The 72089-nt window shown below is 42.2% G+C and overlaps 1 protein-coding gene across 2 annotated transcripts; it reads left to right on the forward strand.

Annotated features, from left to right (window-relative positions):
* Window positions 1-2690: 2690 nt before the first annotated feature.
* LOC134568529 (uncharacterized) lies at window positions 2691-22670 on the forward strand. 2 transcript variants are annotated; one of them, XM_063427168.1, is made up of 3 exons: window positions 2691-3014; window positions 14996-15122; window positions 19947-22670. In XM_063427168.1, the coding sequence occupies exons 2-3, from the start codon at window positions 15116-15118 to the stop codon at window positions 21200-21202; spliced, it is 1263 nt and encodes a 420-aa protein (XP_063283238.1). In that variant the 5' UTR covers window positions 2691-3014; window positions 14996-15115; the 3' UTR covers window positions 21203-22670. The 2 variants fall into 2 exon arrangements, with proteins under 2 accessions (XP_063283238.1, XP_063283236.1); XM_063427166.1 differs by lacking the exon at window positions 2691-3014 and having other exon boundaries at window positions 14818-15122.
* The last annotated feature ends 49419 nt before the right edge of the window (window positions 22671-72089 follow it).

A 72089-nucleotide genomic window follows, 5' to 3' on the forward strand; every position in this document is an offset into this window, starting at 1 on the left:
CGATGGCTGCAGCACATGCATCCCAATGCTTCTCAATCTGCAGTGAGGAAACAGATTGTAAAGGTTGCAGCGCGTGCGTCCTGTGTCCCATACTGCACTGAGGAGACAGATTGCGATGGTTGCAGTGCATGTGTCCTGTGTCCCAATGCCTCTCAAGACGCGGTGAGGAAACAGATTGTGATGGTTGCAGTGCATGCGTCCTGTGTCCCAATGCCTCTAAATCTGCAGTGAGGAGACAGATTGCGATGGTTGCAGTGCCTGCGTCCTGTGTCCCAATGCTTCTCAATCTGCAGTGAGGAGACAGATTGCGATGGTTGCAGTGCGTGCGTCCTGTGTCCCAATGCTTCTCAATCTGCAGTGAGGAGACAGATTGCGATGGTTGCAGTGCGTGCGTCCTGAGTCCCAATGCTTCTCAATCTGCAGTGAGGAAACAGATTGCGATGGTTGCAGTGCGTGCGTCCTGTGTCCCAATGCTTCTCAATCTGCACTGAGGAAACAGATTGCGATGGTTGCAGTGTGTGCGTCCTGTGTCCCAATGCCTCTCAAGCCGCAGTGAGGAGACAGATTGCGATGGCTGCAGTGCGTGCGTCCTGTGTCCCAATGCTTCTCAATGTGCAGTGAGGAAACAGATTGCGATGGTTGCAGTGCGTGCGTCCTGTGTCCCAATGCTTCTCAATCTGCCCTGAGGAAACAGATTGCGATGGTTGCAGTGTGTGCGTCCTGTGTCCCAATGCCTCTCAAGCCGCAGTGAGGAGACTCTCCCAGAGCTGGAATATCGATTGGTGTAATTGATTTTAACCCTTTCAGTGCTGAAACTATTTTATGTAGTCTAAACACAAAATAATAACTCTCCCATTAAAAAATACACAGCATTTTTAAATCAGAGTGTTCCTTTAAAGGATTTATACAACTGATAAAATCTTATCTGTAGGAGTTTCTCTTGGACTTCAAAGAAATGCCATGGTTATAGTGTGCTGCGCCTATTGCTCAATAAATATGTAAAAACAATTAATATAAAGGTAAAAGGTTGTTTGGAGTCAAACTAAACAAATAAGGATTGCACCATACTGCGAGGAGGCCGCTATTTGTGCAGGGTGGGTGGGGTAGGAGCCTGATGGCCATTCTTATGGGCGTCTGAGGGACATATACATCTCTGGTTGCTGTAAGCTGTGCTGTGCACAGATCTACTGGGTAACAGAGACAACATGGTGCCCCTCTCCTTCTCACCACGAGAAATATATATATATAGATACACGCAAATCACACACAGATATCTGAATGAATGTGTGCATTTGTGAGTTTCTGTATATGTCTATGTGCACACAATCGTCTCACTGTGTGTGCGTGCAAACGTCTATGTGTGCAACTGACTTGCTATGTGTATGAGCATCTCTTGTGTAGTGTGTCTGTGATGTGGATGTCTGTAATATGAGTGCCAGTGATGTGAGTTCCTTGTGAATGTCTGTAGTGTGCGTGTTTGTTATGTGATCTGTCTGGCTAGTGTCTGTGTTGTGAGTGTCTGTAGTGCGAGTGCCTGTGGTGTTATTCTGTCTGCTGTGTGTCTGTGGTGTGTGTCTGTGGATTAAGCGTGTCTGTAGTAAGTGTGAGTGCCTGTGGTGTAATTAAGTATGTGTCTGTTGTGTGTTGTGATAGTGTCTGTTATGTGTTGTGTAAGTGTCTGTGGTGAGAGTGCCTGTGGTGTGAGTGCCAGTGGTGTGAGTGTGTGTGATGTGTCTGTGGTGTGAGAGTGAGTGTTGTGTCTGTGGTGTGAGTGTCTGTGGTGTATGTGCCTGTGGTGTGAGCGTGAGTTATGTGTCTGTGGTGTGAGTGTATGTGAGTGCCTGTGGTGTGAGTGTATGTGATGTGTCTGTGGTGTATGTGCCTGTGGTGTGAGCGTGAGTTATGTGTCTGTGGTGTGAGTGTATGTGAGTGCCTGTGGTGTGAGTGTATGTGATGTGTCTGTGGTGTGAGTGATGTGTCTGTGGTGTATGTTTCTGTTGTGTGTGGTGTGTCTGTGGAGTGAGCGTAAGTGATGTGTCTGTAGTGTGTTGTGTGAGTGTGTGGTGTGTCTGCTTGCACTGTATTGATGGCTGAAGGGTCCTGGAAGGATTATTGGGGTGCTCAGCCTGTTTATCCCGCCCAGGCTCCCCACATGTTAATGGTGAGTGTCACATTAATTACAATGTGACATGCAAACTGCAACACTCACTGCTTAGCAGACATGGGCTGCAGTACGAAAACAAAACAAAACTGACAGATCTGACAGTTGTGTAACTTTCAAGTTTAGACGCCATAACCTGTCTTACTGTCACCTGTCACCACACCTTCACTTAACCCTGCCCTCCCCAGGCACAGAGCTGCCACCCATTGTGGGCAGGGAGGGGGGCAGCTGGCAAGGCGGGTCCTCACAGACACAGACTGGAAATACATGTTTAACCCCTCACATGGAGGAGACGTTTGGCTCAGTTTGATGCAGCAGAACTAATCACCCAGAAAGTAAAGTGTTAATCTGAGAGAAGTGTGAAGGGAGGAGAGACAGGAAAAGGGGAGAGACAGTCAGAGCAGGGGGGAGAGACAGTCAGAGCAGGGGGAGACAGCAAGAACAGGAGAGACAGTCAGAGCAGGGGAGACAGTCAGGGCAGGGGAGAGACAGGAATAGGGGAGACAGACAGCCAGAGCAGGGAGGGACAGGCATAGAATCATAGAATTAATTGTGAAGTGTTGCATTCTCTGCATTAAACTGCATGTATTGCATTCCCTGGATTAAGCTGCATTTATTGCATTCCCTGGACTGAGCTGAATTGATTGCATTCCCTGGATAAAGCTGAATTATTGCATTCTCTGGATTAAGCTGCATGTATTGCATTCCCTGGATTGAGCTGCATTCATTGCATTCCCTGGATAAAGCTGAATTTATTACATTCCCTGGCAGAGATAAGGTGCTATAAGGAAGGATGAAGAGGTCTCCCTGAGTTTCCCAGGCTGTGTACAGGAATGGCTGATCACAGGAGAGGGTAAGGACTGATACATAGTAAATTAAATGCAGGACAGGATACAAGGTGTGTGATATCTGGAGATATACTATAACATCTGCACCCCCATCCCCTTCCCCCAACTTTAATGTAACTATTGTGCACACCTCCAACTGTTACTGTAACCAACATCCCCCCTACTAGTACCCTGCACACATAAACCAACTGTTACTGTAACCTACACCCCCCCCCCAACTAGTACCCTGCACACATAAACCAACTGTTACTGTAACCTACACCCCCCCCCAACTAGTACCCTGCACACATAAACCAACTGGTACTGTAACCTACACCCCCCTAACTAGTACCCTGCACACATAAACCAACTGTTACTGTAACCTACATCCCCCAACTAGTACCCTGCACACATAAACCAACTGTTACTGTAACCTACATCCCCCCTACTAGTACCCTGCACACATAAACCAACTGTTACTGTAACCTACATCCCCCCTACTAGTACCCTGCACACATAAACCAACTGTTACTGTAACCTACATCCCCCCAACTAGTACCCTGCACACATAAACCAACTGTTACTGTAACCTACATCCCCCTCAACTAGTACCCTGCACACATAAACCAACTGTTACTGTAACCTACATCCCCCCTACTAGTACCCTGCACACATACACCAACTGTTACTGTAACCTACATCCCCCCAACTAGTACCCTACACACATAAACCAACTGTTACTGTAATCTACATCCCCCAACTAGTACCCTGCACATAATAAATGTGGGGGCTTCTTAAGGGGGAGGTAAGATATACAGATCCAGCCTTTAGATGTGACATTCCTGAGAGTCTGTCATTTTCCTACATTCTCACCTTACTGGGAGCTTCTCTGATAAGGATTCATTACTTCATGTATTCTGACATTTTAATGCAGGTTATAATGCATGCTTGTCAATATTCTGATATTGTTTAGTTAGCTCGGAGTAAAGTGGAGAGTCAGATTATTTTATCACTTTCTCTGGCTCCCACCCATTTTGACATTATTTACTCAGCACCAACATACAGTGTAGAGGTGTACAAAGGGTTAGGTATAACTACAGGGTTCTATTCCCTAAACAGTGATTTATGGTAGGTAGGTTGACAACGTGCAAATATTACGTCAAATGATTTCACTCCAACTTATTAGTATTAGTATTTTGTGAATAGGTCACAGGAATAACTCAGAGTGGAGAGATTATGATATCAAACATGTAGGAACAAAATACAAGAAGGATTCCTCGTCTTAAGAGCTTACAGTCTCGGTCCAGGCTTCAAAGGTTAGAACACAATTCTAACATCCACCAGTTCAGATAGCACGATTTACTAATTCAGATTTTCCGCAGGATAACCACTATCAATATGTTTTATTTCAAAATGTCTAAAAACAAGTATTTAAAAAATAAATAAATTGAATAGCACATTATTAAAGTATAGGAAAAACGTAAAAAACGACAATGTGTCGCATATTAGAAAATGTAACATTCTATAAAATATTTATGAAACTTTTTATGTGAAACCTAACTTGCGCAACAAATATAAAAATACAGAATATTGGGGTTCGAGCTCCCATTGCCTACGACTGCTGTATGAACTGAAAGATTCAGCCACAATGTGCAAACAAATCAGGACATTAGATGTGCACAGTTAAAGCCTTGGGTAATATTTAAATAAATGGCGTTTGTAATACGGCAAGGCCATAGATTATTCTCGCAGTATATGTTTTTAGGCTACCCTGACGGTTCCATTTGTAGAATTTGGCTGTTAGGAAGTTGTTCTATTTAAACCATCCCAAACATATCAGTTCTGTTTATCTTGTTTCTATAGAGATCAGCCTTTGTTTAGTAACCGTCCAGCCTTCATGGATACATAATGACACCTAAGCACCATTTATCCCTCAAGCTTTGTAGTATATTGTTTGCCTTAAGGCCAGTCCGGCAATGTGTGAGTAGGTGCCTGGAAATTAGAATGACTGTACAGCCATAAAAATGTTTATTTAATGTGTCCTATCTTTGTGATGTACTGAGCCCCGCATCAATGAATTCTGAACAAGAAGCCACTGGCTTTCACTAGTTTGAATATTTCGTGTGAAAGTGGCTCTGTACATAGCTGTGTTGTGATTGGTCTAACCCGCTTCCTAGATGATATCGTGGTCATTGGACACAAGGGATCTGATGCCAAAAAATAGATACAGGTTTCTTTCTGAAACATATTATTTCAGCTTTTACTTTAGCGATTTTCAAAGGAGAACTGTCACGTCACATTTAGTGATGTCGGGAACATAACATTTTCGGTTCGCGAACGAAGGGGACTAACACCTGGACTGTGGCATGCCGGAGGGGGATCCATGGCAAAACTCCCATGGAAAATTACATAGTTGATGCAGAGTCTGGTTTTAATCCATAAAGGGCATAAATCACCTAACATTCCTAAATTGTTTGGAATAACGTGCTTTAAAACATCAGGTATGATGTTGTATCGATCAGGTAGTGTAAGGGTTACGCCCGCTTCACAGTGACAGACCAAACTCCCCGTTTAACATTCCATTTGCACAACCGCAAACTCCCCATTTGCACAAGGTTGGATACCAAGCTAGCCATGTCCCGTTCCTTGTCCTCACTGATGTCATTGAAGGTCTCTTCCTCCACCCAGCCACGTACAACACCAAGGGTCCCCGAAAGGTGACAACACCACCGTTGTGCTGTGACATCACCCTTATACGCTCTGTAAAGCATACTTTTTAATTGATTTTGGAACTGCTGCATCCTTTCCGACTTGCCATAATTCGGTAACATTTCAGGCACTTCCTGCTTATACCGGGGGTCTAGTAGCGTGGACACCCAGTACATGTCGTTCTCCTTCAGACTTTTTATACGAGGGTCCCTCAACAGGCACGACAGCATGAAAGACCCCATTTGCACAAGGTTGGATGCCGAGCTACTTATGTCCTGTTCCTCGTCCTCAATAATGTCAATGAAGGTATGTTCTTCCCCCCAGCCACGTACAACACCAGGGATACCAGATAGGTGACAATGAGCACCTTGGGATGCCTGTTGTGGTTGGTCTTCCTCCTCCTCCTCAAAGCCACATTCCTCCTCTGACTCCTCTTCCTCACAATCCTCTTCCAGCGTTGCCGCAGGTCCAGCAAGCGATGCTGATAAGGCTGTTTCTGGTGGTGATGGTGACCACAACTCTTCCTCTTCACGCTCATCTACGGCCTGATCCAGCACTCTTCGCAGGGCACGCTCCAGGAAGAAAACAAATGGTATGATGTCGCTGATGGTGCCTTCGGTGCGACTGACTAGGTTTGTCACCTCCTCAAAAGGACGCATGAGCCTACAGGCATTGCGCATGAGCGTCCAGTAACGTGGCAAAAAGATTCCCAGCTCCGCAGAGGCTGTCCTAGCACCCTGGTCATACAAATACTCGTTAACGGACTTTTCTTGTTGGAGCAGGCGGTCGAACATTAGGGATTTGGTGCCTATTGAGTAAACAATAGTGGTTGCAGGATTCTGTGGAAATAGTATTGGTATCAATAGCTGCAATGTGAGTTCACAAAGTAGCAATATTAAATAAACAAATGTATCAGCTACTTGTATCTTTTCTTCCCATATAAGGGCAAGAAAAAAAATTGCTTAATAGAAATTATCTAGTAAAGGTTCTATCATATATATAAACCAATACACTGGGGAATAGGTAGAATAAATGGGCGAAATATATTGTCCCACTGTAGTAGAAATTTTTAAATGCTATGTCATTTATATTGTGCAGCCGACAGATTGCTTAAAATATAAAAGATTTTATTAGCAACAATACACTGTCTATAACTTACACATTTAATATAAAAGACAATAAAAGTTCCCAAGTATGAAGAGCAGTTGCTGCCAAGTCTAAAGTCCAAAAGATGTAAAAAACTCTTCTCACCGGCCGGATGAAATCGAGTGTGAACCTCCTCGTGCTATAAACAGACTTGCTGCCAGCCGCGTGCGTTTCACTGCGGCTCTGGTTGCGTTCCAGCCTGCGCTCCTGGGAATCGATGTAGAATGCCGCCTTACGCGTTTCGTGATCATAGGATCCCTTGTGGAATAAATGGGGTGATTCTTGCCGGATCCCAGGTGTGGGATGAGGGAGTATTAGTGTGAGTCCCTGCCTGGGTAAGTGTATTCCCAAATCCTGGATACGACCTCAGGATTGGTGCCAGCGGTAACAGATTGTCAACCTAGGTCAGGCCAGAGTCGACATATTTATTCAATAAGTCGACATATTTATACATTTTATCAATCAGCTGAATGAAACACAAACTGAAACTTATTTTGATTTATTTTTCGAGTAATGGTTGTACTAGGCATTTAACCTTTATTGATCGACTCAGAACAAACTTATTTACTGTAAGATTCAGTTGATATGAACCCGGCACCACGTAACACGGACTGTCAAAACTGCTGAGTACACTTGGTAAATTCGGGAGATTGAAGTTCTCTACAGGAATGTGTGATCTTAAAACAGATTAACATCATTTTACTAATAGGAACCCAGGGCAGGCGGTTTTTGGAAATTACCAGGAAATAAACAAGACTACACATTAGTTTCTTCCCACTTCCTGTTATTTATTGAAATAACTCATTTAACACGCCTGTTAATAGAACTAGATTTGTAAATTCATAAAATAAATATACCTAATCACTGAAATCAGTCTTTTCCGATAAGTCCTTCCCCTCTCTTTTCCTAGCCAGTTTTGTGATTGGCGAGTCACTGATTGGCTGACCGCTCTCAGCCAATCAGCGGCACCCTTGTCTAGTGGCCCTCTGCTCTTCCTGAAATGGCATTCAGAAGCCAGATGCCGCCTGGGGGGAGTGGACATCACCGCTTGAAGCAACTTAGGAGTTAAACCGTTCGAGAACAGTGTAACCCCTTGAGCTATTAGTGCTTCTGGGGTTTCCTGACACCATAACAACTTTATTTAGATGAAGTTGTTTTGGTGCCTGGAATGTCCCTTTAATATGAGAAATCTTTTAGTTTTGTAATATTTTTTATATATTGTGACATAATTTTATATATGATATATTTTTTGATATTTTTATATTTAAAAATGTTTTTTTTATTATTTACATATTAAATCATTTTAAAAAGTTTATCCAACAATATTAAGTCAAGGCTCAGATTTTGGGCAAAAACTGTATTAAAAAAAAGTAAAAAAATAAGTATTTTACATTTGGTTTAGTCCTGTTTGTGTCTCTACTAAATATGTGGTTTAATATTATTTGCTGCACATGGTGCCATGGTAGATATTTTATAATATAAAAATATAGTAAAAACAGATGTTAGTTACCCTGCCATGGTCATGATATGGGGTCACTTAAGATATTTTCTAACTTATCTGTTGGATTATAAAATTAGCAAATAGTTTGTCATCTCATGGCAGCTCGCAGTTTAGCAAGTTGACCACTTTATTGTATTACTTAAATTTATTTTAATAGGGTGCGGCTCCCCCGGCTCGTCTAAAGTATGTACACCCCACCTGGTAAATGAGCCGGACGCTCTTTCTACGGAGGATGTCGATGTTCCTGAATAAACCAAAAGGAAATGGCCGCCTTCCTCAGTAACACAGGAAGTCCCAAATTCACCCTTAGACCCTTTAATGTAAATCTGCCATTATTCCCTGTGAATAGAAACCTCGTCTCATGGTAAACTATACAAACCGCGCACGCTGAGCGAGCTCTCGCTAAGATAATACAGAAAGGAAAAATGAAGGAATAAATATAATAAACGTCTCTCTGTCTGAGCAGCTTGGGATGTACGTACGATATTCTATATTCATTTATTAATAAAATATTTTACCAGGATAGATACATTGAGATTTCTCTCGTTTTCAAGTATGTCGTGGGCCCACAAACATTGCATCATTACAATAGGGTACACTATAATATTAAAAATACAAAGTAACATTAAAATACACAGTATATTAAAAATACAAAGTGATATTAAAATACACAGTATAATATTAAAAATACAAAGTAACATTAAAATACACGGTATATTAAAAATACAAAGTGATATTAAAATACACAGTATAATATAAAAAATACAAAGTAATATTTAAAGGGACACTGTAGCACCCAGACCACTTCAGCTCACTGAGGTGGTCTGGGTGCTGTGTCCCTTTTGCACGTAGTACTGCAATGTTAAACTGTTTACATTGCAGCTCTAGGTCTGCCCTCTGTGACACACAGGCAGGCACTAGAGGGCTTCCGGAATTCAAACAGACTTTTGGTCCGTTATCTGACGCTGGACATCCTCACGGACCTCCAGCATCAGATTTCCCCCATAGGAAAGCGTTGAATAATGATTTTCTATGGGGAGGTCTAATGGGAGCGCGGCCATTGCTGCGCATGTGCATTTGGTCTTCCCACGTCGGCTGACGTCGGTGGGGGAGGAGCATAAGCGAAGCCTGACTAAGCGCAGAGGGACAGCGGCATTGGATTCAGCTAAGTGGCTGAATGGATTTTAACCCCTTCAGCCCTGCGGGAGGGGGGCACTGTAGAGACCTACGATGCCAGGAAAACAGGTTTGTTTTATCGGCACTATAGGATCCCTTTAAATACACATATATATCCAACACAGAACAAGTAAGAAATATAATCAACCATAATTACAGGCGCGTTCTGTTCTGAGATATGTATCTGAGGATATTCTTAATATCTATCACTTTACCATCTTACATGAGTCATATCCAATATTAATTCATCCATCGGGATATTATGTAATCTAATGGCTCCCATTGAAAATGTAACTTGTTATGGCTTAGAGAAGCGTGCCTGACTGTTTAAAAAAAAAAAAAAATGTTTTATTCAGTTACCTGGCATGAAAGGTTAATACAGCATTAATTGGGATTTTGTCATGTTTCCTAATCATTGGTTTCCATTTATGTGTTATCTCAATGATGATATCGGTATTATCTAATCATTGGTTTCTATCTTATTCATGATATTCTTAGTATCTAATCTATGGGGGACGCTGGTTGGATGGACCAGTGAAGCTATTGCCCGAATTACTGGTGGTCAGCCTGACTTGAATGCACGCCAGTCTGCTCGCCAATCAAGCAGGGCGGCCTACTGAGAGGCCCTTGTGTCCTGGAAAGCAGATCGCTAGGGAACAAATTCTAGACAGCAGGACAGAACCTGAAAATTGGGACTGCTGGGGGCGGAGCCTGACGGGCAAGGGGAACAGACGTGTGTGTCCCGAGCTCCTCGTGGAAAACGAGAAAAAGCGACTTTATCTTCGGCAACTCTGCCAACAATGCCACCGATGGGCAGCATAACGCCCAGGGGGAACACAGCGACACGCTCCAAGACTCTAACGAGCAGATTAGACGCGGGAGCCCGGAGAGACACCGTTGCGGCCTACTACACCGGTCCGAGAGAGAGGCGGCCGATCTCTCTGTGCACTGGTAATTCGAACATGCAATCCCCCTCCCTGCCTCCCTCCCCCCCCACTGGACCGGCGGGGGTTATCCCGGTCTTTACCCAACAACTCGATTACCCAAATCAAGTGACACGACACAAGCACCCTGACCTAACCCAGGGCCCACCCGAGCAACTCAAAATGGCGACGGAAGCAAGGCCTGAAGATACGACACAGGAGTGGAGTACCCCAGCCCTGTACTCTGTGGACCGCATGCTACAGCGGCTGCATGAGCACTTTAACCAGCTATGGGCCAACCTGGAGAACGTCCTGGGGTCTGGCCAGCTACAGCCCCGAAACCGAAAGCAAGGCGGCGGAAAAAGGAGAGGGCAGAGGACCCACTCGGGCCTTAAACGCATTGGCAAGCCTGCACTTCATGATACTAGCCCACCCGGGCCGGGAGCCACTAAGGGAGTGACCCGGAGGCATCGCCCGCATGGACGGAGAGACGGCCACCACAGACGGCGGCAGATCATCAGATTCCCCAGTCACTCCTACTGCGGGAAAGACACGGCCCACAGAAGAGTTCGGGTCAGTGGCTTACGGATGTCGGCCTTCACCCCAGCCTGGGGCTGGAGGGAGGACTTACCTTGTCCCCGCCGAATAGCTGCCTCTGCAACCGATGCTGCCACAAATGCAGCAGGCCGTACACGGAACCCGGAGCGGGTACGCAATCCGCAAGAGAGTTGCTACCGGACCACAGACGGGACCCGAGCACACAACTCACATACACAGCGGGACAAACAAGCAGCCAGAAGAAATCCACAGCTTGATCGGCTGCAAAGACGCAGCGAGAAGAAATCAGGATCCTCCAGGGACGGAATGGCTCTGCCGAGCCGAGGCATTGGCTGACAGTGCCATGTGCCCTCGAGTGAGGTACCCATGTCCCCCTCAGGACTTACAGCCGTACCCAGCTTGCCGGCACCAAAAAAGGCAACATCAATATACACATGTCGAAGTTAATTTTATGTTAAATCGAATTTTAGCAGATTGCATTTACTCATCAGTGACCTAACCAGAGCTAATTTAATGATTACCAGCTACTCTACATTATGAATCAGGGCATATTACAATAGATAACCCACTCACTCTGCTCAATACAGCGCTGTTACACTGCTGCCTATTAAGTGACGCTGTATCATTTAAGTGTACTGCGTTTCTAGCGGTTTTTGTTTTTTATTAAGTTGATCTAGCATGTTATCTGGCAATTTACTTATATATAAATGTGCAGAGATGTACCTTGTCTGTTTTCCCCTCATAATTTACCAACACCCGCTCCATACAATGTTTATCATACTAAGAAGCTTGATGTTACTTACGTTGACTTGTCTATTGCTTGTTACACTGCACTATATGGCATAGCTTGTTGGTACTAATTAGACTTGCATGATTACTTTACAAAAAAAAAATGAGACAGATATGAGTATACTGACCAACCATATGGTTAACGTCTTGTCTTATGCACTAACTCCTTTATTTTTGTTCACATTCTGTACCGCATAACTCAATGTCTCAATAAAAGAAAGATTTACAAAAAAAAAAAAAAATTGGGACTGCTCCACTGAAATTGGGCTGGTTGGGAGGTATCAATGGTGTGGGTATCCGTGGTACCTGATCAGTCATTTCAGGGTTATTATATGTGTTAGAGTCAGACATAGATGGACGCAAGGTTGTTCCAGGCGCCCCGTAACAGAGGGCCAGATTGTCCTCCCTTTAGGTGCCTGTCCTTTTTTGGGTGAGCTCCTCTGGCGGAATGTAAAGATAATGACAAATGGCCACCGGAACTGCTTAACCTTATGATGATAATGTTGTGTTTTTATTTCTCTTTTTAACTAGTCTACTTGTTCGTTGTAAAAATATGTTTAATCAAGCTGAAATAATCTTTAACTAATAAAACAAGTATCTTTTCATGATTCTGAATTTATTAAATGTTCCAATTCTAACATTTGGTGCACATGTTAAAGAAATGTGCCCAGCGTTCTTATGATGAGTTACTGGGGGTGTAGCTATAAAGAGTTTTTGGGGGTCCATGTTATTTCCATTTATATCTGTACATGATGGAGAAGCAGGGGTATGGATAATCTGTCACCAGTAGCACAGATCTCTCTAAATAGCTTTAAATCTTCTAGAAAAAAGATGATCATTGGGAAACCTAGATGATTGATGGTTAGGGGAACGCCACTAAATGCTGTTTATATTCAACTATCAAGTAGAGCGACCAAAAGGGGGAGCAGTACAAAAAAATCTATATTTGTACATTATATAATGGTGGGAAAATGATATTATACTCAGAATTTGCAGTGCACTGATTGACCCATTTCCACACCCTTTTGTTTTCCTGAAACAATTGCATGGACCAACTTTACCTGAATCAAAATGCCCTGTGAACAAATTTCAAACCACGGGAAAAAAGGTTTTTTTTTGGGGGGGGGGTTGTTTGTTTTTCAATTTGACAGAAAGGAATTTTTTTTTTGACAAACTGATTTGACTGAACAAAATTTTTTCACTGTACACAATCTGTACTAGACTTGAAAAATGTGGTTGACCAAATCTATTCGCCTGGAAAAATTTGGAGGAATTCCCGATCACCCAAACTTTGTATGACAGAATGCAAAAGACTAATCTGTAGCATCATGGAGTCCTGATCTTTTATTCTCCCCGCTAACTCTATCTCTGCCACCCCAGAGAGATATTCAGAGAAGGGTTATAGTATGGATGTAACAAACCCCTGTATCAGTAGGTTAGAATAAATGACGGCCTCTCAGAGAATGTATGCACAGAACCCCCACATTATGATTAAAGGGACACTATGGTTACCAGAACCACCACAGCTTAATGTAGTTGTTATGGTGTCTATAGCCTGTCTCTGCAGGCTTTACAATGTAAACACTGCCTTTTCAGAGAAATGGCAGTGTTTTCATTTCTGCATAGTAACCCCTCTACTGGTAGTCAGTAAATGGTCAGTAGAGGTGCTTTCCATCTCAGTGCTGTACTGAATCAGTGCATCTTTCTTATGGGAAAGCATTGGAGTGGCTGAGATCATCAACACTGATGATCTCAGCCGTTGAGGCGGTGCCAGCCACAGCAAGATCGCTGCGTCGGGGTAGAAAAGGTGAGTAAAATCACCTTTTCCATGCGATATAAGGGGGGCCAGGGACCTAAATAGATAGTAAACCATGTAGTGCCTGCATACATGTTTGTTTTCCTGAACCCAGTGTTCCTTTGAGTAATGATTAGACTAAATGGCACACATGTCTGAAAATCTTTCTGGATCGATACACATACTTTGTTTCATAGAATTAGCCTTAACCGTGTAGGGAGCTCCCATTCTCTTACATACCGATCCAGCCCCACCCTCCACTCTATCTGCTGATAAGGAACAGATAGCAAATAGCTTCGTCACCCACGGTTTAACTGTCTCATAGACGGAGATGCCACTTTAAATACATTAAAACTCACACATTCTTTTAAAACACTCTACACTCTCACCTTCTGTGAGCTGATACAGACGTTCTTACTTAATTGAAATGGTTAAAAGTCTTCCAGGAAGAGGTGGGATACGACCATTGAAATGAAAGTAGATTTCTATAGCTCATATTTACATTTATAGAGGGATTTGCTCCTGTCGAATCCTGTATTAGTTAAAATATCAGATCTATGGGGGGGAAGAAAACCACTTGTGGGGTGAAGCTCCTAAAGAAGGGACTTCCAGTGACCGCCTTTTCTTCCCCCCAGTATTGTTGTAAAGGACAAACGCATTGATGAAAAATGTAAATTGTGTAAATGCGCATAATTTAGTTATTAGGTATCCTTAAAAATCCATTGATATACAAAGTACCATGTATCGATTTAGATTGTAAGCTCCTTTGAGCAGGTCCCTCATCATCTCTAACCCGCTGTGCAGCACTGCAGAAAATGTATGTAATAATAAACAAATAAATGTGATTTGATTGTTTTTTTTTTAATGTAAAGAACTTAGCAGTGAAGGGGTTACAGCAGTTGACTTTATATTGATTCCAACTAAGACTTTTGTCAATAAATGGTGTGAAATCTGATCTAGTGATTTTATCCTTCGATTGCAGCACACGTACCCCCAAACTCTGTTTTAGGGTCCTTTCACTGTATATAGGACACCCTTTAGGGCGAATCCAAGGATTGACTTCCCGCCACTTTGTAACGTATTGTTGAATATACTGACAGTGTAATAAGGTTCAGTTTTGACCATTTCCTGGTCTTCTCACGAGGTTGGTTAATTAATAACATTTTCCAGAGCTGCACAGCTCTCCACCCGTTCAGGGGAATAATATTTTATCAGTGCTTCGGAAACACATTTCCCTCACTTCAGAAGCCGCGGTGCCAGATACATATTTACACCTGCCCAGTTCTCGCCTTGGAAACTGACTATTTAAAATGTTTCTGCTAAAATTAAAGTTTGTTTAAATGGATGCACAGCTAACGTATAACGGGAAGTTATGTGTAACTTTGCATTTTATTTGTTTTTTTCGCACAGTGCTGAATATCAGAATGAAATCCACCAGGATCTTGTGGAGGTGTGAATCCCAGACTATTGGATACTAGTGAGAAGGACCTTTTCTGGATCCGAGATTCTGGATCCGTGTTCCTTCCAGTCATGTCTGGTGAGTAGATGGCTCCTGTCTGCGTGGATAGTGAAGGGTACACATGTAACAGGCTGAGAGTAGGTTGGGATACAGCCGAAAAGTTCACATTTCAAGAGAGTATCTCTGCCTGTTACATTTCCCTCGTTAGTAATGTTTATTGAGATGTCTCTGAAATGTTTCAGGGGATCAAAGGCCATTCATTGTCGTGGTACAGTATTTCTGTAGATTGATTGCCCTATACGTGGTATAGGACGAGGCGGTTAATGGGAACCCCCCGCTGTAGTGGAACACCAACCTCCATTGTGCTGTGCCAGGTACAGGAGGTGGTATCTCTACAACATCTGCGAATCTACCTTAGGACGCCCCTACTGCAGGATTTTCAGAAAAATCAGTGGCCATGTTTCAAACCTCCTGGGTCTGTTTTAAAATTACCTGCAAGTTTCATTTTTTTACTTATCTTCTGGCAGTTGTCCTCTCTCCCTGTGATCCTGGTCACCCCATGACAGCCATACAGAGGGATCATCAAATACAGCATTGTATCGGACACACAGAGACGTGCTAAAGGATTAGACAGAAATGCGTTGCTAAATCATGCTGCAAATGGGGGTTACGGGGGAACGTCTTGAGTGGGACTCTGAACAAATAGCCTGGGTACTGGTAATGGCGTGCACAAGCATAAAAAATAATATATAAACACAGAGACAACAGTAATACGTGAGAAGCAACACAGTGAGGGGTTAAGTAGATACAAATATTACCCCCATACATTCGCAATCTGTAGAACAATTAGGACTCCTCCATGTCCTCAACAAGACATACAATAAAAACAATCTACAGAAAGGATGAAGATAAAAAAAGGAAAAAGCTCATATTAATATTATTATACAAACTAAAAATATATAGTGAAATGCACTCACAAACCACCATCATCAGTAAAATCCGCAGCAGGAACTGATATCTTCAGAGCAGTGGCTTATATACCACGGTTGCAGGGGTCGCAGCTGCGACCGAGCCCGTCACTCCAGGGGGTCTGGCCGCCCTGCGGACCTCCGCAATCGGGTACCAGCTGCCATGTTTTCCGGCACCGTCCCGCGCGGCAAACCACCGGGGCCGCATGTTAAGGAGTCCATCGGGTGGCCCATGCTGTCAGGGCCACCCGATGGATATGGATTGTCATGGGGCCCGGTCAGCGCTGGGGAGGGGGGCCCATGGATCACTTTCGCACCAGGGCCCCATGGATTGTGTGTACGCCATGGCTTCAGAGGAATAGTCGATCATGCTAAGAAAAGAGTGCAAGACATGGTGCAGAGATCCTTGATAAAATCATACATTTAATTACCAAATGCACTAATTACAAAACACAAAAAAAACTTGAGGCAAATCAACAAGACATCAAATCAATGAGTCCTTCTGTGACCAGGGCAAATCATCTTACTTACAGAATATATAAACAAATAAAAAAACATCAATAAAATTAAAAATCAGAATAGAAAACTCTGCCAGGTTTGGAGCCCTACGCATTTCGTCTGATTCAGCTCGGCCATCCTCAGGACCATAAAGATCAGTCTGCTTCTCCTAAGAGCAGCATTCCCTCAGTCTATGCAGGTCTATTTTTTTAACCCTAAAGGGAGGCTCCGCCATCAGCCAATCCGTGTGGGGAGTTTTTTGTCTCCATTCTGTAGATGGTTTTTATTGCATTTCTGATTGATGTGAACACCATTATATGCCAACTGTTAGGTGATCGAGAGATTAACAATAAATCATGTGTTACATTGTAACAAGACCTACGTGTCGATGGAAAATCTAGTGGTTTATTCACTGAACTGTAAGTTCTAAGTCAACAACTACATCTAGCGTTTGTCAGCTGCAGTATTCAAATCAGGGGTAAACGTCCATCCACCAGCTTGCTATAGCTAACTCTTTAGTAAATGAGCCTAGTAGTTAGTTTTCTGCTGGAAATCAATGAATATTACTATTTGTGGAAAAATTAGCATTTTTGTGGCTTTCTGTAATCCTGTGAAGCCATAGTGAAACCATTTTTATGTCCATGTGCGTACGGACTGTACTAGTCATTAGCGGCCGGCTCAGGGTTATAGGAGTCTCAGCTCAGCCAGGCTTTGAGCAGGGTATAGATATGAGGCTGGTAATGTGGGTTTTTACTTGGATTGTAAATGATCCTGCAGTTTATATTACACGATTCCTGCATGTTGGGGCATCATTTTGTATACAAGGATGCACAGTAACACTTAGGACAAACAGACTAATACGGGGCTAGGCAATGTTCGACACTCCAGATGTTGTGGACTACATCTCCCACAATGCTGTTACAGCTATAATGCTGGCAAAGCATCATGGGAGCTATAGTCCAAAACATCTGGAGTGCTGAAGGTTGCCTATCCCTGGACTAATACATAGTAACAAAATACCTTTAATTGATCACAAGAATATGCCATTACGCCCAGACAATTATGTTTGAACATGGGGACTGGATTGGAGGCGAGGGTGGGGCTAAATAGGCTGCGGAGGTGGAGCTAATTGCCTCTACACTGCCCGATTATGCTGCACACCGGAAGCAGGAAGGAGTTCCTGCTTCAGCAATTGCTACACAGGGACTGCAAGCCTCCACATCCCCCCCCTCCACAGCACAATGGAAAAAGGGACCTGTGTGTGTGTGACTGTTTCCCTGTAACTGTGTGTGTGTGACTGTCTGTCTGTAATTTGTGTGTGTGTGTGTGTGACTGTTTGCCTGTAACTGTGTGTGTGTGACTGTTTGCCTGTAACGGTGTGTGTGTGTGTGACTGTTTGCCTGTAACTGTGTATGTCTGCCTGTAACTGTGTGTGTGTGTGTGTTTGTCTGCCTGTAACTGTGTGTGCGTGTGTGTGCATGTGTGTGATTGCCTGTAACTGTGTCTGTCTGCCTGTATGTGTGTGTGTGTCTGTCTGTCTGCCCGTAACTGTGTGTGTGTGTGTGTGTGACCATTTGCCTCTAACTGTGTCTGTCTATCTGTAACTGTATGTGTCTGTCTGCTTGTAACTGTGTTTGTCTGCCTGTAACTGTGTGTGTGTGACTGTCTGCCAGTAACTGTGTGTCTGAGACTGCCTGTAACTGTGTGTGTGTGTGCCTGCCTGTCTGGAACAGTGTGTGTGTGTGTGTGTGTCTGACTGCCTGCTTGTAACTGTGTGTGGGACTGTGTGTCTGTCTGCCTGCAACTGTTTGTGTGTGACTACCTGTAACTGTGTGTGTGTGTGTGTGTGTGTGTGTGACTTCCTGTAACTGTGTGTGTGTGTGACTGCCTGTAACTGTGAGTGTGTGTGACTGCCTGCAACTGTACGTGTGTGACAGTTTGCCTGTGAGTGTGTATGTGACTGCCTGCCTGTCACTGTGTGTGTGTGATTGTCTGTAACTGTGTGTGTCTGCCTGTAACTGTGTGTGTGAGTGCGTGACTGTATGTAGCTCTTTGTGTGTGTGTGAGAGAGAGACTATCTGCCTGTAACTGGGTATATGTGTCACAGCCTCTGACTGTCTGCCTGTAACTGTACGTGTGTGACTGTTTGCCTGTGACTGTGTATGTGACTGTCTGCCTGTAACTGTGTGTGTGTGTGTGACTGTCTGTAACTGTGTCTGTGTGAGTGCATGACTGTATGTAGCTCTGTGTGTGTGTGTGTGTGTGTGTGAGACACTATCTGCCTGTAACTGTGTATATGTGTCACAGCCTCTGACTGTCTGCCTGTGACTGTATGTGGCTGCCTGTAACTGTGTGTTTGACTGTGTGCGAGTGACTATGCACCTGGGACTATGTATTGGAAAGTCTGTGATTGGACAGCCACAGAAAGTCTGGGAAGGGATCTGCAGCTTTTGTAAGCTGGTTTTAGATATACCCCCAATAAGAATGCATGTATGGTTTAATTGGGGGTATATCTACCAAAACAGTGATTTATTTAATGTATTTATTTTTATTGATTTGGGCAGTGGCATGTCCCTTTAAAATACATTTTGTGGATCCTGAGTGGTCGTTTAGTGTAATATTTATTTATTTTAGGATGTCTTGTCATTTGTTTAAATTTGGGCCCTGGCAGGATTAAAATTGCCATAAGACTAAATGATAACCACACGTGATAGAGGGAAAAACCCATATTGTAATTATTTTCAGCTTGTAATATTGTGTTTCCATAGCTTAGAATTACCAGAATTCTCTGTAATTATACAAATAAGAGAATATGACGTTGTCAGCTTTTAGATGATAAAGTTACATTTTTACAGGATGGTTTCTCAATGCCCCTTATATTATAACACATTGTTTTTCAGTTGCCATTTGTAGGATTTAATGTGACAATGTCATCTTTGGAGAGAGCTTTCACTCTCACTGGACTTGTCAGCATGTCACTGGCTTTTGGTCAGTCCTGTTTCTCTGACATCAAGCAAGGCTCGGCTAAAGTTGTGATGAAATGAGGAGGGAATGACCAAAAACTCCCATCAATAAATTCTCACATAAACTGCTTCACCGAAAATACAAATCCGGAGGGAAAGCATATTGAGTACTACGCGCATGTATCTTATTAAGCAGGAAGGTCACATGATCTACAGAATCTTGTTTCCTGAAGGTTAATGTGAGGATGGAACATCTGGTTTGTCTGTTTCCTGTTGTCGTAATTTGTAACCGTGACACTCTCACTTACTCATATGTCTAATTAGTATGAATATACATCTACAATAAGAATCTATGTTAAGGATCACTGGTGTGTGTCGATTATCGCATAGATTATAAATCTATTACTGATACATTTATCCTTTGAATTGATAGTTTTCTGTAATTTTAAATATACTTTTCTTTTTTTCTTCAGATCTCCTTCTTCTACCAGAGACATTGTTTCTGTGGTTGCTAATTGTTTGTGCAAGGACTGAGTGGACCCAGGACAATCCATGTAACAACTGCACTGTCTTAGACAATACGGCCGACTGGTCCTCTCTGCGGTCAGACCACTGCTGTGTGAAGCTCGATCTCTCTGTCGACACCATGGATTGGAACATCTTCACTGGACTCGCCAGCCTTCGGGTGCTCCATCTCTCTAGCTCTGGGATTTTCGAGATCACCGACGTGGAAGGAGGGAGAATTCCGACACATGTTGAGTATCTATATATGGATCACAATCATTTGAGAGAACTTCCTGATGGTTTCCTTAGCAATGCACCCAACCTAAAGGTGCTTCACCTTAACTTTAACAAACTGCATTACCTCCCCAAAAACTTCATGCTTGTCTCCAACCAGATAGAGGAGATAGACCTTAGTTATAACAAACTGACTTCACTACCACCAAGTATACTCAAACCTTCCCTCTCTGCACTTGGCTTTGTCAACAACAGCCTAGAGTGTACCTGTGCCTTGTACGACCAGTTGGAGCCACACTTCCATAATAATGACAGCAGGAAGTTACTGGAAGAAGTGGTTTGTACTTTGCCGAGAGATGATAATGGATCGAAGCTCAGAGATCTGAAGAGGAGCAACCTCTGCAGGTCCCATAGTTTAACTGTGGTCCTTATCTGCATTCCCATTCTGGTAGTGTTAGGGATTATGTGTTGGTATTTATGCTGCCGTCGGCAAAAGGGTGGTTATGCCAACACAAGGCAAGAGAGCAGCCTAGTGACTGTGGACCGCAATGGTGCTGGAAATATGGGTGATTACCATCACTATGAACCAAGACAACATTTTCAAAAAGACAGAAAGGCAGTAGAAATAAACCAGGTGAATGATCCAATCTTGTTGAAGCCTTCTGCAGCTCTATTGGGCAGCAGCCGGGATCTCTATGAAGAGGTGGAAATCAAACTTGGGACCTCTGCAGACCACCTAGTAGAGAAAGATGGTCAGGTCAATCAGGAGAGCCCTGGTTTGATGCTGGCGGTTGAGGAGGAAGAGGATGAAGTTTCTAAGGCAGGAGAAGATCCAGAAGTGGAAACAGTGAGTGTGACAGATGTAATGAAGGATTCAACAGACCGAGAGAAACTTTACTTGAGCCAGGCTACGGACTATTATAGCTTGGTGCCTGAAATAGAGCTGGAAGACTCTGATCATTGTGAATATGAAAGTGTGGACCTTTCATGAGAAGAAGTTCTTCAGCCAGTGGCCTAATGATCATTTAAATCGAGCAGATCATAAGAGTACAGAACAAGCCAACATTACAATAACCTGCTATCTCCAGAATCTTAGTGCAGTACAGGCAATACACCAAGATTCTCTGAGGTTTTAAAAAATAAAGGATAAGCCTACATCAGACCTTTCTGGTTTGGAACGGAACTGGGGTCATGGGTCAGGTATCAATTACAGGGCTCCGTTACACGATTTACTCCTCCAATCCATTTCTGTAGCAGAATCACCCACAACCCAATGGCAACAGCGAGCATGATTCATGTCCTCTGAATGGAAGTGGTACATAATGTATTGTTACATTATAATTATCTCTGGAAGGCACTATTATACTCCGTTTCTGAAATGAAGACCAGTAATCTATGCTTAAATAATTCCGAGTGTGAGACATTACATTTACCTATAACATGCTGGTATACTGTCAATCACAGCTACAGTTACAGGGATAATGATACAAAGTGACCATTAAGACCCTTAGCAGAACAACATACCTCACTCATAGCATTCCTCTAAAAAAAAAAAAAATACTCAATTTTAACGGGAGATACATTAAAAAAAACTATTGTGGTCTCTTATATCACATAACATTAAAGCAAAATAAAATGTTGTAAGATTATTTTTATATTACAATAATATATTATAATCAGTTTGCAGTTGAGCAGATAATAAAGATTTGTATCTCACGGACCAGGTGACAAGGCAGAAGGATGAGGAGACAGGACTGCAATAATTTAACAGCAACTTACTGAAGTATATTATAAGATCTCAGCTACCAATTGTCTTACTATCTCCAGACCCAATGTCTGCGTTTGTTTATTACATATTACAGTATTCTATTTAGTAAGTAGTATAATATCTCCAATATTCATTCAAACGTTGGTCTTGGAATAAGTACAATATTAATTGAAAAACATTCTTAGGAGGGTATTGTGAAAGGTTCCTTTTAATGAGATGTTACACTGGTCGAACTTTTATCACTAGCTTTAAACTTTATATTTGTATTTTCACTGAAACTGTTTTGTATATATGTTGCTTTGTTCGTAACTTACAACTACTGACACTGCTACACTGTTACTGACGGGAGCTTAGCCTTTTATTGTCCCCTGAATGTCAGCTTCTCCGTGCCTTATTGCTGGAATGGACTTCGAAGTGTCTGTGTTTGGGTGTGCTCCTAGTGGGCAGTGCTTGGATAAATGGCAAATGCAAATCAATGTCTTCCCATGATCCTCTGGTACAAATATATTTTGTCACTGCACCAATACTATTTGTATTCAATTGTTACCAGTGGGTTCTCTCTACCTTCAGTTACAGATTACAAACCAAACTCACAAACCTATAGGGATGTAAAATCAGGGGATAGTAGTGAAGTAAATGAAGTTGCACAAAGATGACAAGATGTCAGAATGTTTATTAATTAAAATATATAAAAACAAAGTCATTTCGATAAAGATAATTATTTACGTACATGATAAATAGTTATTTCTGAATTCAGAATTTCTGTTTTGTATTGTAAATGCCCCAAATGATTGTTTGCCAGCCCACTGTGCTTACTTATACTGTAGCTGCAGTTTTACGTTTTGTTTCTGCATCAAAGTGATAAAGCTAAAGATCGAAATAAAAAATAAAATAAAAAAATTAAACTATATATTTTGTAGCAATATAGCACACACAATGTAATCCTCTACAGAGTGGTATTATGTACCGTCATGTAGCACACACACTGTAATATTAATATGTACCGTCATGTAGCACACACACTGTAATATTAATATGTACCGTCATGTAGCACACACTCTGTGCCGGCATGTTCACCTCTGACCCTCGTGGTAACGTCACACAATCCCTACTAAATGTCTGAAATAGGAGTATCAGGCTGACTTTTGGGGTGCTAAGTAAACACTAATAGGGTTATTTACTTAAGTGAGAATTCAAAGTGAATTTCAAATTCAAGGTCCGATTAGCCGAATAGTAAGATTTTTTCCAGTTCACTATTTTTTAAACCTTACGTTTAACCCCTTAAGTACACATGACGGAAATATTCCATCATGATTCCCTTTTATTTCAGAAGTTGTGCCCTTAAGGGGTTAAAATTCACCTTGAATTCTCACGTTAGTGAATAGCCCTGTATGATTGTATGAAAATGTGTGTAATTAAAAGATCACTGTTATTGTAAAGGTTGTACAGTATTTGAACTACCTATATTTAACTAAAAGTACATTACAAGAACACGTGTATCCGACACAATCTGTTCAGAATGCTTGGTTTAGTAAGACACCGATTTCCCAAGCTGACAGTTATATTGACCTCTATCTGCTGCCAAAACCTACGTATCGGGAAGGCGGGCGGGGGGAATGTCGCTGCTGATTGCACCATTTATAGAAATGTTAAGGACAGCTGTTATTTATAAATAATTCCCTGAATTTCCACATCATTTGGAAAATTAAACAAAAAACAAAAATGAGAAATAGTGCCCATCATACAGAATACGTTGGCGCCAATAATGTACATTAAGCTGTAGTTATTCTGGTGACTATAGTGTCCCTATAGTGTCCCTTTAAAGAGCACCTGTCGTGGGGCAGCACACCTGTTTTATTTAAATTGAGAGAAAGAACTATGATTCTATACCTTGTGATAACAGAATTGTTAGAAAGGGAACATGTTTTTCAATAAATGAATAAAAAGGATATGGTCCCTCCCCTCACTTGTCAATTCCGCAGCGCAGAATCTCTGCCTACAGGTGGCTGTCCTACTCTCTCACAGCAACTACAGTGCATGTGCTGTAGTTGCTTTGATTATTTTTAATATAGCCTCACATTATCGTAGAGGATATCACTCTGTTCTTAAGCAGATCCGCTGGCAATGTTGCTACCCTGTCTGCGTGATGAGAGAGGTTTGTTGGGAACGCATCCTTAACCAGTCCAAGAGAGTAGGTGGGTGTTGAACCACTAGAGGGGGAGGGTTAGATGTTACATAAGTTACACTCGTGTGATAGTGGCTTTCGATGGAAAAGAAGAGATAAGTATTTAATATCTCCTAAAACAGTCCGATCTATACTTCATCAAAGTGATAAATCATATAGTCAGTGAATACGGAGATATTCTTGTTTACTGTTAATGGATTGACTGCAGACATTAAGGACTGTGTTGTAGTGTAAGTAACGCATGTTGATCTCCCAATTTAAGTACGGTTAGGATCCATTGATATCGGTGTACTTTAAACGCATTGTGGGTGTAATACACAAAATTTACTAGATGCGCCTGTTACAAACTGTTACTGACAGGAGCTTAGCCTTTTATTGTCCCCTGAATGTCAGCTTCTCAGTGCCTTATTGCTGGAATGGACTTCGAAGTGTCTGTGTTTGGGTGTGCTCCTAGTGGGCAGTGCTTGGATAAATGGCAAATGCAAATGAATGTATTCCCATGATCCTCTGCTACAAATATATTTTGTCACTGCACCAATACTATTTTTATGTGAAATATTTCAAACTCTAATTTGTTTTCTCATTGTGTATTTTCAATATTCAGAAAAATAAAATACCTTATAAAATACATAATAATATTTCAGAAAGTGTGCGCACATAAAGAAGTATAGAAGAACTGACCTAGGGCCACTGGAGTTTAAATTTATTGCTACTCTCACTGATACCTAAACTCAGAAATCTACGAGTGGTTTTTTTTCACTTGTTTTTTTTACATTTTATATTATTTTTAAAAACTTTTTACTATTATGTTTTTTTTAAGCAAAAATAGCACATTTACATTTTTGACATTGTAAATTCTTCTGCTATAAAGTATATTTCATATTTTTGATCTTTTCCTATGACATGAATGAATTACCTGCCGCCAGTATATTTCGTGCTGCAGGTGATTAATTTTGATAGATATGAGCAGACAGAACTGTTGCTGTTTATTTTCACCCAGTAACAGTTTTATAAATGTACACCGGCTCTGAGAGATCGATTTGCCTGTCTGTCCCCAATTTTGCCTTATTAAATTCATTTTGCTAAATTAGAACCAAAGATGGCCGGGCTGAGAATTCAATTCTCTACAATTCACTGTTTAATAGATATCGCCTGTGCAACACCCTCCAATGCCTAACTATTGTTAAACCATGTGAACAACTGTTTTTCTTACTATTGAGGCACTGTAAGCCTGTTATGTCTTTTTCTTGCACAAAGAAAATAAAGAATTTAAAATAAAAAAAAAATAGATATCGCCTATATTGTACTTCTGGCATAAAATGACCAAAATATATCATATTCCTATGTATAGATTTGATTTAAAAAAAAAGGATTTCATTGAAAATAGTTTTGTCAGATTTAGTGTTCAGGTAAAAACGAAGTGGGACATTGGTATGTATGATTTAATTTTATATCATGACAGGAGGCTTCGTATTTGCTTAAGTCTCTCTTTACTAGAACTCCACAGCAGCACAGAAAAAAGTTAGGTACTATAAAACTCCCCTCCCCATGCATCATTTCCTCTTTCTTTGCTGCTCCGCATCAGTACAGGTCAGAGTACCTCTGCCTCCTGCTTATAGTGGGTGGCTTTGGGATTTATTGTGATTTATTAGGATTTATATTTCTGCTTATAGTTACTTTATTTGTTTATTTTATATATTATATACCTTCTTTTGTTGTCATATTATGTACACATATATTGTTTGCTCTTATTTAGTTTATAGGCTATATATTTATTTTATATATTATTTTTATTATATGTAGTTATCAGTTTTATGGCTTATGCATTTTACTTAGTTATCATGTTGTGTTTCGTTTCTATTTAATATGCTTTATAACTTATTGTTTTGGTTTAGTTGGCCCTGTTTTCTTTGGGGCTGATTTCCTTCGGTGGGGGTTTTTCTGGGGGTTTCTGGGGATGCTGCCAGGGTCGCTCCCCCCTTTTTTGTTCCCCCCCCTCCCCCCCCCCTCTTTCCTACGCCCTCCGCGGGCAGCGGGCGCTTTAGCTCAGGGTGTCAGGAGACTAGCCGTTTGGCTGTCTCCTCTGACTCCCCGAGCTCCGGTGTGAGCCTGTCACCGCGCGGGGTTGCTCGCGATCGGTCGCGAGTACCCGGCGGCCGGACCTGCTCGCGCACATGGCTGCCTCACAACGGCTGGCTCCTTCAGGAGCCACGTGCACCCGACCAGCACTTGCTCGCGGCCCCTACTTCCTCCCACGGTAGGTGGACCGCATGGTTTTTTTTCCACGCTGGGATTCTGGCTCTCAGCATGCAGAGCCAGTTCGCCACTTAGATAAGGGGTAAGCACGTTTTTATACTTTTATGGCAACTGGTTTTGGCCATGTCCAAGTACCATGGTTCTAGCTGGTTATGTGTTTATATTATAGGTTTTAGTAGTATTTATTTGCTCTATTCATCTATTGTTCTTCTGCTCCTATCCTTTGCCTCACTTGATAGGTTCTTTGGATTACTGTGAATCTTACTGATAGTGTGTATCATGCTGACAGTATATACCACAGATTGGTGTGTATCACAGATTACTGCAGTGTGTATCACAGATTACTGCAGGTTTTACTGACAGTATATACCACAGATCGCTGTGCGCTTTCTGACAGTGTAGATCACAGATTTAGTTGTTCTGACAGTGTACTTCGAGTTTTAGTTTTCCTGACAGCGTGTATCACAGACTGCTGTGAGTTTTACTACTGACATGTGAGTTTTGCTGACAGTGTGTATCTCAGATCGCTGATAATTTTGCGGACAGTGCGTATCGCTGACTACCGTGCGTTCTGTCAGGGTATATCGCAGATTTCTGCGAGTAACAGGTGTATACGAACGCAGTTATACAGGCTCGGTACAGGGTGTGTACATTGCCAGTCTTGGATGCTCTTGGATTCATGTCCTTCTCAGTGTATATTTTTTCTGGCCCAGCTGTGAGGTCGCAGAAGGGACTACTCTGGTATGAATTCTCTGCCCATGGCGTGTATATATAAGATACAGACCTGGCTCTGACTCAAACTGATATGGAAGACGAGTCTACGCTGATAATATACATTTTATCAGGTTCTTGGGGAGAGTCATTGTGTTGGCTATTGTTTAACCCTACTCCTTGGGGTGTCCGTGATTACAATACCCTTCACGTGGTATGAGGATGGTAATCTATAATATGCTAAGATAATTCAAATAGATCCATGTATGCATGTGCATACCTATCCACAGTTCATGGACAGTAGCGCTCAGTGTACCTTACATTTATGGACATGATGGTCACTGGAATACTTCCGCTTATATCCAATTCAGCTGGAATACTACTATTGGACTGCTGGGCACATAGGGACTGCCAGTCCCGGTTCAAGTTACTCACACAGCATTACGCTGTCTAAAAGGGTTGATTGTCTAAGGGTCCTTGGTCACGAGATGCCCTGAGGATCTACAATTTTTGGGAACCTCTACCCGAACTCAGAGGTCCCCGTTACTCATTCAATACCCACTGTAAAGCGCTACGGAATTGGAAGGCGCTATATAAATTCATGTTAATACTAATATTATGGTAATACACAACCCATTGATTGGCCTGCTATGTCTGTGCCCCATTGATTGGCCTGCTTTGTCTGTGCCCATAAGAACGACCTGCTTTGTCTGTGCCCATAAGAACGGCCTGCTTTGTCTGTGCCCATAAGAACGGCCCGCTATGTCTGTGCCCATAAGAACGGCCCGCTGTGTCTGTGCCCATAAGAACGGCCCGCTATGTCTGTGCCCATAAGATTGGCCTGCTATGTCTGTGCCCATAAGATTGGCCTGCTATGTCTGTGCCCATAAGATTGGCCTGCTATGTCTGTGCCCATAACATTGGCCTGCTATGTCTGTGCCCATAAGATTGGCCTGCTATGTCTGTGCCCATAAGAATGGCCTGCTATGCCTGTGTCCATAAGAACGGCCTGCTATGCCCGTGTCCATAAGAACGGCCTGCTATGCCTGTGCCCATGAGAACGGCCTGCTATGCCTGTGCCCATGAGAACGGCCTGCTATGTCTGTGCCCCATTGAATAGCCTGCTATGTCGGTGCCTACTTGAATGGCCGGCTATGTCTGTGACTATTTGCTTGGCTAACCTGTCTGTGTCCATTCGTTTGGCCTGCTGGGCCTAGGCCCTACTGACGGGCCTACGCTATGGGTACCGAACCCCTTTTGGCCGCAGGCCTGAGGTAATATCACTGAGGATACCCAGGACGCACCAGTGACATGGAGATAGGCAGGTGTCCAGGCAAAAACCATTGCCATAGTGTTCAAGAGGACACCAGTATACGCCCATCTGAATACGGTGGGAAGGGTGAAGGCCCTAAACCTCATGCCTGAAGGACAAAGTTTCTTATGAAGACCCCGGACACATCCACGGTTTACTCCAAACCGGCGACGGCACATCTCCAAGGAGAACTTCGCACAGGCAGGGACCGGTATTCAGACTCCTACAGGAGAAAGCGGTGTTTTTTTCCTTGTCTTTACCAGCTACTCTGTATCTGCCTCCCAGAGTCCTTATAGGGTCGGTAGTTTTTTCCTGCGTTAGGTTAGCTCCTGGCCCTGTCCAGTGGGATTTACTTTTCTTACCTTCCGGCCTGCCGTTTACATTCTATCCGAGATAGGATGGGTGTATTTTCTCTTATCTAGGTTTATTGTTGCTTTTTTGTTTTTTCATGACTTCCTTTTCCTATTTGCTCGGGTCGTCGTGAGGCCTGACTTGGCCTCCTCCGACCTCCCGGGCACTCGTGGATTGCGGAGAACGTCTCCAGCTTTCCTCGGACTACCAACGGTCTACCAGGACCCCGCGCGCGTGCACGGGATCCGGATAGTCGGTTGATAGTTTTCCATTCCTTGTTTTCCCAGATTGCCCTCAGCCTTATGCTGACACTTATATTGGTGCACCCTACAGTTTGGTCTCCCTGACTTCTAGGGACTCTAGTTTGCACCACGGGAGGGTGCGGCCCTCCATCCCCTCGATCCGAGTATATTTATTTTCAGGAACAGAGGGTGAACCCTCTCATACGGAACCGGATACTGATTTGTTATTAGAGGGCGCAGCCCCTCACTCGCCCTCAACCAGATACTGGGCTGGATACAGAGGACAAATTGGGTGGACCCATTCTCATAGAGAGAACCGGTCTCGGATGTAGGCTCTGCTGTTGGTTACTAACGGGTGCGGCCCGCTCAGGCTAGCAGCCGGACGCTCTCACGGTAGGCGATCACAGTAGTAGAGAGCGCGGCTCTCTTATACACCCGACGCTCTACAGTACCGGCCATTTGTTCATCACACAGGCTTGTGCCTGTGCAAGACATTGATGACTACATAGAGGGGCGTCCCTCCTGCATTCAATTAGAGCTGACATCCACGCTACTGACTTCGTTCCAGAGGACTGCCTGGTCGTTCAGAAATTACATGTTTAGACTAGATCCCTCTATTCTATCTCCTGTGGTGGATCTACTGGATCCGGACCGCTGTAAAACACGCGAGAAATACTCAGAGGTATAACAGAGGTATTACACACACTCCTGGAGATGGTACGCTAACGGATGGTCCTCCGGTATTTTGAGAGTGCAGGTTTTGGCATATTATGCACCATATAATACAGAGTTTGCTTTATGTTTTGGATATCCAGACCATTACGAGCAAACTGCGCAGACAGTTTCTCCCATGTCAAGATGTCAGGAGATACGGAGACCTTCATGGAGCAAACAGGCACTGCCTTGCTTGGGTAACAAGATTAAGGAAGGCCTATTACCCGGTCTGAAGGTAGAACAGTACGTATGGTCACACGGTAAATCAGGAATCCACGGTTGTCTTGACTTCCCCGGTCTTTACGATCTTGGGATAAGATGGCGTGACTGCCCCATCTCCTCGGAGCGCATACCTGGTGAACATGGTTCGGAGATGGAGGACCCTTCATCTATACTCTATTAATCCCTCACGGGAGCGGTCTTTTTTTTTTTTTTTTGGATTCGCGCTAACCTCCTTTTTCAACTACCGTCGAGGAGATCTACGAGACTTTACGGAGGTACCTGGTGTGCCCCGACTCCTACAGACATCTTTCACTCTTTGACGAGGGCATTGCTGGATGGAAATCTGCGTTCCGCTTGGCATTTCCCTTTCCTTTGAAGGTTTCCAGGATTCACTATTCCCAGAATAGGCGACCACCGTCCTTCCACACAAGTTCAGTTCGGAACCCTGAATGGACGTCCTTTGGAGTCTTTCTCTACTGCGTCCGAGGTTTACACAGTCCATTTGGAATCTTGGAATCACTTAGAATACGGCTAGTTTGGCCACGCTCTTGCCTGCATTATGAAATTATTCTCGGATGAGTCATATCACCGGGTAGGACAGGAAGGAACGAAAGTTCCTCCTCGGTTTCTAATACGATTTTGGTAGTGGACTTGGGTGCATTCCTTGAAATTGGAGATCTACCTGCAAGACCGCATCGTCGAATATCCCTGGCACGATCGGAGGAACCGCCTTACGGATCATGAGTTGAGACGGTGACAGTTTCTTCTCGCGTCCCCAAGTCCGAACTTGACCTTTGATATTAAAACTACAGGAAGGTGGCTGATAGGTCAGCTTGCCAGCTCATGGACCGGCTGCTAGGAAACAAGTCGCAACCACATACAATGGATTTACCAGCGGATGGTACTTTTTTCCGTAATTGAGATGTTTCGTCGGCTGGCATTTTCTTTTATCCGTCTACTGTCAATTATCGAACTTGGAATGTCCAATTAGGATTACTCTGATATTCCCTGCAATAGATACCAGCGACACAAACAGTGTTGGATTGGTGAATTGAGCGTTGAAACAGCAAATACGAAGCCTCCTGTCATGATATAAAATTGTAGATTATGCTAGCTTTAGTGTACCTATAATCTTAATTTTATTAATGACAGGAGGCGAGTATTTCCCACCCATTCTTGTCCCTCCCTTGTTTAATGTTATAGTTTAGATTATCAGGTATGTATGCAACTCTGTTTGTTGTCTCTGCTACCTGTCGCTTGTTCCTTATGTCTGTGTTTCTTTTCATAGGTAGGGTTGGGATATCTACATTTTAAGGTTAATTTTGGTTGCTACGTTGGGTACTTACATGTTTATTCTGAGTACATTTCACTGGATAATCAACCTGTTCGATTCTGTTTTTCTCTCGTTTCAGTTTACAGTCCATCAACACTATCTAGCTTGACGGTTACTCTCGGATGGTGGACATCGTTATATTCATCGTATCTAGGACTTTGTTTCTTCCCCGTGATGTTCTCTGCCTTTTATTCTGTTTTGTCGCAGCTTGAAAGAGGAAATGATGCATGGGGAGGGGAGTTTTATAGTACCTAACTTTTTTCTGATTGGTTGTTTTTCTGTGCTGCTGTGGAGTTCTAGTAAAGAGAGACTTAAGCAAATACTCGGCTCCTGTCATTAATAAAATTAAGATTATAGGTACACTAAAGCTAGCATAATCTACAATTTAAATATATTTACTGGTCTCTGTCAATTAGTGGAAGGTCTGTGTGTAACTCTTCTGTAAAAAATGAACACAGTCAGGACTAACTTATTGAGCTGAAAATCTCAAATTGTAGCCCAAAAACTGCAAAAACATAAATTTGAAATTCACTTAGAATTCACCTAGAAGTCTTACTTTATTGAATAACTTCTGCCACAGAACTAGAGGAAATAGACTAAATGTCAAAAACGTGCAGCTTTCCTGCTGTAATAGCGTCTCAGATTCCTCGAAGGATTGTTCGTAAGGTAAAAAAAAAATGTTTTCACTGGAGATAAATCTCATTGTATAGTAATTCTCCCTTAAACTGTGCCTGGGTTAGTTATTCACTAAAGCAGTGGTAGTCAACCTTTTCTTACCTACCGCCCACTAATGCATCTTTCTGGTTGAAAAAATGTCCTTACCGCCCACCACTTTTCGCGCAAGCGCAGAATATTTTTTAGAAAGGAGGGTGTTTTAAAAAAAATAAATGTACGTACATTTATCTTTTTATTTCTACTTAATGCATGTTTATAATGTTTTTAACTTTATAAAGTTTAATGAGAAAACAATAAAGTAAATAGAAATTACCTTTACTAGTGATTAATGAGATCCTTGAGGTTGATGCTGCAAGACTAAATATTTGATATCTGGTTCGATATTCGTAAGGAACAAACAAAGGTCTCCTCTTTCGGTGATATTCAGACGACTTCTCTGTTTGCGCATAATATGATTTCTGATCTGTGCGTCAGCTCCCCTCCTCTCCCTCCTCAATTCCCCTCCCCACCTTTTTTTCCCTTTTTTTTTTTTATAATTCTTTATTTTTGACGTGCATGAGGGTAACAAGCATTTTCGCTATGCCACAACAGCAAAAGCGAGAAGTTTAACCAATGCGGTTAACGGTATAGGCATAGTGATATAACTGCACACTTTTTTTTTTGTTGAGAAATTGAACATTGTTTGTTATGATAACAGGCTTATAAAAGTGAAGGTCAGTATGTGCGAGACGCTTAACATTCTAGAGATCAGGATAGAGTAACGTTATGATCATTAGTAGGCAGCTTAAATTTTATAATATGCTTAGGGTACAGGCTATACATCGCGTTTCTGGTTTAAGTGTGAAGGTAAGTATAGCATGAGTAGTGGGTGCATGTTAAGTTAAACATATACGCTTGTGGCGCCACCACAGCAGGGCAGGCGGGGAAGAAACACAACGGAAAACGATACTATGGCATGCTATGTAGTTGCCTCAATTTTGCAATTAAGGTGTTTTAGTAGGCAAGCTGAGTGTATGAAAATAGATATAATGCAAGCCTAATAAGCATGACTATATAGTTGTTGCTTGGTATGAGAGAGGGAGAGGAGAGCGAGGCGTGTATGGCATAGAAAAGAAAACTTATTTATAGCTGGGGTCTGCTCATTTAAACAAGGTCTGCATTAAACAGGATCTGCATTAACTAGATTCTGCATTAAACGGACAGTCCAGACAGCAATGGTGAATCTAGTCCGAGGTATGTTTAGCGGTATGACACGTGAAGCCATATACTGAGCAATATGGAGCTCACGGTTTTTAGAGTCTAGTCCGGGTTGTTCACCCCACGCCTGATGCTCGGAGGGTGGTGCTGGCGTGATGGTTCGTGTGCGGGTCTTCGTCTGTGTCTCCTTGCCAGATCCTTCCCTTGTTGAGCCCCACTGCGCTGGGTGCTTCGCTGCGGCTCTGGGACGGTCTCTTTAGTGTGGTCATCTTGTCAGGCCTCCCGCCCTCCCGACCCACCACTCGTTCCGGGCTAGGTTTGCCTTGGCTGATCTCATGCCGATTTTTTTGCTGTTAAGGCTGGTTGTTTGGATCGGTGCTTCCTGAGTATCCATGCGGTTTCAGGTATTAGCCCCGGTCTATTGCTGCTTTTTGTGAGGCCCCGAATGTTGGGCCCCCCGGCCGTTCTTTGCAGGCGACATTTGTGCGCAGGCGCGTATCTGGGGTCGGGTGTCATTGCTCCCCGCTTGTCAGCTCTTTGGAAGCCCTTTTTGTGGGGTGTCTTCAGGAGCCTGGGGTCTCATGCGCGCCTCTAACCTCTAAAACGCGGCAAAAATTGCATTCAGTCTGAGTTCCGTGTCGAGCTCCGCATCTCCTGGGCCTTCAGTGTGAGGGACATCAGCCATCTTGCGGGTTGCAGAGGTGTCAGGTCCGTGCCTACTTGTCTCTGTCCCTCTCTTCCCGCTCTGCCGGGGATTTGCATAGGGGCGGACCGGGATGACCCCCACCGGTCCTTGGGGGGGGGGAATGGGTGTACTGGGGCACTTTTCTGGCCGGTTTGGGCGGAGGGAGGGCGGCCGTCCCTCCCGCTCCCACCATGCTGGTATGCCTCATCCGTGTGGCCAGTACGTACCGGGGCGTTTGTCACTCATTTGATATCGCTGTATGTGTCCCGGTGTCGTCTGTCACCTGGTGGCCTTTGATTAGCTTAGTAGTGCCGATTTTGTGGGGGTTTTTTCCTCGCTTCTTTGCGCTGTTCAGCAGGAGCTGCAGAGATTTGCTTCCTCTCAGTCCTGCGGTCAGGCCCCGCCCCTCTAAAAAAAATGTAACCTTCCTTATAGCAATGCCCAGTAGGAAGGCTGAGCTAGGTATCCCACTTACTATTACTTACTATAGCCCACTATAACAGACAGGCACACATACATACATACAGACACACACACATACAGACACACACACACACACACACACACGACACATACATTCAAACAGACAGGCATACATACAGACACATAAGACATACATACAAAGACACATACACACATACAGACAGACACAAGACACACACAACAGGTGCAGGAAGGTGACTTTTGGACCCCTCCATATGCGACCGCGCGGGCCGGGGCCGCAAGTGGTGATGGTGGTACACGGTCGCAGGGATACCGCCAGCTCGCGCCCGCCCGCCCAATCTCTCAAAATTAGAAAACCCCTACCGCCCACCTGGAATCCTGAAACGCCCACTAATGGGCGGTAGGGACCAGGTTGACGACCCATGCACTAAAGTATTGTGGTGGAATCTCGGTAAAAATAAATTTAGTAGGCCGAGATTACCACGTGGCATGTGTACGTGCATATGCTGACGTATCGATCAGTTGGTTGCACGTGGCAAGATACGATCAGTAGTGTACGGAGCATGTGCAAGAATACAGGATGTAGTATTCCCCCTCCTCCATTGTGCTGGACAAGCCATGCGGTCAAACAGGAAGTTAATTCTTATTTGTGTTGATTGGTCAAGGGAATGTGCGGGTGGAGCTTAATATGGGAGGAGTTATATGCCTATATAAGGAGCCTGCACTATTGTCCGGGGCTCAGACTTTGCTGTATTTTGGTGACGCTAGTCCCTCTGAGTCCCGATCGGTGATCCAATAAAGAATCTCTTCCTTCCTGAAGAAACCTGTGTCCATCTCTCTGTGCTTGGCTTCCGTCAGTTTCTCCGGTATCATTTGGTGCATTGGCCGGGAAGCTCATCGTTCAACGGTAGCTGAGAGGCAGAGGCGTGAGATGGTCTATCTTTGCCCACGTTCTCTACGGCTGCACCCCTGAACTTCTGCGTGGACCTCCCTTCGTCTCGGCGCCACTGGTCTGTTGTCCAGGAGATCATCGGCCTCTACGTGAGAAGTGCTGGGGTGTCCCCGTCGATGAGTGTGAACTCAGGTTCAGGAACGAGGAGGTAAGATAACTGCTGTTTTAGACGGCAGGACCCGCTAGGGGTATACCGATTGTGCGGTAGGCCCAAAGGGGTTTTTGAATCTGTATCTGCCCCCTCTGTCGGAGGGAAGGAGCGAAGGCGCACCGCTCGATCGAACGCTCTTTAGTCAGACCGTTTGATTTGGTTAGTCAGGCGGGGCGCTCTGGTGTAAAATAGCCCTAGCCGGACACCGGTGTCTTGTCTAGACTAGCGTTCTAGGGTGTATATTTTGTTCGCTAGGTCGGAGGGACCGGGAGACTAAGCGGCGTCTGTGTAAATCCGGTTCGCTAGTTCTCATCCTATCTGGGCTAAGTGGGAAGGCGTGTAAATTTGGAACCCACTAGACTTTTGATAGTACGACTAAGAGGCGTCTGTGTAAATTCGGTCCTCTAGCTCGTTGTATAGTGCGACTAAGAGGCGTCTGTGTAAATTCGGTTCTCTAGCTCGCTATATATGTGGTGATTGGGCAGTGTGGCTAACCAAAACGTATGTAGATTGTTTTTAGGTAGTCCATTCAAGGTACTGGCCAATAGTTTAGTTGGGAATTGTAAATGTGTTAACGATTGTTTTAGTAAAGTGTATATCTTGTTAGATAGCGCGAGCTCAGCCGTCTAGCGAGAGTGTTAATAGTGTGTTGCTGTATTATAGTGCACGGTACCATAACCCTGTATATTTACTGACATTGTATAATAAGTACTAATCATTGTCGTCAATTGCATGTTTTAACACCATAACCACTAATAATTGTATTGTGACCTTAACTTGTACTTTGACCTATGCTAACCGTACTGTAACCGCTATTTGTAAAAGACGATGTTACTGGGGTGTGTTATAGACGGGTAATTCGTATATAGAGAATTATAGCGTGGGTGACTGTATAGTTACGCCAAAGGGCATAATATTGATTATATAGTGACTGGTGTAGCAGCTGTGTGTGTACGGGAATTCCCTGAGTGTTTATTGTGTTATTGTGTACGTTTCACTTGGTAACCGTACCACGTGGTGCTGTTGCCAAAGGAAACGGGTGTGACTGTTGAATAGTACGCGTGTATAGTATTCGTTGTCGACGACGTTCCATTGTTAAATATGGGTGCGTCGCAGTCAACGATTCCGGATCCCTTAGGATGTATGGTTAAGAATTTTAAAAAGGGATTCAAAGTTTGTGATTTTGGGGTAAAGATGTCTCCTGTACGTTTGGTCACTTTGTGCACTAGGGAGTGGCCTACTTTGGTTGCGGCATGGCCGCCACGTGGCAGTTTGGATCCAACTCTGGTACAGCGCTTACACGTGGCTGTATCAGGTAGGCCTGAACTTTACGGCCAGTTTCCTTATATTGACTGTTGGAGACAGGCCGTAAATGACTCGCCAAAATGGCTCCAGACATGCCACGAGGAGCAGTGTCGCCTCATGGTAGCTAGGACTTGTTCGTCCACTAGGACTGGTGTTAGGCCCATTTTGGACACGCCCCCTGAGTCCGAGATCCCTTTGCCGCCCCCTTACTTTCCGTTAAGAAGAAGTGACGCAAACGCAGGAAGTCCTGCACCCCTCCCCTCATTACCCTCATCCACTTCCGCTTCCTCCTCCAGTACAGGATCCACCCCCCCTCGTACTAAATCTCCCCTTCCGGAACCAGAACCCACCCCCATTAGAAACGAATATCCTGATTTGGCGCCACTTCAGACTTCCGGTCAAGCTTCATCTAGCTCGGCCCGAAGTGTTCTATTCACTACCTTTTCCCAAAACCAACCTCCCACATCCCCATACCCTATCTCTCCCCGACCGGAACCCATGACTGACGCTTCCCTACGTAGCCCCATCCAAACCCGACAGTTGACTGGTGCCCAACAATTAAAGCACTATCAGATGCCTCTTCGCCTAAATCCCGGGTCAGCTTATATCGATGCCGCAGGACAAATGGCACACGCTGACCCAGTCTTCGTATATGTCCCATTTACCACTACCGACCTTTTAAACTGGAAGATCCATAATTCCTCGTATACTGAGAAACCACAAGCCATGACTGATCTGTTCACCTCAATAGTACAGACGCATAATCCGACATGGGCTGATTGCCAGCAGTTACTAATGACTTTATTTAACAATGAGGAAAGGACAAGAATAAATCAAGCAGCCATTAAAGCATTAGAAGATAGAGCCCGTGCTTTGAACCAAGCTAATCCAGCAGCATGGGCCGCAACACACTATCCCAACACTGATCCCGATTGGAACGTAAATGGTGCTGATATGGTTCAACTTAGAGCCTATAGAGACGCTATAATTGCTGGCATGAAAGCCGGAGGAAAGAAAGCCATTAACATGTCGAAGACAGTTGAGGTGATTCAGAAAAGCGATGAAGCGCCCAGTGTCTTTTATGACCGATTATTGGAGGCGTACCGCTTGTACACCCCCTTTAATCCGGAAGACGCAGACAATTCCCGAATGGTTAACTCCGCCTTTGTCAGCCAAGCATACGGAGATATTAAGCGCAAGCTACAAAAGTTAGAAGGGTTTGCAGGTATGTCCATCACCCAACTAATGGAGGTAGCAAATAAGGTCTATATGAACAGGGATACAGAAAGTAAGAAAGAGGAAGAGCGCAAGATGCGTAAAAAGGCTGATATGCTAGCGGTAGCGATCGCAGGCGTAGATAGACGGGGCCCAGATAGAGGCGATAGTAGATGGAATGAGGAACCTCTAGGTAAAAATCAGTGCGCTTACTGTAGGGAAGAAGGGCATTGGAGAAATGAGTGTCCGCGAAGAGAACAGTCTGAGAGAGACAGACCTAGGTCAGGTTACGGAAACTTTAGAGGCAGAGCGAGAGGTAGAGGAGGCCCCGGAGGGAGTAATGGTTATAGAGGGAGTAATGGGAACAGAGGAAGTGTTAGGGAAGATAGGTATATTCCAGCAGCGCAAAGGTCCCGCGATAGAGAAGGTAGGGACTTCGTAGGATTGGCTGACACGGTCATGGAGGACTATTGATACCGACCGGGCTCCATCCCCCTTGGTCGAGCGGAGCCTATGGTCGATGTATCAATAGGGGGGAAAAGGAGTGCGTTCATGATCGACACTGGTGCTGAACATTCAGTGGTGACTAATCTAGTTGCTCCTCCATCTGGAAGGACTATTACTGTGATAGGAGCAACTGGAAGAAGTGCTGAAAGACCGGTTCTTAAAAGTCGACTCTGTACATTGGGAGGCCACGTAGTAAAACACCAATTCCTTTATATGCCTGAATGTCCAGTCCAATTGCTGGGACGTGATATGCTATCAAAATTACAAGCGCAGATTACGTTCCTACCAAATGGAACAACATCTTTAAAGTTTAATGGACCTTCAGGTATTATGACTTTATCCGTACCAAAGGAAGAAGAGTGGCGACTTTATACAGTGTTGACTAGCCAAAACCCTAGGAGTGATGAGACATTGTTTAACATACCAGGAGTTTGGGCAGAGAACAACCCACCAGGACTGGCCCGCAATATTCCACCTATAAAAATTGAACTGAAACTTGGGGTTTATCCAGTAAGCCTAAGACAATACCACATCCCACAGAAGGCTAAGAAGAACATCCAATCCTATCTGGATAAGTTCATACGGTATGGTATCCTAAAATTCTGTACTTCCCCCTGGAACACCCCATTGCTGCCTGTTCAAAAGCCCGGTACAGATGAGTATCGACCTGTGCAGGACTTGAGAGCAGTCAATGATGCGGTTGTTAGTATACATCCAGTTGTACCCAATCCATATAACCTGCTTGCTTTAATTCCGGGCGGGGCTACTTACTTCACAGTCTTAGATCTCAAAGATGCCTTCTTTTGCCTCCGAATTGCCGCAGAAAGTCAATGTATTTTCGCTTTCCAATGGGAGAACGCTGTAACGGGCTCAAAACGCCAAATGACTTGGACAAGACTGCCCCAAGGGTTTAAAAATTCACCTACCCTATTTGGTTCAGCCCTAAGTCAAGATCTATTGGATTTCGAGTCCATCCCAGGAGAGTGTGTCTTGTTACAATATGTAGATGACTTGTTGATAGCAGCAGTTACAAAAGAAAAATGTCAGCAAGCAACGCACGATCTACTACACATTCTCTGGAAGGCAGGATACAAGGTGTCTAGAAAGAAGGCTCAGTTGTGTTTGCCAACTGTCAAGTATCTGGGATTCCATATCTCTGAAGGTCAAAGAATTATGGGGCCAGAGAGAAAAGAAGCTGTCTGCCAAATACCAATACCCAAGAATAGAAGACAAGTGCGAGAATTCTTGGGGGCAGCAGGCTTCTGTAGGATATGGATTCCCAGCTATGCGATACTAGCAAAACCTCTGTACGCAGCCATCAAAGGTACAGAGCACGACCCCTTCTTATGGACCCAAGAACAGCAAACGGCATTTGAAGATGTGAAGAAGGCTTTGATGAGTGCCCCAGCATTAGGTCTACCTGATCACACACGACCATTCTACTTATATGTACACGAGCAAAGAAGAATGGCTGTGGGAGTATTGACACAGTACTTGGGATCATGGCAAAGACCTGTTGCCTACATGTCTAAGCAACTGGATGCAGTGGCCAGCGGACTTCCACCTTGTCTAAGAGCCGTAGCTGCAGCCGCCCTGCTAGTAGCTGAAGCCGATAAACTCACTCTGGGTCAAGAACTTTATGTACGAGTCCCACATGCAGTACAGACGTTGTTGGATTACAAAGGAAATCATTGGTTTAGTAACAGCCGTATGACCAAGTATCAAGCAATGTTGTGTGAAAACCCAAGAGTGCATTTAGAGACTGTAAACACCTTAAATCCAGCTACCCTTTTGCCACAACCTACTGAAAGTCAACATGATTGTTTGGAAGTAATGGATGAAGTATTCTCAAGTAGACCAGATCTTCGTGATTTTCCCATCCAGAACCCCGATGTTCAATATTATACCGACGGCAGTAGTTATGTAAAAGAAGGGATCCGCTATGCAGGATATGCAGTGACAACAATAGACAAGGTGATAGAAGCTCGGCCACTGGCGAAAGGAACATCAGCACAAAAGGCAGAATTAATAGCACTAACACGAGCGTTACAATTGGCTGAAGGTTTAAGAGTGAATATCTATACGGACTCTAAGTATGCGTTTTTAACCACTCATGCCCACGGAGCTTTGTATAAAGAAAGAGGACTACTGAATTCAGAAGGCAAAGAAATCAAGTACGCAGCTGAAATCCTACAACTATTGGAAGCAGTGTGGGAGCCGAAAGAAGTCGGTATCATACATTGTCGAGCGCATCTGAGAGGAGATGGTGATGTAACCAAGGGAAATCGGATGGCAGATAGTGCAGCTAAGCGTGCTGCTGAATCAGGAAGACAGGAGTATGTGGGGCATATAGCTGCTCTAATACCAACCCCACTGTCTCAATGGACTCCAGTTTATACAGCTCAAGAAGAGGAGTGGTTAAAGACTGAACCGGGAAAGTATCTGGAGAACAAGTGGTATCAGCTAGAAGATGGAAGAATAGTTATACCAGCATCGCTAGCGGTAGAAATTGTCCAAAATTATCACAACGGGACACATTCTGGGAGAGACAGTACTGAAGAATCTCTTAGAAAACATTTCTACATACCAAGATTGTCCAACTTGACTCAGGCCATTGTACGTAGATGTGTAACGTGTGCTAAGAATAATGCAAGACAAGGACCAGTAAAGCCACCAGGAGTCCAGTTTATGGGGGGACTCCCCATGTCCGATCTACAAATAGACTTTACAGTGATGCCTAAATCGGGTGGACATCGTTACCTGCTGGTAATTGTGTGCACCTATTCAGGCTGGGTAGAAGCATGTCCTACTCGTACAGAGAAAGCAGGAGAAGTTGTGAGATTCCTGCTACGAGAAATAATACCCCGATATGGACTACCCTGTTCTATAGGATCGGACAATGGTCCAGCTTTTGTTCACCAGTGCCTACAACAACTGACTCATATGCTTGGTATAAAGTGGAGGCTTCATACTGCATATAGACCCCAGAGTTCTGGTAAGGTAGAGAGAATGAATAGAACTATAAAGAACCAGTTGGCTAAAATGTGTCAGGAAACCCAACTTAAGTGGAACGTTCTCTTACCTATAGCTCTATTGCGAATCCGCAGTACCCCTACCAGAAGGATGGGCCTCTCTCCTTTTGAAATTATGTATGGGCGACCACCTCCCGTACTTGGTAACTTAAGGGGGGATTTGAGTCAGTTGGGAGAAGGAATTACCCGGCAGCAGGTTGTAGAGTTGGGTAAGACTATGGAGGAGGTACAGAAATGGGTACAAGATAGATTACCTGTGAATATTTATCCCCCTGTTCATAATTATCATCCAGGAGACCAAGTGTGGATTAAAGAGTGGAATAATGTACCGTTAGGGCCCAAGTGGAGAGGTCCTTATGTTGTTCTTTTGTCTACCCCTACAGCGATAAAAGTAGCAGAAGTGACTCCGTGGATACATCACTCCAGGGTTAAACCAGCAGCAGTCGATTCTTGGCAAGTTACAGCAGATCCAGAGAATCCCTGCAAGATCCGGTTGAAACGCACTACTCAGTCGGAGTAACGAGGAATTATTGTGGATTACAAATTTTATTGTTACAGGTGTAAGTGAGAAGGCCATAATAAAGCCTGTCCTCTTACCATCACATAGTGTATAAGCCAGGAAAGTCCCGAAGGGACACCTGTGAAGACGAGCAGAACTCCATTCCCTGCAGCCCTCACATCCTGGAAGCTGAGGTTCCATCGCACGGACGAAGACTGAGGATGACGGCGAAAGATGTGCTTTTGATTGTGTTTATTTACATGTGTTTTTATATTCAGGAAGGTAGAGGTACCGACACTCCTAGCTGTGAGGTATGCATTAAGACTACGAGAACAGGTAACCATATTTCCCAAACCCTAATTTGGCATTCACAATACGAGTGTAAAGGAGAGGTATCAAGATGTAGATACCTAAATATAGATTATAGTGTGTGCCATTTAGGAGTAGGAGAACCTAAGTGCTTCAGTCCGGAGTATCAGCCTCGTACAATTTGGTTGACTCTCAGGAATGGAGATCCTCAGGGGACCCTAATTAATAAGACGGTGTTAGAATCCGTACATTCTTCGGGTGTTCTGCTATTTGATGCGTGTAAAGCGATATCGAGTGGTAGAAAGCCGTGGAATGTATGTGGGGATCTTAGATGGGAGAGGACGTATGGGTCTAACGATAAATACATTTGTCCCAGTAGCAAAAATAAATATGTGAGTCCTAGATGCCCAAATAAAGACTATAACTTCTGTCCATATTGGTCTTGTGTGGGGTGGGCGACTTGGGGACAGACAGTAGACAAAGACATGATAGTGACTAAGTTGCCGACTAGCCCATATTGTAAGTCTATGGAATGTAACCCAGTCCATATACTTATTAATAACCCCGACAAGTTTTTAGATAAGTATGGCAATTTATTTGGGTTTCAGATATACGGGACGGGTTTAGATCCTGGGACATTATTGTTTATAGGGATAGAGACTGATACGGTATCCTCCCAGACTCATCAAGTATATCATTCCTTTTATGAAGAGATGAGCATAGATAATAAGATCCCCCATAACGCTAAAAACCTGTTCATCGACCTAGCTGAAAGTATTGCCGGTAGTCTTAATGTTACCAACTGCTATGTGTGTGGAGGTACTAACATGGGAGACCAATGGCCTTGGGAAGCAAAGGAGGTAATGTCCGGTTCTGAGGCAGTTGACCAACTAATATCTACACAAGCCGATTATCATATGAGTGTTAGAGGTAAATCTGAGTGGAGATTAAAGACCTCCATCATAGGTTATGTTTGCATAGCAAGGAAAGGAATAATGTATAATACTTCTGTAGGAGAATTAACTTGTCTAGGGCAAAAAGCTTATGATGATGATACAAAGAATACAACTTGGTGGTCGGCTTCAAATGTCTCAGAACCATCAAACCCGTTTGCTAGATACGCCAATTTAAAGGACGTGTGGTTTGATCTATCCATCACATCTACCTGGAGAGCCCCAGCAAATTTGTACTGGATCTGTGGTAAGAAAGCCTATTCGGAGCTGCCACAGGACTGGGAAGGGGCATGTGTGTTGGGTATGCTCAAACCATCCTTCTTCTTGTTACCGATTGAAACAGGTGAGACTTTAGGTGTTAAAGTGTATGATGTGAATCATAGGAAGAAAAGGGGACCCATAGAGATAGGTACCTGGGAAGATAATGAATGGCCTCCCCAGCGTATCATAGATTATTATGGGCCAGCCACGTGGGCTGAGGATGGTACCTTTGGTTACAGAACCCCTATTTATATGCTCAACCGTATTATAAGATTACAGGCGGTGGTTGAGATTATCACTAATGAGACATCACAAGCGCTCAATCTTCTAGCGAAGCATAACACCAGGATGAGGACAGCAGTCTACCAAAATAGATTAGCCTTGGATTACCTATTGGCAGTAGAGGGAGGTGTATGTGGGAAGTTTAACCTAAGCAATTGCTGTCTTCAAATAGATGACGAAGGGCAAGCAATAGCTGAGCTTACTAGCCATATGGTTAAACTAGCGCATGTGCCTACTCAGGTATGGAAAGGGTACAATCCAAGTAGTTGGTTTGGTAGCTGGTATGAATGGTTTGGAGGGCTTAAGGCAGTGGTAGGTGGAGTCCTACTGATTTTACTGTTGTGTCTACTCCTACCGTGTCTTATACCCTTAGTAGTTAGATCTGTGCAAAGCCTGATAGGAAGTATAGCAGAGAGGAAGGCTGCTGCACAGATAATGGCGATATATAAATATAGGGCTCTAGATCAGGGAGAACCAATGCAGGAAGATGAATGTTGAAGATTCACATCATAAGATAAGTCTGGTCTGGTTCAAGGTAACTTGCGGTGTAAGCAAAACTAAGGTTATGTGATGCCTCAAGTAATTGTAAAATATCAAGAGGCATCAAAGGGGGGAATGTGGTGGAATCTCGGTAAAAATAAATTTAGTAGGCCGAGATTACCACGTGGCATGTGTACGTGCATATGCTGACGTATCGATCAGTTGGTTGCACGTGGCAAGATACGATCAGTAGTGTACGGAGCATGTGCAAGAATACAGGATGTAGTATTCCCCCTCCTCCATTGTGCTGGACAAGCCATGCGGTCAAACAGGAAGTTAATTCTTATTTGTGTTGATTGGTCAAGGGAATGTGCGGGTGGAGCTTAATATGGGAGGAGTTATATGCCTATATAAGGAGCCTGCACTATTGTCCGGGGCTCAGACTTTGCTGTATTTTGGTGACGCTAGTCCCTCTGAGTCCCGATCGGTGATCCAATAAAGAATCTCTTCCTTCCTGAAGAAACCTGTGTCCATCTCTCTGTGCTTGGCTTCCGTCAGTTTCTCCGGTATCAGTATGAAATGTGACAACTTCAGAGTGAATTTGAAAATCCCTTTAAAAATCCCCACAATTCCCATTTTATATAAATTATTTGAGGTCATTGTTTGGTATATATATAAATATATAATATTACTTTAACGTTGCCTTATCCCACAGAAGAACACTGGATTTTTTTTTTACTGATTTCCTGTATGTCAGTTTATTTATACTAATGTTCGATTTTTAATTGATGTGTAAAAATGAATAAATGGAACATTTTATCATTCCTGTGTGGCCGTGCATGTATTCCTAACCAGACAGAATCACTTACAGACCATAATTTGGGGTTTCTAGGAGCAATATATAAAAAAAATGTTTTGTCAGTTTTGTCAGTAACATGTTTTTATGTCTAAAAATGTATTTTTCATGTAGTCTTCTTTGTGGGCAGGAAATAATAATTGCAGTTAGCGATTCACAAACAATGCTTTAATGAAGTCTGTTTTTATGTGGATGTAACGGATCACCTGCACCCAGAGTGGTACCTCCGATGTACATTCTCCCAGGTCCCAAAGTGAAGCAGTGATTATAATTCCTGCAAACCAAAACATCAGACGAGACTTGATGAAGGGTACAGCGAACTGGTTTATTATGTCCAAGTTGCCTGTTTATATACACAGAACCCCAGCATGGGGTCTCCAGCAAAAACATAGCTAAGCCTGTCCAGGCGTCTCTGCGTCTGGGAGATAAGTGAGCTTGCTTTTGCTTAAACTAATTATCTCTCAGGCACTCGAGGTACAATACATATTATAAAACACCTCCAAAATACATATCGATAGGAACCCCCACAAGTATTATATCCCTAGAGAGATCTCAGCGCCCAAGTGGTCCAAATAGCGCTCAGATCCATGTAGTATAGCTGAATCGCCACCAGGGTAAAGTTTCGACCGATCGCACACATGGCTGCTGCCCAAAATAGTTCCAAGGAATAGAAGGCAGCCGCAGGTCAACTTTCAGGAGTTCCTATGCGAAAACAAATGAAGGTTCCCCCTGGCTGGTAGAGAGCGAATGTTCCCCTCAGTCGGGAGTGTCTTTTCCCTGAAAAGCACTCTCCTGGCTTGTCTGGGAACAGAGCAGGCAAAGGTGCAATTTTCCTGGGGCTCGCAAGGCCAAGTATTCAAAGTAGAGTTCCATGCCCTTGACGACCAAGTACCGCTGCCTGCGTTCGGGAGCCAAAATGGCCGCCACTTCCTAGAGCACGTGTTTTCGGTTATACGAATGCCGGCCACCCAGAGAGAATACTTATGTTAAGTGTCTCTTTTGAAGTAAGCAAGCCAGGGGGGTGGTCAGTGTTCAGTCAAACCAAAATACCGAACTATATTTTGTTCGGTTAACTGGAAACCTAATAGGGAATCTCTTCCTGCCAGTCTGTTAATAGTGAGTTCATCACTGTGGATATGTAATATTTGGCTATTATCCTGACTCCCTATTGCTAATCCTTTGCTAAAGCCCCTCCAGGTGTCACACAAACCTGTTGTCATGTCCCCTTTGCCTCCATACAGCGTTCGATCGATGTGGTCACGATGTTAAAATAATAAAAAACTTACCTAAGGCCATTCAGCACCCTCGTGGAGCGATCACCGACCGGTGCGGAGTTCTAATGAACGCTGGCCGCTCTGGTCCCACGAAACAATATAGCCCCGCCTCCGTCCTCAACAAAGGTGGAGCCGACGTTTTGGGGTCAAAGGCTATGTACAACCAATCCTAGCTCTAGGAGGGTTATTTAAACTCAAGTTAGCATTCGGTCAGTGCCCTGTCGTGGTTTCCACTTGTTGGTTAACAGAGAGTGCGTTCCTATTCTAGTTCTTTTTGGTATTTGACTTTGGCTTGTATTTTGACTTCCCCGTATTTCTGGTATCCTTGATTTTTGGCTTGTTTGCTCATTGTGTCTCTTTCTGTGTCCCTGACATCGGCCAGTATTTTGACCATTCTTTGTTTATATTAAGTCTGGCCATTCTAAGGTCCGGTATACGTTATCCTAGTTCATTGTGTATTACATAGTTCTGCGTGTTGGGTCATATAGTAATCGTGACACTAACGTTGGGAGGCTCTACCCCATTTCTGCCAGTGCAATGCACACCAGGCTTGCTAACAGCTTCTCAACAATATTCAGGGCAGACCAGGCAGAGATCATTACTAAACCGCTACCTGCAATGTTTTAGCACCTATGGTACGCTAATGCTCTCAAAATGTAAAAACTACAAACAGCTCCCTGGTATCACCAGATGTGGGATACCATGGGACAAAATTGGACGAGACTGTGAAATCGTCGCTGTACTGCCTAAAGTGGGACAGTCGGAAGACCTGGACACATTTCCACAAGGTTCTCTGTAATCTTTACAAATACAATGCCTTCCACAAGAGATAGATGATTATTATTATTATTATTGTTGGGTTTTTTTCCGACACGTAAATATTTCAGAAACAAAAATTGATCGAATGGCAATAAAATACGTTGGTTATCAATATTTGATAGAACCACATTTGGCTGCAGTTACGGCTGGAAGTCTTTTTGCGGTAAGTAACTACCAACTTTGCATATCTGAATCTTGCAATCTTTGGCCATTTCTTGTAGCAATGTGGCTCCAGCTCTGTCAGATTGGACGGAATTGCTCAATCTTGAGGACTGTAGGATTTCCTCTAATGACCCCTCATTTGGCTCCATCTCTCCTTTCCTTAATCCAGATTTGTTTCCCAGCAATACATCATGTTTCATTGTGGGGACGGTGTACTACTCGTAATAAGTAGTGTTGATATAGTTCCACTCATAGTGTTTTGATAAGTTCAGTTCTGTTTTTATATCAGAGTGTAGAACTTTTTACAAATGTTCCCACGGTTCCTCTCATCTTACCAGCGGTTCCGACGCCGGCCATGGTAACTCCACCCTTTTTAATGACGCACCGCGTACGCGCCGATATCATGATGCCGATGACATCACGGCCCACCAAAATGTTCGAATTCAAATGTTTTAAGGGCGAGGCTCTAGATTAAAGGCATAGAATATAAAAAAGGCACTTAGGGTATGAACTATTGCCCTGTTGTGGTTTCTGTTTACAGTTTCCAAGAGTGCGTTATAATGCTGTGTCTATTTTGGAATTTTGATCTTGGCTTTCCTCTGACTATTCTCCGTTCTGTTTTCCTGTGACTCGGCTATCAGTTTTTAGCTTCCCTGATTTCTGGCCTCCCTGACTCGGCTTGTCCCTGACCATTCTTTATCTAACAACCTATAACCCGGCCACTATAAGGACCGGTACATGTGGTCTAATCTATTATCATACACACACTGGGAGTTGGGTCACTAGGTATCGTGATACTGACACAGCTAGCTCCACCCAAGTGTTAGTTGGAAGTATATCTGACTATTATGAATTTAATCTTGCTTGGTTCTCCCTGATCGCTATGATTCCTGACCCAGCTAGTCTTATCGTATTAGTGTATTTCTGGAATCCTTGACCGAGATTGTCTTCTGGCTGTTGTCTATCTTGGTGCCCTAAGTCCGATCACTCTATGCATCGGTAATACTCCCTATGTCTATCCTTTGTTTTTCTTATATTTTAACCCACGAAGGAGCACTGTCTACCCAAAACTACTGCACACAGGAAGACGTCATCCAGATTTTTATGTGAATACAATTGTTTGAATAAGAACTTTTTAGAGGGTTTCATAACAATCGGGGAGAATACAGACAAGTATTCTTGGTTTCTTGTTATTTTTTTTTCAATTACCTTTCGTGCCTCATAGTAAAACATATTTAGCATTTTGTGATATTATGTAAATCAAATGGTAAAAATCCCAATAAAATAAATTTTAATTCCAGATTGTGACACTACAAGGGGGTGAATACAGGACATACATTGGCAGTGTCAAGATTACTGATCACATCTTAGGACATATCTCCCAGTAGTCTGTGAATTTTTACACCTTAGTTCATTTGTTTAGGAATGGTCTTCGATGGATAGGATACATTAGATGAATAATGAACCTTAGAGTAAAACCCCCGCAGCCTGCAGTCATCATTACTCAGTGAACACAAAGCTCCCAGATTTAACATCCAACAGCAGACAGTCACATTGTTAGCCGTTATGGATTGTGGCCAGAAGGGGAAATAGTTTTTCTGGGCTGGGTCCCTAGTTTACAAACAATTCATATTCAGAGGGGTGCAGTCACTTGCCATTTCCTGAGTTTCTGTAATACAGGAGTAGCCTGTATGCGGAATACAACTCCCATCACTTTCAGTAATTTAATGATAAGAATTGCATTTTTACGAGTACTCTGATCACCATAGTTTCAGTCCATACTCTGATACCTCCTCCCCTACAAGTTATACATTCTGAATGAATGTTTGTAGATAAATTCTGAATCAGTTAGTTTATGAAGCAGTTATTCTATGAAGTAGTTAGTCTATGAAGCAGTTAGTTTATGAAGCAGTTAGTCTATGAAGCAGTTAGTCTATGAAGCAGTTAGTTTATGAAGCAGTTAGTTTATGAAGCAGTTAGTCTATGAAGCAGTTAGTTTATGAAGCAGTTAGTCTATGAAGCAGTTAGTCTATGAAGCAGTTAGTCTATGAAGCAGTTAGTCTATGAAGCAGTTTGTCTATGAAGCAGTTAGTTTATGAAGCAGTTAGTTTATGAAGCAGTTAGTTTATGAAGCAGTTAGTCTATGAAGCAGTTAGTTTTTGAAACAGTTAGTTTATGAAGCAGTTAGTCTATTAAGCAGTTAGTTTATGAAGCAGTTAGTCTATGAAGCAGTTAGTCTATGAAGCAGTTAGTCTATGAAGCAGTTTGTCTATGAAGCAGTTTGTCTATGAAGCAGTTAGTTTATGAAGCAGTTATTCTATGAAGCAGTTAGTTTATGAAGCAGTTAGTCTATGAAGCAGTTAGTCTATGAAGCAGTTTGTCTATGAAGCAGTTAGTTTATGAAGCAGTTAGTCCATGAAGCAGTTAGTCTATGAAGCAGTTAGTTTATGAAGCAGTTAGTCTATGAAGCAGTTAGTTTATAAAGCAGTTAGTTTATGAAGCAGTTAGTTTATGAAGCAGTTAGTCTGTGAATCAGTTAGTTTATGAAGCAGTTAGTCTATGAAGCAGTTAGTCTATGAAGCAGTTAGTTTATGAAGCAGTTAGTCTATGAAGCAGTTAGTTTATGAAGCAGTTAGTCTATGAAGCAGTTAGTCTATGAAGCAGTTAGTCTATGAAGCAGTTAGTTTAGGAAGCAGTTAGTTTATGAAGCAGTTAGTCTGTGAATCAGTTAGTTTATGAAGCAGTTAGTCTATGAAGCAGTTAGTCTATGAAGCAGTTAGTTTATGAAGCAGTTAGTCTATGAAGCAGTTAGTTTATGAAGCAGTTGGTTCATGAAGCAGTTAGTTTATGAAGCAGTTAGTTTATGAAGCAGTTAGTTTATGAAGCAGTTAGTTTATGAAGCAGTTAGTCTATGAAGCAGTTTGTCTATGAAGCAGTTAGTTTATGAAGCAGTTAGTCTATGAAGCAGTTAGTTTATGAAGCAGTGAGTCTATGAAGCAGTTTGTCTATGAAGCAGTTAGTTTATGAAGCAGTTAGTCTATGAAGCAGTTTGTCTATGAAGCAGTTAGTTTATGAAGCAGTTATTCTATGAAGCAGTTAGTTTATGAAGCAGTTAGTCCATGAAGCAGTTAGTTTATGAAGCAGTTAGTCTGTGAATCAGTTAGTTTATGAAGCAGTTAGTCTATGAAGCAGTTAGTCTATGAATCAGTTAGTTTATGAAGCAGTTAGTCTATGAAGCAGTTAGTCTATGAAGCAGTTAGTTTATGAAGCAGTTAGTTTATGAAGCAGTTAGTCTATGAAGCAGTTAGTCTATTAAGCAGTTAGTTTATGAAGCAGTTAGTTTATGAAGCAGTTACTTTATGAAGCAGTTAGTCTATAAAGCAGTTACTTTATGAAGCAGTTAGTTTATGAAGCAGTTAGTTTATGAAGCAGTTAGTCTATGAAGCAGTTATTCTATGAAGCAGTTAGTCTAGGAAGCAGTTAGTTTATGAAGCAGTTAGTTTATGAAGCAGTTAGTCTATGAAGCAGTTAGTTTATGAAGAAGCTAGTCTAGGAAGCAGTTAGTTTATGAAGCAGTTAGTTTATGAAGCAGTTTGTCTATGAAGCAGTTAGTTTATGAAGCAGTTAGTTTATGAAGCAATTAGTCTATGAAGCAGTTTGTCTATGAAGCAGTTAGTCTAGGAAGCAGTTAGTTTATGAAGCAGTTAGTTTATGAAGCAGTGAGTCTGTGAAGCAGTTAGTCTATGAAGCAGTTAGTTTATGAAGCAGTTAGTTTATGAAGCAGTTAGTCTGTGAAGCAGTTAGTCTATGAAGCAGTTAGTTTATGAAGCAGTTAGTTTATGAAGCAGTTAGTCTGTGAAGCAGTTAGTCTATGAAGCAGTTAGTTTATGAAGCAGTTAGTTTATGAAGCAGTTAGTCTATGAAGCAGTTAGTTTATGAAGCAGTTAGTTTATGAAGCAGTTAGTTTATGAAGCAGTTAGTCTATGAAGCAGTTAGTCTATTAAGCAGTTAGTTTATGAAGCAGTTAGTTTATGAAGCAGTTACTTTATGAAGCAGTTAGTCTATAAAGCAGTTACTTTATGAAGCAGTTAGTTTATGAAGCAGTTAGTTTATGAAGCAGTTAGTCTATGAAGCAGTTATTCTATGAAGCAGTTAGTCTAGGAAGCAGTTAGTTTATGAAGCAGTTAGTTTATGAAGCAGTTAGTCTATGAAGCAGTTAGTTTATGAAGAAGCTAGTCTAGGAAGCAGTTAGTTTATGAAGCAGTTAGTTTATGAAGCAGTTTGTCTATGAAGCAGTTAGTTTATGAAGCAGTTAGTTTATGAAGCAGTTAGTCTATGAAGCAGTTTGTCTATGAAGCAGTTAGTTTATGAAGCAGTTAGTTTATGAAGCAGTTAGTCTATGAAGCAGTTAGTTTATGAAGCAGTTAGTCTATGAAGCAGTTAGTCTATGAAGCAGTTAGTCTATGAAGCAGTTTGTCTATGAAGCAGTTAGTTTATGAAGCAGTAAGTTTATGAAGCAGTTAGTTTATGAAGCAGTTAGTCTATGAAGCAGTTAGTTTTTGAAACAGTTAGTTTATGAAGCAGTTAGTCTATTAAGCAGTTAGTTTATGAAGCAGTTAGTCTATGAAGCAGTTAGTCTATGAAGCAGTTAGTCTATGAAGCAGTTTGTCTATGAAGCAGTTTGTCTATGAAGCAGTTAGTTTATGAAGCAGTTATTCTATGAAGCAGTTAGTCTATGAAGCAGTTTGTCTATGAAGCAGTTAGTTTATGAAGCAGTTAGTCCATGAAGCAGTTAGTCTATGAAGCAGTTAGTTTATGAAGCAGTTAGTCTATGAAGCAGTTAGTTTATAAAGCAGTTAGTTTATGAAGCAGTTAGTTTATGAAGCAGTTAGTCTGTGAATCAGTTAGTTTATGAAGCAGTTAGTCTATGAAGCAGTTAGTCTATGAAGCAGTTAGTTTATGAAGCAGTTAGTCTATGAAGCAGTTAGTTTATGAAGCAGTTAGTCTATGAAGCAGTTAGTCTATGAAGCAGTTAGTTTAGGAAGCAGTTAGTTTATGAAGCAGTTAGTCTGTGAATCAGTTAGTTTATGAAGCAGTTAGTCTATGAAGCAGTTAGTTTATGAAGCAGTTGGTTCATGAAGCAGTTACTTTATGAAGCAGTTAGTTTATGAAGCAGTTAGTTTATGAAGCAGTTAGTCTATGAAGCAGTTTGTCTATGAAGCAGTTAGTTTATGAAGCAGTTAGTCTATGAAGCAGTTAGTTTATGAAGCAGTTAGTCTATGAAGCAGTTTGTCTATGAAGCAGTTAGTTTATGAAGCAGTTAGTTTATGAAGCAGTTAGTCTATGAAGCAGTTTGTCTATGAAGCAGTTAGTTTATGAAGCAGTTATTCTATGAAGCAGTTAGTTTATGAAGCAGTTAGTCCATGAAGCAGTTAGTTTATGAAGCAGTTAGTCTGTGAATCAGTTAGTTTATGAAGCAGTTAGTCTATGAAGCAGTTAGTCTATGAATCAGTTAGTTTATGAAGCAGTTAGTCTATGAAGCAGTTAGTCTATGAAGTAGTTAGTTTATGAAGCAGTTAGTTTATGAAGCAGTTAGTCTATGAAGCAGTTAGTCTATTAAGCAGTTAGTTTATGAAGCAGTTAGTTTATGAAGCAGTTACTTTATGAAGCAGTTAGTCTATAAAGCAGTTACTTTATGAAGCAGTTAGTTTATGAAGCAGTTAGTCTATGAAGCAGTTATTCTATGAAGCAGTTAGTCTAGGAAGCAGTTAGTTTATGAAGCAGTTAGTTTATGAAGCAGTTAGTCTATGAAGCAGTTAGTTTATGAAGAAGCTAGTCTAGGAAGCAGTTAGTTTATGAAGCAGTTAGTTTATGAAGCAGTTTGTCTATGAAGCAGTTAGTTTATGAAGCAGTTAGTTTATGAAGCAGTTAGTCTATGAAGCAGTTTGTCTATGAAGCAGTTAGTCTAGGAAGCAGTTAGTTTATGAAGCAGTTAGTTTATGAAGCAGTGAGTCTGTGAAGCAGTTAGTCTATGAAGCAGTTAGTTTATGAAGCAGTTAGTTTATGAAGCAGTTAGTCTGTGAAGCAGTTAGTCTATGAAGCAGTTAGTTTATGAAGCAGTTAGTTTATGAAGCAGTTAGTCTGTGAAGCAGTTAGTCTATGAAGCAGTTAGTTTATGAAGCAGTTAGTTCATGAAGCAGTTAGTCTATGAAGCAGTTAGTTCATGAAGCAGTTAGTTTATGAAGCAGTTAGTTTATGAAGCAGTTAGTCTATGAAGCAGTTAGTCTATTAAGCAGTTAGTTTATGAAGCAGTTAGTTTATGAAGCAGTTACTTTATGAAGCAGTTAGTCTATAAAGCAGTTACTTTATGAAGCAGTTAGTTTATGAAGCAGTTAGTTTATGAAGCAGTTAGTCTATGAAGCAGTTATTCTATGAAGCAGTTAGTCTAGGAAGCAGTTAGTTTATGAAGCAGTTAGTTTATGAAGCAGTTAGTCTATGAAGCAGTTAGTTTATGAAGAAGCTAGTCTAGGAAGCAGTTAGTTTATGAAGCAGTTAGTTTATGAAGCAGTTTGTCTATGAAGCAGTTAGTTTATGAAGCAGTTAGTTTATGAAGCAGTTAGTCTATGAAGCAGTTTGTCTATGAATCAGTTAGTCTAGGAAGCAGTTAGTTTATGAAGCAGTTAGTTTATGAAGCAGTGAGTCTGTGAAGCAGTTAGTCTGTGAAACAGTTAGTCTATGAAGCAGTTAGTTTATGAAGCAGTTAGTTTATGAAGCAGTTAGTCTGTGAAGCAGTTAGTCTATGAAGCAGTTAGTTTATGAAGCAGTTAGTTTATGAAGCAGTTAGTCTGTGAAGCAGTTAGTCTATGAAGCAGTTAGTTTATGAAGCAGTTAGTTTATGAAGCAGTTAGTCTATGAAGCAGTTAGTTTATGAAGCAGTTAGTTTATGAAGCAGTTAGTTTATGAAGCAGTTAGTCTATGAAGCAGTTAGTCTATGAAGCAGTTAGTCTGTGAAGCAGTTAGTTTATGAAGCAGTTAGTTTATGAAGCAGTTAGTTTATGAAGCAGTTAGTTTATGAAGCAGTTAGTCTATGAAGCAGTTAGTCTATGAAGCAGTTAGTCTGTGAAGCAGTTAGTCTGTGAAGCAGTTAGTTTATGAAGCAGTTAGTTTATGAAGCAGTTAGTTTATGAAGCAGTTAGTCTATGAAGCAGTTAGTTTATGAAGCAGTTATTCTATGAAGCAGTTAGTTTATGAAGCAGTTAGTTTATGAAGCAGTTAGTCTATGAACCAGTTAGTTTATGAAGCAGTTATTCTATGAAGCAGTTAGTTTATGAAGCAGTTAGTTTATGAAGCAGTTAGTCTATGAAGCAGTTAGTCTATGAAGCAGTTAGTTTATGAAGCAGTTAGTTTATGAAGCAGTTAGTTTATGAAGCAGTTAGTCTATGAAGCAGTTAGTTTATGAAGCAGTTAGTTTATGAAGCAGTTAGTTTATGAAGCAGTTAGTCTATGAAGCAGTTATTCTATGAAGCAGTTAGTCTAGGAAGCAGTTAGTTTATGAAGCAGTTAGTTTATGAAGCAGTTAGTCTATGAAGCAGTTAGTTTATGAAGAAGCTAGTCTAGGAAGCAGTTAGTTTATGAAGCAGTTAGTTTATGAAGCAGTTTGTCTATGAAGCAGTTAGTTTATGAAGCAGTTAGTTTATGAAGCAGTTAGTCTATGAAGCAGTTTGTCTATGAAGCAGTTAGTCTAGGAAGCAGTTAGTTTATGAAGCAGTTAGTTTATGAAGCAGTGAGTCTGTGAAGCAGTTAGTCTATGAAGCAGTTAGTTTATGAAGCAGTTAGTTTATGAAGCAGTTAGTCTGTGAAGCAGTTAGTCTATGAAGCAGTTAGTTTATGAAGCAGTTAGTTTATGAAGCAGTTAGTCTGTGAAGCAGTTAGTCTATGAAGCAGTTAGTTTATGAAGCAGTTAGTTTATGAAGCAGTTAGTCTATGAAGCAGTTAGTTTATGAAGCAGTTAGTTTATGAAGCAGTTAGTTTATGAAGCAGTTAGTCTATGAAGCAGTTAGTCTATGAAGCAGTTAGTCTGTGAAGCAGTTAGTTTATGAAGCAGTTAGTTTATGAAGCAGTTAGTTTATGAAGCAGTTAGTTTATGAAGCAGTTAGTCTATGAAGCAGTTAGTCTATGAAGCAGTTAGTCTGTGAAGCAGTTAGTCTGTGAAGCAGTTAGTTTATGAAGCAGTTAGTTTATGAAGCAGTTAGTTTATGAAGCAGTTAGTCTATGAAGCAGTTAGTTTATGAAGCAGTTATTCTATGAAGCAGTTAGTTTATGAAGCAGTTAGTTTATGAAGCAGTTAGTCTATGAACCAGTTAGTTTATGAACCAGTTATTCTATGAAGCAGTTAGTTTATGAAGCAGTTAGTTTATGAAGCAGTCTATGAAGCAGTTAGTGATGAAGTTGTAAAGTGATGGATACAATGTATAAATGTTCTAAATAATGTTGGAATCTATGTTCTGGAAAATGATGTAACTGCTAACAGCGACCCTGTTCGGTAATCCCATTAATATGACAACCTTCTTTTTTGTAGTTTTTATTTTTTATCCAGAACTTTTTTAAAATATGAGTAACATCACATTAAAGCAATTTGACATACAATAACATGTGATAACGAGACAAAAATGCATGCCAAAGATAGAGCTACTATTGTAGCATGTTATTGATATTCAGTGTATGATGTTGGTAAAATCCAATAAGGGTAAAAAGAATCCTCCAAATATTGGTGGGGAGTGGGTACACAAACAATGAAGTTGAAATTTGGGATAGATATAGAAGGAAATAGTTTGAGGGTTCAATGAGGGCGTACAGGTGTAGAGATGTTAAATTAAAAATTAAAAAAGAGAAAGGGGGTGATGTGAGAAGTGCGTGTTCGCTTAAGGGGTGAGTTTTAAGAAACCAATTGAATGAGGTGTTCATCTAAAAATGATTTGTTAAGCCTCCATACCCTTTGCTTTCAATGTGGGGGAGGTTATGGAAATGGTTACAGAGGCGTGATCTGACCACGATGTGAGTCCAACTTTGGCACATTGTAGGGTTTCTAGATGTCGGTGTGGTATGAAAAACATTGTCTGTGCGTAAGTATACGTTGTGTGGAGGAGAGAAGAAAGTAAATTCTTTACCGGTGGGGTGTAATGCACGAAGAAAGAGCTAATTAGTTTATTTTTAGTGAACACCCGTTCACCTCTTAGAATGATATAAAGAATAAACAGAAAGCACTGTGTGGCTCCAATCAGTGGTAATAACATAACATTATAATACTGAATAGAAAATTAGGCTGTTTACAAAAGGCATTGTAAAGGTACAACTGGGAAATGTGATCTATTATTATAATTATCATAATTAATATTTTTATTGTGCCAATTTCCGCAGATCTTTATAAGTATACAGTGGGTTCATTTGCAAGCAAGCAATTCACAGACAAAAATTAAGGGGCTAATGAAGGCTTTGCTCACACAAGCTTACAATCTAAGAGGAAGAATAACAGGGGAAGACAGGGTGATAGATCTGATGGGCGAGGTATGGCATTCCACAGAAATGGCACAGCCCATTACAAATCCTGTAGATGGGGTAAAACTCAGTAAAAAAACACAGACCTAAATAATAAAATGTTTAAATGAGTGTGCAAGCGACTACTGACTATTCATCATACCTTCAATTTAAAAAGAATGATGTCACTTAATTTTTTTAAATAGATTCAAGTGGAAGGGACACTATAGGCACCACAACCACTTTGGATTATCAAAGCAGTTTTGGTGTATAGATCATGCCACTGCTTAATTCTCTGCCATTTAGGAGTTAAATCACTTTGTTTATGCAGGCCTAGTCACACCTCCCTACATGTGACACAGATTTGCTAAACACTTCCTGCATAGAGTCATCTAATGTTTACATTATCTTTATTAAAAAATCTGTTTAATTTAGAGTTTCTTATCTCTCTGCTCTGTGAATAACTTTCTAGACGTTGAAGGAGCCTCCTGTGTGTGATTAACGTTCAATTTGCAGAGTAGGAGATAAAAACCTCTATCGTAAGTTAATATCTGAATTAAAATAAAAACGTTTTCATGCAAGCTGTGTCAGTCACAACCGGGGGATCTGTGGCTAGGGCTGTATGGAGAGAACAAAAAGTGATTTAACTCCTGAATGGCAGAGAATTGAGCATTGAGACTGCAGAGGCATGATCTATGCACCAAAACTACTGCATTAAGCTAAATGTGTTTTGGTGACAATAGTGTCTGTTTAAATGCCAAACCTTTCTATGCTTAAAAGGTGAAGCAGAGATGTTGGATGGGTGCTTGGCTTTTCCTCAGGTGTGGAGATGGTCTGCAGGTCTGTCTAAACCCCGACGCTGCAGGTGTGCGGGCATCTGGTATCAACGCAGAGAAAGGGCTCCTGTTACTCTCAGATTCATCTCAATGTATTACATTCAGGGAAGCAAAGGATGAGAGGCTGACCGCAGACCCCCCCACCAAACAACCGAAAAATGAAACAAGCATCCCTTGTTCCCACAGACTTCAGTTCAAGAAATAGGTGCCAAGAAGACATTAACAGACACAGAGACCTTTAATCTAGATTACAAAATACGTGGCCCCCCTATACCCTGATCATATGACCACCCTTTCCTTTCATACACGGATTTATTTATGAATAAAATGCTAGAATTAAGTAAGTTTTTTAACTAGAAATGCAAATCAATAAATGACCATAGCAGGTTACACAGAATACGTAATGAATAATGATTTGTGTATTGATATAATTGCTGGAGCATGCCAGGTTTACTAATGATCGATTCAGCTGGTATATACCATGCCGTGCCCCATACGCCCGGCGGGTGGTAACACACACATCATTTTATAATATTTACTGAACTGACAGACACCAAATTCCTCCAACACATCGATCTGTTTTTAAGAATATTTATTGCACAGAACAATTGTGCACCCCCACACATAAAATCTTGCACACACCCTACACATCAAATTCATCCCCCCCTCAAATAAAAACCTTGCACATTCCATCACAAAAAAAAATCATACACCCCCTACACATAAAAACCCTGCACCCAGGGCCAGATTAAGAGCCCAGTGGGCCTGGTGCTGACAATTATGATGGGGCCTAATTACAGAAATTTATCGACCAAAAACACTAAAACAGTCATACCTCCCAAGAGTCATGTATCTGATGGAGTTGGTGTTGGAGGGAAACTCAAAGGATGCAGCTATAAGAAAACACATACTCTATGCTAATCTCGTTATCTAATTAATGCTTTCATCTTTCAAGTAAATCCATACCCCATAACAGCAGTGTCCATGGGCGGGGTAAAAGGGTGCACCACTGACGCGAATCACGTGACCAGAACTGCCAAAAGGGGCAAACATGCCCAGAAAGGGGGCATGTCTGTCCAAAGAATTGGAAGGCCAGCCTGGCATCAGTGTCTCTATGTATCACAGTGTCAATGTCCCCATGTCGCCCAGTCCCCTAGTCTCCCAGTGTCTGTGTCCCCATTTCTCCCAGTGTCCCCATGTCTCAGTGTGTCCTGTGTCACTAGGATACTAGGGGACACTGAGAGACATGGGGACAATGAGAGACCCAGGAACACTGAGAGACATGGGGGCACTGGGAGACATGGGGGCACTTGTGAATACAGACATGGGGACACTGGGAGACATGAGGACACAGACATTTGGGGACACTGGGAGAAATGAGGAGACAGACACTAGGGACACAGACATGGGGACACAGACACTAGGAGACATGGGGACACATACACTAGGGACAATGGCTGGGAGCATGGGGACACAGACACTTGGGGACACTGAGAGACATGGGGCACTTGTGGACATAGACATGGGGACACAGACATTTGGGGACACTGGGAGACATTGGGACACTAAGGACACAGAGACATGGGGACACAGACACTGGGAGACATGGGGACACTGAGACACTGGCTGGGAGACATGGGGACACTGAGACACTGGCTGGGAGACATAGGGACACTGGGAGACATGGGGACACAGACACTGGCTGGGAGTCATGGGGACACTGAGAGATATGGGGACACTGAGAGACATGTGTCCACATGTCTCCCTGCTGCCTTTCCCCCCATCCTTCACATACCTGAGCTGTAGTCTGTCTCTACAGGCTGGGAGCTGCTGTCTGGACTCTCACTGATCAGTGAGAAGAGAGAGGCAGGGAGATGCTGTAACTTCCTATCCCTGCCTCTCTCCACACACAGTGACCCCTACTGGCCGGTGCTGGTATTGCAGAGTAATCTCCGTTTATACGGAGAAAAATATTTGCATTTGTATTGCCGGTATTACTGCAGTACCGTCATGGCCAGGCAGCCTCCAATACCAGTTGTGCCCTAAAATACCAGTCAGGTGGTAAACCTAAGAGTAGTCTGTTAAAAAAAAAAAAAAAGTAAGATTTTTTTTTTTTTTTTTTTACAATGGGCCTATTCCATGGGCCTGGGCCTGGAGCTGCAGCTCTATCAGCCCCTATGTTAATCCGGCCCTGCCTGCACCCACTTCACAAAGTTCATACAGCCACTACACATAAACATTCTGCACCCCCCCCCCCCACACATCAAATATATACACCCTACATATAGAAACCCTACACCCACTTCACAAAGTTAATACCGCCCCATACACATGAAAATGCTGCACCCCCTACACATCAAATCCATACCACCTCACATAAAAGCCCTGCACCCCATTAACATAAAGTGCCTCCCTTGCTTAATAAAAAAAACCTGCACCCCTTAACATAAAGTGCATACCCCCCTTAAAAAAAAACAGCACCCCCTTAACTTAAAGTGCATACCCCCTTAATAAAAAAAACCTGCACCCCCTTAACATAAATTGCATACCCCCTTAATTAAAAAAAACAGCACCCCCTTAACATAAAGTGCATACCCCCCTTAATAAAAAACATGCACCACCCGCTTAACATAAAGTGCATACCAACTCCTCCCCCCCTTAGTACGCCACTGCTTTAAACTACAATAAATGTGTTTAGAAATCAGTCTGTGTAAATAAGATACTTTGTTCTTGTTATAAATCACATTTTAGTTCTATAAATTCTTATCAATAAGTCAATTAAAATTTCACTCCAGACCCCTAAAGCACTTTATTTTGCTGAAACACTTTATATGTAAAAAGTGTGTCCTTTTTTCATTTTACAAAAAGCGTAGATTTCAATAGAAAATTTGACTTTTATAAATGAACCTGGTTACACCCCCCCCCCCCCCCCCCCCCAGCTGTCAATCAGACAGCCGGTCCTGTTACTAGATTGCATGTTTGAATTAGAAGCTGAGCACTCCTGCCCCCTGCTGGCTGTAACAAGAAACTAGCAACATCCTTTGGGTTATTTACTCAAGTGAGAAATGTCAGGAATTTAAAGTTTATTGAAAGTGAATTGAAAGTGAATTTAAAATCCAAAATACCCAAATTGTAAGCCTAGCTGACTTAGAGAATTTCTCCAGTTCTGATATTTTTGCCTGGAAGGGTTATTCCAACCCAAAAAAACAAAGTTTTCACACTGCTTTTGGTTATTATTATTATTATTATTATTATGTTATTTATATAGCGCCATCAAATTCCGCAGCCCTTTACAATGGGTGGACGAACAGACAAGTAGTTGTAACCAGACAAGTTGGACACACAGGAACAGAGGGGTTGAGGGCCCTGCTCAATGAGCTTACATGCTAGAGGGAGTGGGGTAAAATGACACAAAAGGTAAGGATAGTATTAGACTAGTGACAGTTGCAGAAGAGGAATCAGTCAGGAGCTATTAACAGTTTAATTGATACGCTTTTATGAAGAAGTGGGTTTTTAACGGTTTTTTGAAGGAGTGGAGACTGGGTGAGCATCTAACGGAGGAGGGAAGCGAGTTCCACAGGAACGGTGCAGCCCTCGAGAAATCTTGAAGGCGAGCATCAGAGGTGGGAGTACGGACAGAAGATAGATGTAAGTCTTCAGCAGATCGTAAGGGCCTAGACAGGACATACTTGTGTGTAAGGGAGGATAGATAGGTGGGAGCAGCATTATGTAGAGATTAGAGTAACCCTTGCTGTGCTGGTCCCCGGACCCCAAACTCCCCCCTAATAAATAAATAAAATAAAGCAAGCCCTGAGGACAAGATCTTCCTGAAGCCTCTTGAAGCCTCTCATGCTGATACTGGCTTATTCTGTGCTTGACAGACGCACAGTCGGAGTTACTGGCATATGCGCTAACCTTACCCCGAACACCATTCTTTGTGCAAAGCCCCTATCATACCAGTGATAGGAAATGTTTCATGAGTTATAAGAGGTTGAGAAAGTGGTCTACCATTTATGGCCTCAATGACCAAAGGTGTGGATTCTCCTTGAGAGATAAGAGGTGTTTGCTAGCGAACTGTACATCGATAATGTTTTCTGCAGCGCCTCAATAAATCAAGGCATCACAAGTAAAACTTATTTTATCATACTGAGCAGTAAGACAAAGGAGAAATCTACTTTGAGGCATACCAGGGGACATGTACATCACACCTAAGGCCGGTCCCTTGACGGTTCTTAGATGCGCAAGTTTTCCGGATGTATTGGACAAGTATTTCTTAGGTGTCCCTTCTTACCACAGTACAAGCAGAGGCCCTCATTTCTCCTAAATTTTTTCTCTGCCTCAGATAAATTCATAATCCCTAATTGCATAGGTTCAGGTTCAGAAGGCAAAGAAGGGGTAGGCAAAAAAGGAGTTGAGAAGCGAGGTGCAAGTGACATGTTAAAATGCCTGGTTCTGTTTCAAATCCTCTACCTATCCCTGAGTCGATTGACAATATGCATCATATAAGTGATGTAATCATTTAACTTTTCAGGTAATTCCTTAGCTGCAGTTTCTTTAAGAATAGCATTGGATAACCCTTCCAAAAATAGAGTGATTAACCCACTATTAGTCCAGTCTACCTCAGAAGCCAGATAACAGAATTCATGACAGATGCAAAGCCGAATTTACCGGCATATGCATTAACCTTACCCTGAAACCATTAAGACACCGACACAGGTTATACTGTTGGAAATATTAGTCCACAGCTTTATTAATTATTAATTTATTAGTTAACTAAGGAATTAGACATGTGCAATTCGTTTCGGTCCGAATAGGAATTTGGACGAATTTCGGGCAATTCGGACATTCGGATACTTCTGAATGCCCGAATAGCTGAAGTGCCGAATTGCCGAATTGCCGAGGTCCCGAAGTTCAGAAATTACCGAATTGCCGAAGTGCCGAAGTTCTGAAGTGCCGAAGTTGCCGAAGTTCCGAAGTGTCAAAGTGCCGAAGTGCCGAAGTTCCGAAGCACAGTATTGCCTAAGTACTAATATACTTACCCAGTGAAAGAAGAAAAATGTTACATTGTATACAATTTTAAATAAAAAGTATACAAACATAGCCAGGATTCAGCTGTAAGCATTTGCAACACTTACAACAATCAAGTAACATACATTCATATAAAATGTAAGTTACTTGGCCAGTCATTGTAATGACAGGAATGAATAAGTAGATAACTCCCTCATTCCCACGGTATTAGGGAGCTATCTACTAAAAGGCTGAAAGACCTAAATTGGTCTTTAAGCCAAATTTACTAATACTAAGTAAAAATTACTTAGTATTAGTAAATTATGCCCCTACTCGCTATACCGCGAGTAGGAGCATGTCTATTAAACAGTGAGCAGCCTCCCGGCCCCCACCCCTGAGCGGCAGGTGGGGGCCCTAAATTATAATAATCCCGAAGTGCCGAAGTCCCGAAATTCCGAAGTTCCGAAATGCCAAAGTTCCGAAGTGTCGAAGTGCCGAAGTTGCCGAAGTTCCGAAGTTCCGATGTTGCCGAATTTCCAAAGTGTCAAACTGCCAAAGTGCCGAAGTAACGAAGTGCTGAAGTGCCGAAGTTGCCGAAGGTCCGAAGTGTTGAAGTGCCGAATTGCCGAAATCCCGAATCGCAAAATTCCGAATTTTGGAATGCCGAGCCGAACCGAACCGAAAATTTTCCCCATGCACATGCCCATAAGGAATAACAAATAGGGTAATTGCCAACAAATATTATTAAAGCCAACATCCCCCCATATACATAACATACAATGACCCCACAATAATAACAATAGATAACAATCTAATTAACATATTAACCCCTTAAGGACGGCGGGCGTGCTATGCTGTCCTTAGGGAACCGGATCTAAACGCCCGGGGGGCGGCATAGCACGTCCCCGCCGTCCAGGGTACTTACCTGGTCGCCGGCGATCGCAGTATGGGGACTTACCTGGGAGCCCAGGAAGTCCCCCTCCTCCCTCTTCGGCCCCCCTGGGCCATGTGATTGCAAGGTCCTTGCGAGGACCTCGCGATCAGATGGACGGCATAGTCGCCCAAGGCATTGCCAGCAAAGGGGAGTGCCTGTAATGACAGGTACTCCCCCTGCTGCCTGAAAAAAAATTAAAACAGTTTAAAACAGTGTAAAATTAAATTATATATATTTAGATCATATATATGTATATATATTTATTATATATATATGATCTAAGTATATATATATGTGACGGTCTGAATACATGTTACCGTCTGTCATTCCCTTATTCCCATAAAACAATATCGCCAGAAATCCACAGGGTAAAATATCACTGGTATCGCATAATAATCCACACATGAGTCAAAGCTTAATGCTGGAACAAGACTGGTTTAATGGCAGGCAAAGGCATTCAATTTATACAGCATCTAACTAAATAATTGAGTTTTGGAAACATACTAAACTCAATTATCTGCTGGCCCGAAAAATCTTACGATTTCACATTTTACAGAAATATCATAAACAGACATAAAAACTGGGTAGCTGAACTTGATGGGAGTAACATATAAAAAATTCAGACAAATCCGTTTGGTAGTTTTCGAACGGCACCGTGTGGATGTTTGACCGGTCTGCCACACGGGTGAATCCGAAAAAGAGTTCAATAGAATTGGTAGCAAGGGCCGGTCTCCACTCATAGATGGAGTAAAGCTGATTTGTGTGGAATACTCCTCTTGTTCGTCTGATTGAAACTTCCGAACACCGTTTGTCTACCGTGTCGGGAAGTAGTACGTATGGGACTTCCATAAAGACCGGGGTTCGTGTGAGTGCCATGCCCAAAACAGCTCCAGGCACTCGACGACCAAGTCCAGCTGACCGCGTTCGGGAGACACCTAGGAGCATTCAATTACTCTGCCGTTTTCGTATAGTTACACAGTGTTCCACGATCTAATTAATACCCAGGGTGGTCTCCGTTCAGTAAAATGAATGATTTACCGAACAACGAAAAATGTGAAGGATAAAACGAATACACAAGGGAATTAGGTAGCAGGGAGGGGAAATAACGATTACTGGGAAATCCTTCACAATATATATATATATACATATACACACGTACACATAAATATACATACACTGTCTAAGTGTATTTTAATATTAATATATATAATTTTATATATATATTTATATATATATATTAATATCAAAATACACGTAGAATAATATTGATCAACTATATATATAATTATCAATATATATTTATATATAATATAAAAGAAATAGATATGTAAATACGTAAAAAAATATATATATATATAAATAAATAAAAAATAGATATGTGTAATTTCGTTCTATCTGTATTTTAAAATTAATATATATATATATAGATATCAAAATACCGTTAGAACGAAATAATATGTATATAGATATACATAAGTATATACGTTTATATCACTATATATATATACCTATATATAAATAAAAATAATTTTAAAAAATTATATACGTATATACAGGGAGTGCAGAATTATTAGGCAAATGAGTATTTTGACCACATCATCCTCTTTATGCATGTTGTCTTACTCCAAGCTGTATAGGCTCGAAAGCCTACTACCAATTAAGCATATTAGGTGATGTGCATCTCTGTAATGAGAAGGGGTGTGGTCTAATGACATCAACACCCTATATCAGGTGTGCATAATTATTAGGCAACTTCCTTTCCTTTGGCAAAATGGGTCAAAAGAAGGACTTGACAGGCTCAGAAAATAGTGAGATATCTTGCAGAGGGATGCAGCACTCTTAAAATTGCAAAGCTTCTGAAGCGTGATCATCGAACAATCAAGCGTTTCATTCAAAATAGTCAACAGGGTCGCAAGAAGCGTGTGGAGAAACCAAGGCGCAAAATAACTGCCCATGAACTGAGAAAAGTCAAGGGTGCAGCTGCCAAGATGCCACTTGCCACCAGTTTGGCCATATTTCAGAGCTGCAACATCACTGGAGTGCCCAAAAGCACAAGGTGTGCAATACTCAGAGACATGGCCAAGGTAAGAAAGGCTGAAAGACGACCACCACTGAACAAGACACACAAGCTGAAACGTCAAGACTGGGCCAAGAAATATCTCAAGACTGATTTTTCTAAGGTTTTATGGACTGATGAAATGAGAGTGAGTCTGGATGGGCCAGATGGATGGATTGGTAAAGGGCAGAGAGCTCCAGTCCGACTCAGACGCCAGCAAGGTGGAGGTGGAGTACTGGCTTGGGCTGGTATCATCAAAGATGAGCTTGTGGGGCCTTTTCGGGTTGAGGATGGAGTCAAGCTCAACTCCCAGTCCTACTGCCAGTTTCTGGAAGACACCTTCTTCAAGCAGTGGTACAGGAAGAAGTCTGCATCCTTCAAGAAAAACATGATTTTCATGCAGGACAATGCTCCATCACACGTGTCCAAGTACTCCACAGCGTGGCTGGCAAGAAAGGGTATAAAATAAGAAAATCTAATGACATGGCCTCCTTGTTCACCTGATCTGAACCCCATTGAGAACCTGTGGTCCATCATCAAATGTGAGATTTACAAGGAGGGAAAACAGTACACCTCTCTGAACAGTGTCTGGGAGGCTGTGGATGCTGCTGCACGCAATGTTGATGGTGAACAGATCAAAACACTGACAGAATCCATGGATGGCAGGCTTTTGAGTGTCCTTGCAAAGAAAGGTGGCTATATTGGTCACTGATTTGTTTTTGTTATGTTTTTGAATGTCAGAAATGTATATTTGTGAATGTTGAGATGTTATATTGGTTTCACTGGTAAAAATAAATAATTGAAATGGTATATATTTGTTTTTTGTTAAGTTGCCTAATAATTATGCACAGTAATAGTCACCTGCACACACAGATATCCCCCTAAAATAGCTATAACTAAAAACAAACTAAAAACTACTTCCAAAAATATTCAGCTTTGATATTAATGAGATTTTTGGTTAATTGAGAACATGGTTGTTGTTCAATAATAAAATTAATCCTCAAAAATACAACTTGCCTAATAATTCTGCACTCCCTGTATATATATAATAATTCTACATATATATTTATGTAATAATTTTACATAATTAGGTCATTTTATTAATTACAATTTGCGGGACCTGCCTAACAACCCAGGCAGAAAGTCCAGGGAATTTAATTTGCTATCACTATATTTAACCCTGTAACTTTCCAAGACACCATAAAACCTGTACCCCCACCCCCTCAGCTTGTCACTCAACTTCCCTTGGCTGTTATGCCTTCCTCCTGGCTCTGTCATGGCCCACTCCCTTAGCCGCGCTGATCCATGGGCTACAAAATTAGCATTTAACTCTATGTCAACGCTGAGGGGGACTGGGTTTCAGGGAGAGTGTGAAACCAGGCCTGTTTTAGCATTTATATAGTTTTATTTGAATCTTGGGGGGGAAACACCTCAGAAAGGGCTTTATAAAAACACAAGCTTTGGTTGGAGTAACCATTAAAGGCAAAAGACAGAGATGCTACAATGTAACTAAACAAGGCTGTGAATAAAGTGTATTACCTAAATCTTGGCACAGGAGCTTACACTTTATGCTGAGACAGAGGTAATAACAGCCTGTGTTATTTAAAGGGATACAGACTGTATTTTTGGGGCTCCTCCGGGCTCTTAATGTTGTGTTTATGAGTAATTAACCAATGTGGAATCTAAAAATGAGGAACAAGTTTTAACTTCCTCCTTTGTATATTTTCTGTCTCCAGTTGATCAGCAATGGGAGAGGATTTATGGCTACGATAAACGATCTCTGACAGGACGGCACTGTAAACAAAGTTATTACTCGATCCTAAATTTAGCTCTATTACTGGTGGGAAAACAGAGCAAAATCTAACCGTAGTAACCTCCCTTGGGAAACCTTCAAAATACAGCGACTAGTCTCTGCAAACGTCCTGAAAACACAATGCAATCCTCCTGTACATTGATACACACTGAGCTGGACGTATTTATGTGACCCAATGACAACGTAAAAAATGCAGCATGTATTCATTGGGGTATATCTGCGAAACAGGGATTTCTACTTTTTGGCCCATTTTGGAGTGGAGTGTCCCTTTAAAGCAGAGCTTTCCAAACTTTTCATGTCGGTTCCACACTTTTCAGACATGCATCATTTCGCAACATGGTGGAGGTCGAGATGATGTTCTATTTCCTGAATGCGTCACTTTAGTTGTGGCCGGGTCACCAGAAGGGACGCAGAAGCAGCGGTTTCGACCCGACTCCGCATTCTGCACATGTATGATCCCTAGACCATCTATAACACTCCGGCCCCTATTCACAATACATTAATATAACATACTAGCCCAGGTTTGCTCTTCCCAACTTATTAACTGTTGCTGGCTGCTATGGCTGGCAGGTTAGCTGCTATGGCTGGCTGGACAGCCTCTTTCTCCCCCTATCCCCTTAATGCGTCTGTGTCTCACCCAACCCCTTTGTGTTTCTCTTTTTCCTCTTCCCCTCTGTATGTTCACTTTTCCCCTTCTCCTTAGTGTGTCTCTTCCCCCCAGCACTTATCTGTGTCTCTTTGTCATCCCCTCAGCCCCTTTGAGTGCCTCTTTGTCGTCCCCTCAACCCCTTTGAATGCCTCTTTGTCGTCCCCTCACCCCCTATGTGTTCTTTGTCCCCCCTCACCAACTGTCCCTTTCTGTGCCCTCCCCCCAGCTCCTCTGTGTGTGTCTCTTTCTGCCCTCTCCCCTCCTGTGCCCTTTTTCTGTCTCCCTTCCCTCTTTTGTCCCCACTCCCCTCCTGTGCCATTCTTTTGTCTCCATCCCCTTCTTCTGTTCCACCTCCCCTTCTGTGCCCCTCTTTTGTCCCCCCTCCCCTCCTGTGCCATTCTTCTGTTCACCCTCCTGTGCCCTTCTTTTGTCCCCCATCCCCTTCCTCCACCCCCCTCCCCCCCGTGCCATTCTTATGCCCCCTTTTTTTATTTCAACTTTTTATACAAAATTAAATATTTCTCTATAGTGGTCATGGTCACAATGCATTACCAGCAGTTTTACAGATTGATAGTAACTTGAACAGGAAATATATTATTTTAATATAAATATATATTATTTTAATTAAATATATTATTTTAACTAAAGAAAGTTAATGTAAACAAAGCTCCCGGGCCTGACGGTATCCATCCACGTGTACTTAAGGAACTAAGTGTAGAAATAAGTGAACCTCTGTTTTTAATCTTTCAAGATTCTTTTCTTTCAGGAAGTGTTCCGGAGGATTGGAGGAAGGCAGATGTTGTTCCTATATTCAAAAAGGGTTCAAAATCCTTGCCTGGAAATTATAGACCTGTGAGCTTAACTTCTGTGGCTGGTAAAATATTTGAAAGGTTATTAAGGGATTATATTCAAGAATTGCTTGAGAAGAGCATGGTTATCAGCAAAAATCAGCACGGTTTTATGAAGCACAGGTCGTGTCAAACTAACTTGATTGCATTCTACGAAGAAGTAAGTAGAAGTATAGATCAGGGTGTTGCAGTGGATGTGATCTATTTGGACTTTGCCAAGGCATTTGATACAGTTCCACACAGAAGATTAGTGTTCAAACTCAAGGAAATTGGTCTAGATGAAAATGCTTGTTCTTGGGTAGAACATTGGCTTAAAAACAGAGTACAAAGAGTTGTCGTTAATGGTAAATTTTCAAGCTGGACAGAGGTGGCAAGTGGTGTCCCTCAGGGGTCTGTTCTGGGACCCCTTCTATTTAACATGTTTATAAATGATCTTGAAGACAGCATTGAAAGTCATGTTTCAGTGATTGCAGATGACACAAAACTTTGTAAAATAATACAATGTGAGCAAGATATTACTTTGCTGCAGATGGATTTAGATAGACTGGAGGACTGGGCACTCAAATGGCAGATGAAATTTAATGTTGAAAAATGCAAAGTTATGCACTTCGGCGTAAAGAATACACAAGCAACGTATACCCTTAATGGAAGCGAATTAGGGATAACAACACACGAAAAGGACTTGGGAATTGTTATAGACAACAAACTATGCAACAATGTGCAATGTCAATCAGCAGTGGCCAAGGCCAGTAGGGTATTGTCATGCATGAAAAAGGGCATTCATTCTCGGGACGAGAATATCATTTTGCCTCTTTATAAATCACTGGTAAGACCACACATTGAATATGCTGTGCAATTTTGGGCACCTGTTCTAAAGAAGGATATTATGGCACTAGAAAAAGTGCGGAGGCGGGCTACAAAATTAATAAAAGGAATGGAACATATCAGCTATGAAGAAAGGTTAACAAATTTAAACCTATTTAGTTTAGAAAAACGTCGCCTGAGAGGGGATATGATAACATTATACAAATATATTCGAGGCCAATACAAACCATTGTGTGGAAATCTATTCACAAACCGGACTTTACATAGGACACTAGGTCATGCGTTTAGACTAGAAGAAAGAAGATTTCGTCTAAGGCAAAGGAAAGGTTTTTTTACTGTAAGAACAATCAGGATGTGGAATTCTCTGCCTGAAGAAGTGGTTTTATCAGAGTCCATACAGATGTTCAAACAGTAACTAGATGCATACTTGCAAAAACAGAATATTCAAGGATATAATCTTTCAATGTAGGGTAATAACTGCTTGATCCAAGGATAAATCTGACTGCCATTCTGGGGTCAAGAAGGAATTTTTTTCCTAGCTTGTTGCAAAATTGGAAGTGATTCAAACTGGGTTTTTTTGTTTTGTTTGTTTTTTAATTTTTTTTTTTTTTTTTATATATCCTTCTTTTGGATCAACAGCAAAAAACAAATGTGAGGAAGGCTGAACTTGATGGACGCAAGTCTCTTTTCAGCTATGTAACTATGTAATATCTACTGCAGTAAACTGAACAATGTGTCAGGCCACGAAACTAAGTGCTTTCACATACAGCCATATTATTGAGAATGTCGAAATGCACCACATGCCAAGAGGCCACCGGCGTTGTCCATCACCAGGCTCTCATCTGCCTTCTCATGGCCCACAGTAGTGCGTGCCTGCTCAGCCTCACCTTGCTCCAGGTAGCCTGGCCGAGCAGGCGGATCGCGGTAGAGGAGCTTCTGTTTCCCCTCCCGGTCTCACAGGAAGCGGTTCTGTGACCTCAGTGAGCACTTCCTGTTACACCGGGTAGGGGAACAGAAGCTCCTTTACCACGGTCTGCCTGCTCGCCCACGCTACATTCGCCGCACGACCCAAACAGACTGTGTGGCCAACACACTAACGTGTCAGCCCCAGTCGCCGAAGCTTGCTGTGATAGCTCCTGCATTAACAAAGACAATTGCAGCTCTTAGGCCTAGCTCTCTTTGCCTTGTCCCAGGCAAGAAGGATCGTGCAGCCAGCGAACAGGTTCAAAGATGTGGATCCCTAAATATCGACACAGGACACACAGTTCCCAACATACCATTCTTTAGTTTTGGACAAGGATTAGCCTCTGGGGACAAGTCCTTACGTGGTGAAAAACATTTAAACTGCAAATATATGGAACATATATTAAGAATGAGTGACTATAATTACTACATGAACTATATAATACAAATAACATTTTCCAACACATTAAAACGTAACAATATGTTAATTTAACCACATAATTGGTTTCCCTCATTTGCATACCACCATTTGCATACCAAACTTCCATTCAGCCGACAGAAGGCGCTGCAGAGCTCTCAACTCTCAATGCATAGTTTGCTTTTCAATTGCTCCCATCACAAGCTCCTTTCAGGAGCTCTTCGGAGCAGGTCCATAGTCTTTGGACAAGAGGCTGGCCTTCAAGCCTCTCCAAAAGGCCATGGCATGGATGTTAGCTTCTGTCACAGTAACCCTTTAACTTGTGAGTAGACACTGGTGATATTGCTATATTACCACCTACTAACTTGACCGCCTCAGACTTTGCAACTCACTTCACTGACAAGATTCCTACAATCAGAGAAGAGATCTCTCATCTTTCTTCTTATCCTCACAATACTTCCCCTAACTTCACTCTCTCTGCTGTTCTATGTTCATTTGCACCCGCTTCATTGGAAGAGGTTTCTGCTCTGCTCCAGTCCTCCCGCCCCACCACCTGCTCCCTAGATCCAATTCCCTCGCATCTCATCCGTACTCTGTCTTCTTCTCTTTCTCCACCTCTCACTAAAATTCTCAATCTCTCTCTCTCCTCTGGTATATTTCCATCGCCCTTCAAACATGCAACTGTAACCCCAATTCTAAAGAAGCCCAACCTTGACCCTAACGCTCCATCCTATCGTCCTATCTCGCTACTGCCTTTTGCATCCAAGATCCTTGAAAGAATTGTGTATACGAGATTGACAGACTTTCTCGAGTCCAACTCTCTGCTAGACCCACTTCAGTCCT

The sequence above is a fragment of the Pelobates fuscus genome, chromosome 7 (assembly GCF_036172605.1).
Source record: "Pelobates fuscus isolate aPelFus1 chromosome 7, aPelFus1.pri, whole genome shotgun sequence".
Classification (NCBI taxonomy): Eukaryota; Metazoa; Chordata; class Amphibia; order Anura; family Pelobatidae; genus Pelobates; species Pelobates fuscus.